The sequence below is a fragment of the Ipomoea nil genome, unplaced genomic scaffold (genome assembly GCF_001879475.1).
Source record: "Ipomoea nil cultivar Tokyo-kokei standard unplaced genomic scaffold, Asagao_1.1 scaffold2975, whole genome shotgun sequence".
NCBI classification, from domain to species: domain Eukaryota; kingdom Viridiplantae; phylum Streptophyta; class Magnoliopsida; order Solanales; family Convolvulaceae; genus Ipomoea; species Ipomoea nil.
The window spans coordinates 1,864,744-1,936,832 of NW_017619403.1; the positions used below are offsets into that span (position 1 = coordinate 1,864,744).

A 72,089-nucleotide genomic window follows, 5' to 3' on the forward strand; every position below is an offset into this window, starting at 1 on the left:
TATGTAGCCACCAAATGAGAAGATTAAATCGCAGACGTCATTTCGTTATTCCCTGTAATTAAAGCAGAAAGCGACCCCTCCAGATTCCAGCACGTGATGTTATCATCTCCACCATAGTTTACTACTTCTGTATATTTTGATTATTAATTTCAAAAATCAAATAGATCATAACTTTTTATTCAGTAATTCAACTCCCAAATGTTATTCCCGATATGTCATGTCTTGATTGCTTAATTTAGTAAGGGGTCAATCTATTTCTTTATTTTTTTTGGGAAAATAATATTTGTTCTCCTGAATTATATACTTATATCACTATTCACTCCTCCCCGAATTATTTAAGTGGTTGTTTTTCTCCTTGAAATGTTAAATGGTCATATTTACCCTTAACATAAATATTTAAAATTAAAATTTCATTTATTTTTCTTCTCCAACAAATTAGGACCATAATTTGGTTCAAACCAAACAGACATTATAGCAACCAACCCCAAATATTCCAATTACAATTTAGAATCGAAACCCGATATTTAGAGTTTATTAAAATCGCGAACCGAAACGGCCGGTTCATGTTCCGAACTTTGAAAAAAATAAAATAAATTTATTGTTGAATTTAGACTATTTTAAAATATAAAAAAAAATTAAAATAAAGACGGTTCAAAATCGCGCCGGATCCGAAACTGACGGTTCACGGTTCAGGATCTAGTTTTTTTGATTCATAATTTTAATAAACTGAAATCCAAATATTGCGTTCTTGATCTGAATCATAACCGAAAACTTTTAATTCGATTGATATAGTGTTCGATTCAGTTCGAACCAAACCGTGGTCATCCCGACGTATATGCAATAATTTGTTGGAGAAGAAAAATAAATAAAATGTTTAGTTTAAGGGTAGAAATGTCAATTTAATTTATCAGGGGGAAATCGCCTCTTTTAGAAAAATTTGAGGGGCCTAATGTGCTTACATGAATAATTCAGGGAGAAAAAGTGTTATATGTATATAACTCAGAGGAAAAAAATGTCATTTTCCCTTTTTTTTTTTTCTTCCAATCAAATTTGAACACAAGTTGAAGTAAAATTTGGAAGTAGGGAGTACATGAAGCATTTATTATTATTATTATTTTTTTCTCCCAAAAGGTTGAATTTCCAACACCAATGGCTCTCTACACTCCGATGCGAGGTTGCGACAGAGCATTTGAGATGATAGAAATCATGAGGGTCCAACAGAGCATTTGGAAGGATGTAAATCATGGTGTCTTAGCAAGGCGAGGCTTAGCAGACAGGACAATCCCCACACGGTCGCTACCGATGTTTGAACTTTGATCTCTTTTCTCAAATAAAGTCTACTAAACTAGTGAACTAAGTCCATACGTGCAACTTTTTATTATTTCTCAATTTATGCATCGAAACATTAATGAAAAATGTCAAAGTTGACAATATTGTTTCAAATCAGCGATAAAATAATAGAAAATGGAAAAAAGGGAAAATGGCACTTTTTCCCCCTATGTTATATACTTATAGCACTTTTTCCCCCTCAATTATTTAAGTGGCTCTTTTTCCCCCTGAAATGTTAAATGGACATATTTACCCTTAAAATAAATATTTCATTTATTTTTATTCTCCAATAAATTATTACTATAATTTGGTTCAAACCAGATACTATGGTAACCAAACCAAAATATTCCAATTACAATTTATAATCAAAACGCGATATTTAGAGTTTATTAAAATCGCGAACTGGAATGGCCGGTTCATGTTCCAAACTGAAAAAATAAAATACATTTATAGTTGAATTTAAACTATTTTAAAATAAAAAATAAAATTTTAAAATAAAGACGGTTCAAAATCGCGAACGGGATCCGGAACTGCCGGTTCATGATCCAGTTTTTTTTTTTATTCTTAAATTTAATAAATTTAAATCCAAATATTGGGTTCTAAATCTGAATCATAACTGAAAACTTTTAATTCGATTGCTATAGTGTCTGGTTCAGTTCGAACCGAACCGTGGTAATCGCTACATATACGCAATAATTTGTTGGAGAAGTAAAATAAATAAAATGTTTACTTTAAGGGTAGAAATGTCAATTTAATATATTAGGGGAGAAAACCACCACTTTTAAAATAATTGAGGAGGCTAATGTGCTTACATAAATAATTGAGGGAAAAAAAGTGCTATAAGTATATAACATAGGGAGAAAAAGTGTCATTTTCCCTGGAAAAAATGTTATGAATTGTTTGTATTAATTAGGAATTTAAGTCTACACTTCTTTTATATTTTCTAAATTTAGAATTTTATTCGTTGTATGCAAACTCCTCCGTAAGAGCAACCTCAATAATATAAAAATTTTGGTGACTTTTTAGTGCCATGTAAAAAAGAACGAGAAGAGAGAAGAGGAAAAATCCTGACAAGAAAAAAGTTAAAAAAAAAAAAAAAAAAAAAAAAAAAAAAGCCTACTGCACGCGCCATGCTAGGTGGGGCAATTCCACACACGCACAAGTTGCATGGCAGCTTTCTCCCAAATCCCCATTCAATGGGTCCCAAATTTTTTATTTTTATTTTTATTTTGCAAGAGAAAAAAAATTGTAAAAAAAAAAATCCCACCCCCATAAGTTAAAAACTCTACCCCAAATTTTTTGTTTTGAAAAATATTTCCTAAAAATTACTATTGGTGATGCTCTAAGTGTGAACTATACCACCCAGAAAACAAATCAATCGGATAGTATCAATCATAAAAGTATAATTAATTGAACAATCATTTAAATTTCGAATAGTTCGAATAGTTAAAGATTTGAGAAGTCAAGATGGCGGAGGGTAAGAAGCCGAAGAATTGAAAACTCGAAAGATACAAAGGCCGAATGGTCCAAAGACTACGTGAAGTAAGAAATCACATAAGGTAAATCAACTGAATAATTGATTCAAGCCGACTTTTAGTCAAGATACCCAATCAGCAAAGTTGTATGAAATGTTGATTATAGTCAAAGTTAGAAGACTCCACAACATTCAAATTCTCTCTAAAATTGTTAATTGTAGTCACTCCCCCCCCCCCCTCCCCCCCAATACTTGTTCACATACCCTCGGAACCACCAAACTATATTAAGGATTTACTTAGTATATGGTATATTAGTAATTTATTATTATTATTATTATTATTATTATTATTATTATTATTATTCGTAATCGCTTTAGTTTCATTATTTCATTTGCAAAACAAAAATAATTAACAACCTTATTCCAAAAGTTTTCCATTTTCAATTGCAATATAGCATCCATTTTTTCATTTACACAAACCTATTAAAATTAAGGTTTTTTGGGTATGAAATATCGATATTGATGAGGGTTATAATAATTTAAAAAACATATAAAATTTTGTAAAATATCCATATATGAGGTAAAAATTAATGAAGTTTAACAGTTATGTTACTTTAAGAAAAATAATATCGCAAAGAATCTTAAAATCCTCTATAAAATGGGCGTCAAGCCTTTTCTTTGAGAGCCATTTTACAACAACAACAACAACAACAACAACAACAACAACAACAACAACAACAACAATAATAATAATAATAATAATTAGTATTAGTATTATTATTATTATTATTATTATTATTATTATTATTATTATTATTATTATTATTATTATTATTTTGGTGTAAGGGCATTTTGGATAAAATAATTATTTTGTCTAAAATATCAATCTTAAACACATCTCTATGAAGTATTGAAAAAAAAAATAATAATTATAATGATTTGAAATAAGTAGTTAAATATGTGGAGTATGATTCTTGTGAGTTCCTCTTGTCACCTAAAAGTATGTACATTTTTTATTTACATTTTGACTATATCAAATTGCTTAAGTGGTCAATTGTTAAACATGTGGAGTATGAATGTATGATTCTTGTGAGTACGTTCTTCTTGTCACCTAAAAGAATATGTACATTTTGACCATTTCAAATTGCTTAAGTGGTCAATTATTGTTTATTACTTGTATTATTATTACTAGTATTTTTATGCGCGATGCGCAAAAAATAGGTGCCCAATATTAGTACTTTATATTAAAATTTAAAATTATTTAGATTTTAGATATTTAAATTATTGTAAATAATAATAATAATAATAATAATAATAATGTATTTTACATTATTATTATTATTATTATTATTATTATTATTATTATTGAAGAAGAAGAAGAAGAAGAAGAAGATAAGGAAATATATAGTGGATGTATGTGCATGGTAACAATAGTGGAAAAGATAACGGAAGTTATAACGGTAGGGGTATGTTTGTCCAAAATATTGTAAAGTACAACTTCTATAGCATAATGTATAAAAAAACTTAACGGAAAAAATGGACATAAATGAAGGGTATAAGTGTATAACCATCATCCACACTTATTATGTTTTTAGATTTTTGTCAAAACAACATTTAGAACACAAAAGTCTAATATATTACGGAGTATATATTATACTAATATAATATATTTAATTATGTATAGTCACAAGGCATTCCATGTTAACCAGTTATATTAATGTTATATATTTAGGTTAGATTTATCGGTAATTGAAATAAATAATAGAAATTGATAGAGTTGTTTATTTAAATTATTTGATGTGATAGAGTCAGTAACATTAAAAAAAAAAATATATTCGATGTGATACTTTTAAAATAAAATTAATTAATTTTAAAAATCATGAGTATTTCAAAAATTTATAGAGATTTTTTGAATGTTACTAGCTCTATTACATAAAGCCAATAACACCTCGACTGAGGCTCGAACTCACAATCTTCCAAATGGAAGTCCAACCCGATACCATTAGACCACATAGTCCTGGTCAAAAATTTATAGAAATAATTATATTGATGTTGCATGATTTCAAGATAAGTTTTATTTTTTTAAATGTAAATTAAAATTTTGGCTTCGGTTATATTAATTATGTCTATAATAGTGTTTATTATTCTAAAAGGCTGAACTTCAACTCTAAGGGTCTATTTGTTGTTGTTATTTTTATTGTTATTATCCACTAAAGGCGCCTTAGTTTACATTTTGTGTCATTTTCTGATGGAACAATTCAGACGTTTTCACATGCAATGCATGTGACAAAAATTTAAGTTTTTTTTTTTTTAAACATAAAAATTTGGGAGGGTGGGGAGTTTGATAGTGCTTTTTTTAAAAAAAAAAAAAATTAATTTAATTAGATGGAAGCTGTCACATGCGTAACTTGAAAAGGATTTAAAATGACATAAAATTTAGATTTAGATACCTAGCTTTTATTTAGTGGAAAAAATAAAAGAGAGAGAAAGAAAAAAAAAAAAAAAACTTGCTTTAAAATTAAATTTAATTAGATTGAGTCCTCTCATCCTCTGCCATGCTTTTTCCGCTTGAATACCGGGGTTAGATTCAATATATTATTCACTTACATTTGGTTTATTTCAATATTCTCAAAATCAACAAAAAACACCTGCCTGGTTTGGTAATTAACAGATCATGTTAACGATTTTGACTTGCGAATTATTTTAGCATTTTGTAGATATATGTTTGTTAAAATTAGTTATTTATGATGAGTAAACTAGCAATTTATGTCAAAAAGACATATAGACATGTATATATTTTATAAAAATAATTCATTAATAATAATAATAATTTGTAATTATAAACCCAACAGGGTAACTCAAGTGGCAAATGAGCTCTCTTTGTAGGGGAAAATTTTGGAATAATCCAGGTTCGATTCCCACAAGTGACAATTTCCTTTGGGCCAGTTTCTATGTGTCTCGGAGCGAATCGAGTGGACCTGGACCACAATGTAGTTTACAACAAATAAAAATTCTTAATTACTCCATATTAAATATATAATAATTTATTATTATTATTTATAACTTTATTCATATAATATAATTATAAAAAAAATTATATAATTATAATATGATCAAGATCAATCTTGCATTGTTACCTTGGTCTACAATAATAATCAGATTATGTACCTTTAGATAACTTATTATAGCCAAGCACCTTGTGCTCATATGACATGTAGTGACTTCTCTCATATGGGAGGTCATGATATCGAACCTCAGCGGAGGCGTTGTTGACTCAAAATTGAAAACGTATGTTTGAACAGATATTATATAACTGTAAATAAATGACGTAATGTATGTTAAGTGCAAGTAATTAGATACATAATATGTTAGTTGTAATGAATATATAATTTATTAACGAGATATACATAATATAATAAGTGAATCTTAGTCCTAGTCCTCCCATATATGGGAGTTCAAGCATCGGGATAATAATAGCATTTGTTTGAAGGTCAATTTGGGAATATGGTAGCATTTTATCCAAATGGTGAATGGAAATGCTGCAAATTATTTTTTTTTAAAATGGTCTCAATTTTCATATGTATACGGTGAAGAGATCAAAGGAGTCTATTTTGATTGCTCCATACATAACATACTAGTATTTGTCTACCAAGACTATGTGGTCTAATGGTATCCGGGTTGGACTTTCATTTGGAAGATTGTGAGTTTGAGCCTCAGTGGAGGCGTTATTGGTTCTTTGTGTTTCAGTAGGTTGAGAAAGTATATGAACATATACTACAATGTAATAGAGCCAATAATATTCAAAAAAATACTAGTATTTGTCCCGTGCGATGCACGAAAAATATGTTATAGAAATATACACTATATGAGGTTTATTCATATATAAAATTTTTGTTATTTAATAATTATTAGGTGTGAATTCCTATGATAAAATTATGAACATAAATATATTTACAATTAAAATAATATTTAAGGTGGGTGATTACTACAAATCTTAAACTATATTAAAAATTTAGTACATAGTATTTAATATTATAAATTTTTAAGAACTTAGTAAACTACAATAGTAATTGAATTACAATTTTAGAGTCACCACGGATCAAAATTTTTAGACCTTTGATATTTCTAACTCTAGATGTAGCAACATACAATTGACCTTTAAAGACCAAAATCACAATCTTAGTTAGAACATTGATTTTTTTCTTCCAAATACTATCGAATTAAGTGTGTAATCAATAAAAGATGAGAACTAATAATTCGAGAATATAATCTTAATGTTACTAAGTCTACTTCACGTCAATTAAGTTGGAGAGTGTTGTTGGATAGTATCCGATAAATCCATGAATAACGCATCTTTGTCTCCGTAGTCCTCAATATGCACATCAACAATCTTAAATATTAAGCCACATAACTATGCTATATATTAATTTCAAACTTATGGACTTTGGGGTTGCATGCATGCTTCTTAAAGCCATATGGCTTTAAGATATGAAAATTAAATGTTGCATTTAATTTTCACATCTTAAAGTAATTTTCACATCTTAAAGCCCATTTAATTTTCACAAGACTTTCACATCTTAAAGTCATATGGTTTTGTGAAAATTAAATGCAACATTCAATTTTCACAAGACCATATAACTTTATTATATATAGGATAGGATAAGATAGGATAAGAGGAGATCAAATGAGGATATGCACCCTCAATATTTTGTATTTTTTTTTTGGGAAAAAATTGTAGTAAATGATGATATGGATTCCATCATGGGAAAAGATACTTTGGTTTTGATTAATTGGCCACATGGTTGTAAAGTAATAAATTGTAAATGGATCTTTAAGAAAAAGATGAAGGTTAATGACTCTATTGATGACAAATTTAAAGCTAAATTTGTTGTTCAATATTGTAGACAAAAAGTAGAAATTAATTTTTGGTACATATTTTTTACGATCAGCTGTTTCTAATCAACCCTTGAGGCCTATGGGAATCGAAAAAAATGGAAGGGATTCAACTTTGGTATGGGGGGAGTGAGAAGGGATAAACCACAATAGTATAGTTTTTTGTGGGGTTTTAGGTGCAAAATAGGAGTGAGAAGGAGGAAAAAAAGGGAGAAAAAGAAACAAAGAAAGAAAAAAAAAAAAAAAGGAATCTAACACGGAATTTAAAAAAATAATAAAGTAAAGCAGGTTACGTGCCAGCAGGCGTGTGCAGTAGGCGCATGCGTCTCCATCACGCAAAGGTAGGCAAATAACTTTGTTTTCTTTTATCAAAATATGGACCTCATAAAAGTTTATCTCTTACAGGAGTAAAATTTCTCCAAAAACCCCATCACACATCAACAAAAAAAAACCTTACTTTTTTTTTTTTTTTTTTTTTAATGTTCCAAAACCCACCAAAATTTATTCGTGCGGTTATTCTAAAAATATTAATCCAAAATTAAAATCATATTACCACTTTTTTTTTTAGGAAATGTGTTTTTAATTGAAGAGGTAATCAAATCACATAATTATTTTTTAAAAAATAATCAACCAAACGCTAATTATAATTTTGATATTCTCATTGTTAATGTGTAAACCTATGAACCAAACACACCCTAAGTATATATTGAATATTTGAAATGCAGCTAAGAAAACAAAGAAGTATTTTTTTTTTTTTTCTCCAACGTAACACTTATACCAAATTAGTCTTTTAATTGCGTTAAGGGTGAGAATATGAGATCTCACACAAGACATGTGCTATATATATTTTGAGGGTAAAAATAACACATAACGTAATACTCCATATATTATAATTATTTGACTATTTAGTATTTAATCACAACACATTATGTGAAATAAAATTTGTACTATTAAAATATTTTATTATTTATCATCTCATTTTGTGATCATATTTTGAAGCAAAAGAACATATTATGGTGAATAACACAATTAAACAATTCTACTTAATACTTATGAATTAAGATCACCTAGAATTTAATTTAGATAATATTTATATTTTTTTGGAGATAATATTTAAAATATTGTTAGATACATTCATTTGAATTGCATGTATATAAATATATAATTTTTATTTTGAATTATAATATAGTAAAATGTGCAAAATTTCATTATTTAATATCCGAAGCAAACTTTATTACAATATAACATAACTAAAAATATATTAACCAACAATAATCAATTGAGTTCAATCAAAATATAAAACTTGGTATATAATTCAAATTTTAATTTTGATAATGTGAATAATGTCTAACTTTAAACATAAGCAAATAAGTCATATTTAAATAAGTAATGCTAGTAAAACTGATAAAAGAGGGTGATAAGTAAAAGAATATGACAATGAATGTAATCATACTAATGAATAACTATTTTCAAAAAAAATACTAATGAATAACTGTGTAAGTGGATAGTGGTGAGAATGTGGTTACAACAACATATAGGGGTATTTGATAAATGGTTGTTAGCTGATTAAGTTAGTAGATTTAACTAGTTGATAGCATTAGTTTACTGTAAAAAATTGTGTGGTAAATTATTTGTTAGTTAATTACATACAAAATGACTTCTCAAAAAGTTACTTTGAGTATTTTTTTTAATTTTCACATTTTGGAGCAATAAATAAATTATTACAAAAAGTTAATTAATCAAACATTCATATTGATTGTTTAATCAAGTCAAATAATTAATAATGATCAAATAAGTCAAATTTGGATGATAAGCTAATTATTTTACCAAACATGATTATAACTAAATAGATTATTCTGTTTTTCATTTAAAAAATATATTTTAATAGTTTTCTAATTTTCAAAAATTGTCCTTTTAAAAAAAAAATGAAAAACTCTTTATTAAACATGTTTTATTTTAAATTCTTCAATTCTCCCAGAAATTAGAAAAAATTGAACATCAATATTTTAAATTAGCGTGCTTAGTTGCTTACTGCTTACTACTTTATCTTTGATGAAAGCAGGGGCCTATTGGGAAAAGTAGCTTAAAAATTAAAAACATAGAAAACGTGCCCATTTTGTCGGTGGCATAGCGCATCACATGGACGAGGTCGAATCCAAAAGCGCCACCTGGCTAGATAGATTTGCTTAATTGCGAAGGCCTGTCAGAACTAATCAGTCACGCTAGCATTCCCCATGTGAATTCTCGCAAGAATGCTCACGTGTTGTGCTACGTGTCAGTATTGTACACAATTGTATGCTCACGTGTAAATCTACTTTCCAATCCCCTTTTTACATTCTACCCATCACGTTTCATTCAAAAATAAAAACTAGAGTTATTTACCAAAATAGTCCTTTGGCTATACCAAATTATCAATTTGGTCATTGACTATTTTTTTTTAACTAATTAAGTCCTTTAACTTCAAATTTTTTTAAACAATTTAGTTCTCCTTTGTTTGACCGTTAGTTAACCATTAACTTATGACCAAATTGATAATTTCGCTATAGTCAATAAACCATTTTGGTAATTATTTTTAGGGGTGGACAATTCGGTTTAGTTTTCTTGAATCGAACCATACCGAAATTGTTTGGTTCAATAATATACCGAGCAATCGAACGGTATTGAATTCTTGTATACCGAATAGTTCGATAAAAAATTGATCCGAATTTGTTCAGTAAAAAATTGAACTGAACCGAATACCGTTTGATTTTTTTTAAATATAATAATAATAAATAAATAAATAAATAAAAAGTAAATCCAAGTCACTTGCTGCTTGCTCTGCCGTTCAACTCATATTCTCACGGGTATCTCTTGTAAATGTTTTATTTGATTTTTTATGGTTTGTTATCAAAAGTTCTATATTATGTGTTATGGTGTTTACATAGTCCATATCTAAAGTCTAATATATAACAAAATAGCAATTCAAAGTTCAAACAGTATTGGGTTCGGTTCGGTTTTTACCGAACAATTCAGTCCGGTTCGAGTTTTTACCGAACCGTTCGGTATACAAGAACCTATTACTGTTCGGTTGTTCGGTATATTACCGAATCTAACTAGTTTGGTACGGTTCGGTTCGAGAAAACTTAACCGAATTGTCCACCCTTAAAGTTAATTACCAAAATGGTCCCTTGACTATAGCGAATTACCAATTTGGTCTGAAGTTAACGGTTGACTAACAGTCAAACAAACGGATAACCAAATTGGTTAAGATTTTTAAAGTTTAGGAACTTCTGGTAAAAAAAAAAAGTCAAGAACCAAATTGATAATTTTACTACAATCAAGGGACCATTTCGATTATTAACTCTTTAAATAATTTAGTTTGAGTTGCTGCTTCTTATGCCACAACTTGTAAAACATTATCTTATTCTTTTCATTTGATATTCTATTTAAAATGTAACAAGTTATCAATGTAGCTTCACTTGAAAGATCATCACTCAAACCTGAGTAAGAAAGCATACAATACAATTCACCATACATTTTCTTCCTAATATCCTCAATTTAGTCACGTGAGAGCCTCGTCATACTGGTTGTAACTTTATTTTGCTCCTTGTAAATTTCTCTAACAAAAATTACATTCTTAATATACTAAATGTACATTATTTTTGTACTGAATGTACATTATATAATATAATGTACGCTTAGAACAAAAATAATATACATCTCCTGAATACAATGTACATTATTTTTGTACGGAATGTACATTATTTTACAGTAGACAAAATATGATCCACACAATAATAATTGTACTTTGATGACTTGGGTTGAATTTTATGTAAACTGGGATTAAAACAAAATAAATAACTAATTAATAATACATGATTGATGAACCAAACGCCCCCTGAAAGTTATTAATTAAGTCCCTTGCCTAGCATAAAGTGATATGATGAGGGTTTTCGGTTGTTTGTACTTAACATATCTGATGATATTGATTACCAAATCCACACATGCAAGCCAAATAATTTGCACCGGAAACAACTAATTAATATAATACATGATTGATGAAAAATAAAATATATAATAACAAAATATAAAACATGGCATCCACTGATAAGGTCAAATGCTTGGTAGGATAATAATAATAATAATAATAATAATAAAATATAAAATATAAAATAAAATATACAACATGTTGTTAACCTGCTAAACATGCTAATTGTTTTTTGGTTTTTCCAGGTTTATGGATGAATTTGGAGCTTATTCGAATTCAGTGGCTTCATGAATGAATTTAGAGCTTATTTAAGTTTAGTGACTTAATTGCTATCTCCAAAATAGTTCAATGATATATTTGTATCTTTTTCTTTTTTTTTTTCTTTTTTTTTTTTAAAAAAAAAAATTTAATCTCTTTTACGCAAACTTTAATCAAGTTACGCCCATTGCACACCACAATTAGGGATGACAATTTCAATCCGCATCGCGGGTATCCACCCGAATCTACTCCCGCATGGATCGATTTTTTTTGGATGATGGTGGGTGGTGGGACGGGAGTGGATCTTTAAAAAGTAAATTCTCGGTGGGTCGGGTCGGTTCGATTTGGGTTCTATGTACAAAACCCGTCTAGAACCCCACCCGACCCACCATGTATGTGTGTGTATATATATAATAGTAAAGTAAGTACTAATATGTAGTTATTTATAAAAGTTTATATAACTTCGTGTATCTTTTTACTATTTTTATATCTAAACTACTAAATTTGTTTTTAAAAATTAACAATTTAGTTATTATATTTAATTATTTCTATTATTTTATGTTTTAGTATCACTAATGAATTTTATTATTGTATTATGTGTAAGTAATTTAAATATTATTTTTTTTAAAAAAAATAATAAGATGATAAGTGGTGGGTACCCGTAGTGGGCATCCGCACCCGGTGAAGGTAGGGGTGGATTTTGAAAAAATCCACACGATACGACTTGAGAACACGGGTGGATGAAAAAAATATAAAGTAGGTCGGGTGATGGATGTTGCTCTCCCCGACCCACCCCAACCTATTGTCATCCCTATCTACAATCCCCTTTGCATCGGTTACAACAAATATTTTAACAAAATTCATATTAATCTCACTTATGCCATTTTATATCATATAAATATAAATATTAACTAAATTTAAAAACATTATATATTATACAATAGATAAATATTTAAAAACAAGTTTGATTAAATTTGCGAGCTATTCAATCCAAGTATTAAGAAACTTAAATTCAACTAGATTTACCAAGTTGTGAATTGACCTATTGCGTACTCTCATCAATTTATGTACTATTTTGTAAGGAAATTTTTATATAAATTTTATTAACAAAATTTCAATCACGATATTTTATCAAAAAAAAAAAAAAAAGTGTGACACCCACATTTTTCTTAAAATTGTTTCACTTCCATAAAACAGGGTAAAAAAACTCACTCTAAACAATTATAGTTGATGCTTCAAAAGATTTGTCATGATTTAATTAGCAAGCTAATTAAAATCTAAAAGAATTTGGTAAAGTTTAGGGATAGGTGTTGGTTCAATTCAGACACAGTGATAAACAATGTATGAAATAGTAAAGAATTAATTTCACTTTTGGTCCCACGACTTTTGAATTCTTATCATTTTTGGTGCACAACTTTAAATTTTTTTAATTTTGGTGCCTAACTTTGTTATTTTTATCAGTTTTGGTCCTTCCAGCCAAATTGACGGTAAAATATTTCCAAATTTTATATTTTAGGGGCAAAATCGTCATCCCATGGAAAGATCTTCAATATTTAAACAAAAGAAAAATCATATTAAGATGAAAAAAAAGAGTTTGCCAATGGTTGAAACTATAAATCCCATAGATCTGTCTGATTTCTGCCCGTCTTTCCCATTACTCTCATCATCAAACACCTATAGATATAATTTTACAGTGATTTTGTTTAGATATTGAAGATGTTTCCTTGAGATGGCGATTTTACTCCTAACAATATAAAATACTGCAACATTTCGCTGTCAATTTGGGCGAAAGGACCAAAACTGATAAAAATAACAAAGTTAGGCACCAAAATTAAAAATTTTTAAAGTTGTGCACTAAAAGTGATAGAACATCAAAAGTCGTGGGACCAAAAGTGAAATTAATTCAAATAAACAATTAAAAACAGCAAGAACGGAAGAAAAACCCTAAACCACAATACCCCTAATGCTATCGCTAACATCTCCTACTTGTCTAAGTCCCGGCAAAAACTTGACCGGTTACAAGCTGTTGTGGACGACTCAAGATCCTGGAGAAGAAGCTTTGAAACTGTCTCTATTTGGAGCCTTGGAGGTATCAAATCTTTTACACATACCAAATTGTGTATATGTATACATTTTTTTTTTTTCCGTTTTCCTGTTCTGCAGAATTACCATAATTTTTTTTTTTTTTGGGGCTTTTCTCGATTGTTGGAGATGCTTTGGGGTGTTTCAGTTCATGGAATTGATTTCATGAAAATATGCATTGTTTGTTTTCCTGATGGATTTATAAATTTCCTGCATGTGTTCTGAGTTGAATCCTCATTGTTTAGGCGGAAATAAGTGACCATTGTATTCGATCTCTTCCCTAATAGACAATTTATTCTGCTATTTTACTTCATCACCTCTGAGTAATTGGCGTTGTTGAATATATAGACTAAAATTTGACTTTTGGTTAGTAAATAAAAGCTCAGCTCGATGAAATTTGGATAACTTCATGACTTAGTATTCAAATGGTACCTAATTTATCATTACCAAGGGTACTGCACTGACATTGTCCTTTCTTTAGTCTTGTTTATATACAGTTTTTGCTTTGTGTTTATGTGTTTTAATCAGTTGCCAATAAAAGAAATATTTTAGCAAGTTCAGCTGCCACTAATTAAAGACTCGAACTATTTCAATGACGAAACATGAAATCAATTCAATGGTGAAGTATTCCATGAACTTGCTTGAAGAGGTTAGAAATCTTAAGTTTGTATTGAGTAACTAAATATGCAGAGAAAATCATGGGGATTTTGAGTGTGTGGTTGTATGGCAAGTTTTTAAAGACCGGTTTGAAGCTTTGCTGCACGTACTTCAACCACCCAATCATCTCTGTTTGGAAATTGTAATCCATTCTTAGGATAACAAGCCTAAGCCCTCAATACTTGGTGAAATTGATTGCACTGTTGCTGCAAAAGGAATTGCTTTGCAACAAATAATTAGCTGGCTTAGCCTAATAGCTAACTAAATCAAACTCTGAATGATTCCTTATTTTCTTTCTTTTCATGCTAATGTTTTTGTGTTATGATTAATGGGAGAGTAGTGGGTTTGCTTAGAGAAATTAAAATGTAGTGATTTGTTATACTGGTAGGAATTGGGAATTGCTGGATTCTTTTAGAACTCTGCTTTTAGAATTTAAATAAATTTTCTGACTGTGGGTTGCATTATGGAAAAGAAGAAAACTGGTATTTGATGACATTTTATACTGTTGTTACTGTTTTGTTTCCCTGCTTTTCTTATGTTTTGGCTGCTAAAAATCGTACTTTTAAATTGTGTAGTAGTTTGTAATAATTAAATCATTTCTTTCTTTTATTTTGGTGAAATTATATTGTTGAATCTTAGGTTTACAGTGAGCAGGCTTTTCTTTGTAAAAGCATATGGTTTCTATAGGCCGGAGAGCTTTACTGTTGAGAAACAATAAAGCACATAATTTAACTGAGGAAGGTTTGACACCTCAGGACAACATTTCTTTTAATCAGTACAAAAAGAAGAGAAATATGGGTAGAAGGGATGGGAAGAAGCATTCTGGATTTCCTGCTGATAAGTCGGCTGAATATCTATCTGGTGGAAAAACTGCTGATGGCAATTTTAAAGCTCAAAAATCCTCAAAGTACCAGAAAGGCACTTCTTATACACCATTTGTCAGGTTGTGTCTTCATTTAATGGTTTTATTTTTGGTTTCAACTTCCGAAGATATAACTTCAATTGACTTGGCATTTTAGTACATTGACAACGTTAGCTCACTGTTGTACTGAAATCTTCCTTTAGGAATCAGATTGATCCAGAAACTGAAAAGTACTTTGCAGAGATTACAAATGTCATAGAAGGCAAGGAGATTGACTTAGAAGAGCGGTCGGTTATATGTGGCAATGCATTAGAAGAAACAAGAGGGAAAGAAGTAGAACTTGCAACTGATTATGTAATAAGCCATACACTGCAAATTCTTCTGGAGGGCTGTTCTCTAGATCACCTTTGTGGTTTTCTTCATAGCTGTGCAAAGAATTTCTCCCATATTGCAACAGACAGATCTGGGTCTCATGTTGCTGAAACAGCTTTGAAATCTTTGGCTGTGCACCTTCAGGATTGTGAGCAACTATCTCTTATCGAAGAGACTTTGAGGAAAATATGTGAGGTGTGAAATGGAGAACTTATGTTACAGTTTCTTTCTAGTTTCTAAAAGCTTTTCTCACTGTTCTGTATGAAAACATCTTTGTTGTGATTATTTACTGTGATTTAAGATTGGTCAACCATTCTGGGATAACAGAAAAAGCACCAATTTGTGCAAGAATACTTATTTTTTGCCACCTTTTTACATCAGGAAATTATTGTCAATCCTGTTGATATAATTTGCAATGCTTATGGATCACATGTGCTTCGGAGTCTTCTTTGTCTATTGAATGGGGTGCCCTTAGAACAATTCCATAGCACAAAGTCGGCAGTTGTACTAGCAGAACGGATGAATTTTAAGGCTCCTCGATCAGAAGGCAACAAGTTGTCATATTCTAACCAGAGTTTCCCAGATTTGCTCAAATACCTTGTGTCAGAGATGTTAAATACCACAAGAGAAGACATTTCTAATCTTTTGATGGATCAGTATTGCAGTTTGGTTCTGCAGGCATGTTTTAGATATACTATGAATTTTGGCTTGCTGTTTATTTGAGTCAAGATATTTTTAGCTTTAATTAATTAATTAATTCCTTGTGCTATTGACACTGATAATACCCATTGATGCATCCTACCTACTAAATGGCAGACAGCATTGAAATTATTGGTTGGAAATGAAGCAGAGCTGTTGCATATAATCCAAATTCTTCTTGGCTGCAACATGGAAATGGATGGGAACTTCATAGGAAGACCTAGATTACAAGAAATTCTAAAGTGGGTGGAAGAACCTGCATACAGTCATTTATTTGAGGTATAAATTTTAGGGTCGAACTCTTGTTAATTTGTTTGTATCTTATTATCTCTAGTTTTCCTATTGCTTTTCTCTTTTTTGGTCCAAGAGATCTTGAGAACAAATTTCTGTCATTATGATTGAGACTAAATGAAACTTCACAGGAATAAATCAACCACTAACTACCCAAAATGTTATCTAGACATCTACTTTGCTCCTCTATGTATTACATTATCATCCTACTCCTTTAACATGCTTAATACTACACCTGTACTTCCATAAGTTTATTAAGTTATAACACATTTGCAGAGGATAGCTATTAAAATTTTCCCTCCATTAGTTTCCACTAGAATGGTAATCTCTTTGAATTTAATTTGAGCTTATGCCCATTTTACAGGTTATCATCGAAGTTGCTCCTGAACCCATATACAAGGAGTTATTACAGAGAGTCTTTAAGAACTCATTGTTTCAGATGTCATCTCATCATTGTGGGAACTTTGTTGTGCAGGCTTTAGCTTCTCATGCTAAATGCTCAGAGCATGTAATTCCCATGGTTTATTGCTGTATTGAAAACATTAATGTCTTCTTCATTGAGATACATAGCAAAAAGAATGATAATTGCACACCACTCCCTCTCTTTCTGCATGTACACACTCATGTTTATATTTTGTTGCATAGACCTTCTGCAGGCATTACATTTAGGTTTCAGAAGCACAAAAGAATGTTTAATGATTTTAAAGATCTTTTTTTTTTTTTTTTTTTTTTTGCAATGAATTGCTCATACTTACTCTTGTAAATCTCCCTCCCCTTTGCTACTAGATTGACTTGATTTGGGCGGAGCTTGGAACTAAATTTAAGGACCTACTTGAAATGGGCCGCTCTGGAGTAGTTGCTTCTCTTGTTGCTGCAACTCAAAAGCTCCATCACTGTGAAGAAGAGGTTTGTAATTTGTGGTCAAACATGTTCCCTTTAAATTTTTCTCATTTTTCTTTAAAATTTTGTAGCTTATGGAATTTGGAGGGTGGAGATAATCAGCCCTAATAAAATTAAATAGTCTGACCAAATCTTTTTCTCTATTTTTGGTTAATGTTACAGTGTTGTCAGGCACTTGCTTCCGCTGTTTGTGTAGAAAATGAGCCTCTCATGTGCATTATTCCACGCATACTGTTTCTTGACAATTATTTTAGATCTGAAGACAAATCTAACTGGAGTTGGCCAAATGGCACCAGGATCCATGTTGTTGGCTCTTTGATCCTGCAGTCAATTTTTAGATTCCCCAGTGTATGTGTCTCGTTTTCTTTTCTTGGTTTTTATTTTCAATTTCAGTGTTTTTCTTGGTCCATCTAGGGGGAGGCAGGTTTTATTACATTAGTGCTACTCTTAAAAGATTCCTCCTATTGACCTCTCTATGAGATGACTCCATATTTGGGGAAAAAATACAGAGAGACAAAAAGAAATAAATGGTTCTGCCCTTGTTATAGTGTTCTATTTATTTCTAGGCTTCTAGGGGATCTAGCTTTTTAAAAACTTTGTTGCGTTTTACCATCATTTTTGGTGTCTTGGTTTTATCTTGCAACCAGATTGTGACGTTTCTGCTGGTTTACTCTTATCAACAAGTTCTGAAAGCAAATCCATTTCAGTTTTACTTGTGATTTGAAACTATTACTTTCCTTTATTTAAATAGTCGGTTTTGATTTACTTATGATTTGGAACCAGTGTTGCAAAAATCATGCCTAGGCACCGATTAGGCGCTAGGCGGTCGGCCACCTAGGCGCCCACCTAGGAGCTCTAGGTGCCGATTAATCGCTCTAGGCGCCCTAGGCGGTCCCCAGGCGCCTAGCGATTTTTTCAACCTTGTTTGGAACTATTACTACTCTTTGTTAAAATATTTTGTGTCCTATAGGAATTGATAAAGGCTTTCATTTCCGGTATCACATCTTTGGAAGAGCATCAACTTCTTGAAGCATCTAAAGATCCCAGTGGTTCACGTGTTATTGAAGCATTTCTAAACTCAAATGTTTCTGCAAAACATAAGAGGAAGCTATTGATCAAGTACATATTTAGATTTTAGATCTACCCTTGTTACTCTATTTGACTATTGGATTGTTGATTTCAGGCTTGAACTAATACTATATTCCCATGACTCCCATAACTTTTTAGGCTTCAAGGACATTTTGGTGAACTCTCAGTTCATCCATTGGGATCGTTTATGATTGAGAAATGCTTCAATGCAAGCAACTTGCCTCTAAGGGAGAAAATTATTTCAGAGATGTTACCATTGCAAGCTGAGTTGTCGAGAACAAAGCAGGGACCTTACCTACTTAGGAGATTTGACGTTGATGGGTAAGTCATCATTTTTCTCCCCAACTGATCATTTGCCATGTAATTTTTCTGGAACAGTTAATTTTAATGGCAGTTTCATAAATCAAACCCAAGATCATGGGCCCAATAAAGTAAAGCAAAATTATTATGAATTGGAATTTTTTTTTTGGCCAAAGCGTTCCAATCTCAAGCATGCACAGAATAAAGTTGATGAAATGATTTCTTCGAAACTTATTTAAGCATTAGATTTCACTTCCTCAGATTTTCTTCTTTTTACATTTCTTATATTTGTTTGTTATCATATCAGATATGCAAAACAACCGGATATATGGAAATCAAGACAAGCTTCGCAACAATCTGCCAGACAGGAATTTTATGCTGAATTTGGAGCTACTGGTACCAAATCAAGAAAAGATAGCTTTCTTGCAGATACACACAAATCACAGCCAGAAAAGTTGAAAGAAATGAGGAAAGAGATTGAGACCAGTTTTGCTTCTTCCCGAACTTCCAGTATCCCATTTTTGGCTTACCAGGGTTCAAAGGCTAAAACAAAGAAGTCGGCCAAGAAGCAACCATCTGAAAGTGGAGGATTTGCTAAGCATTCAGTGAATGATGATTTTTTGAAAGGGAAAAACAAAAAACGAAGAACTGAAAAGGGTAACGATGGGATTGATAGTACCTGTGCGGGAGGAAGTGAGTATGATGAACCCTCAAAATCTGGAGACAAAAATGAGAAGAAAAGACAAAGAAGAGAAGAAAAAGAAAAGAAAAGAAAAAGGAAAGATGAAAACTCAAAGTCATCTAAAAAGAAGAAAAATGTTAAAGGGTGAAAGTTGGACATTTCAAGGGTTCCCTACGGCCACCTCCTTCGCAATTCACTTGCTTGACTGACCAGCATTTTTGTTTTGTTTTCTTTGTAAACAGGGTTAGTATGCCCATTTTTCTGGGGTGCAGAATACTCAATGTCCTTAGCCTGTTCTTTATGAAATTATAATCTTTATTTAAGTTGAGGGCTGATAAAAAAGGGGGTTATACTAACTTCTCTGACTAGTTTTACATCTCAACAAAATTGGAGGCCTCTAACTGTAATATTGAATGCCAAGGAAAAGCCACGCTTCAAGGTTGAACTAATCAAGACTGAACTTGGTGCTTCTCCAAGCTCATTCTGTGGAGGCTACAAGAAAAGTTGTGAATTGGTAACCCTCAGCATTTGGATTCTTAGATTATACCTGATTGAATGCATCTTAGTAAAGTTGGAATCCACTTGAATGGTTCCTTCTCATACAACAGTGTCAGAGAAAACCTTTGCATTACTAAGAGAAAAATCTTTTTGTTTCTCGTCTTGGTGTGAAATATGTTTAAAATCTAAATTTCTTGGAACTTACATTCACAAAGCTAAAGAGGAAAGATTTGATTGAGATAGGCTTGGGAAATTGTATAAATTACAACAGCTAGCTGCCGGGTTAATATCTTGGCTACTGCCCACCACTCCTCTTAATTGAATTTGTTCCAAGCTAGCTTCTTATAAAAATCAAGAATAAATTAGAAGGGATATAATTATAGAGTCTTTTGCACGGAACATAACATCATGCAATGGGATAATTCTAAGGATTGTTTAAATAATTTGCTGGGAGAATTCTATAGATTTCTTTATCAAATTAGTATATTTCTATAGATCACTTTCACCATGATCCTAATAAATTGTGGATATTTGAAACTCCAGAGAAGCTTAAATAGTTTACTGGGAGAATTCTAAGAAGCTTAAATAATTTGCTGGGAGAATTCTATAGATTTCTTTATCAAATTAGTAGATTTGTATAGATCACTTCCTAGAAACAATTTTGTATCGGCTTTTTGAGAACCTTTAACTATAATTCTAATTCCACAATCAAAGCAATCACCCTTAAACTCAAGTGGTGGCCAATTTTTCATTCTCTAGAATCTTACTCCATTGACACTTTGGCGATTTGGCCTCTTTAGTTTCACTAAGTAATTATTTTATAGCTTTGCTTTTTTGAATTTTCTCCTTTTATCAAAATTGCATACACTTTCTGTGAAAATCAAAATTCTAAGGATATATGTCCATCCTCCCGGAGCTGCGGCACTGAAATCTTTAACCACCCCATCATGGTCAACCAGTATCTCTATATTTTAGTAAACAACTTATGCCTTGGAATTACTTGGTTCAACTTGTGGTTCTCCGTAGTCGGCATAGACCAATATGGCTTGTGCTTCTCCTTTCGGTAGTCGACAGGGACCAAATCGGCTTGTGCTTCTCCATTCGGTAATCGACAGAGACCAAATCCGCTTGTGCTTCTCCTTTCGAATTTCGCTTTTGCTGCCCTAATTTGTTTCAAGAAGACCAGCAGTTAATTGCCACCGAATTTCACTTAAACAACAAAATTGTCACCGCCACTTGAAGTTGATAGAATCTGTTTAATTTGACAGTTTTTTTTAAGGAATTTAATTTGACAGTTTTATTTTGGTAAAACTAAAAAGAATGAGGCTAGATTAGGATTTTAATTTGGCATTGTACAATTGGAAGAGCACAAAGTGCAAGCTTTTATAGCATATTGGTACACCAACATTTTTTTTTAGTTCCCGTTAGGGGCCTAACAATATTGACTCTTATTGAAGTTGTAGATATGGAATTACCTGGTTCAGCTTGTGGTTCTCCTTTCCGTAGTCGGCATAGACCAATTCGGCTTGTGCTTCTCCTTTCGGTAGTCGGCAGAGACCAAATCGACTTGTGCTTCTCCTTTCGGTAATCGGCGAAGACCAAATCCGCTTGTACTTCTCCTTTCGAATTTCGCTTTTGTTGCCCTAATTGTTTGAAGAAGACCAACAGTTAACTGCCATCCAATTTACTTAAACTACAAAATTACCACCGTCACTTGAAGTTGACATAATCTATTTAATTTGACAATTTTAGTTTGGTAAAACTAAAGAATGAGGCCAGATTAGGATTTTAATTTGGCATTGTACAATTGAAAGAACACAAAGTACAAGCTTTTATAGCATATTAGTAAACCAACATTTTTTTTAGTTCACGTTAGGGGCCTAACAAAGTAACAATATTAACTCTTATTGAAATTGTAGATGCATATATATATATATATATATATATACATGATATTTTCCCTATAATTTTATCTCAAATGTTTATAATTTTACATGATATTATTTATAAAATTTAAAAAATTATTGATTCATGTCATAGATTATCAAGCATAACTTGATATAATCAATTGAATTTCATTTGTTATTGGCAGTTGGGACAATATGAAGAGTAAAAACAATGTTTTATTTCCTTTATGGTTGAAAATTTAGATACAGACCTGACTAGAAAATGACTAGAGGAACCAAAAGTTTGTTGGATAGGTGAACACATTTCAGTGACTTTCCCATCATTACTAATTTAATAGTCAGAAGAAAAAAAAAGATTAAGTGAACTTATAAACAAAAAATGTAGTTGACAAAATTTTATATAACCAAAAGTGAAAAATATTTATTATAAAAAAATAATAACACGTTAAGAGATGAAATTTAGAAAGTAATTTTAAAAAGAAAAATTTAATCCCACTAGAAACTTGTGGATTATTGAGAGACATTAATCTTTAAAAAGATATGAACTACACACTCATAATGCACATAGTATACATGTAGGGTGGGAATAGTGGACTAATGAGTCGACTTGTGATTACCTTATCCAACCCCTATTGGATAGGACTCTACGGGCTTAATATTAATATATCAGGAAATCTAATGTATAAAAAAAGAATGAAACAAGGTTCAAATTAACCAATCGTTATGCTGTGCATCCATATGCACCATGCATGGTGCATACGGATGCCAAAACGACGTCGTTTTATTAAAAAACGCGCGTTTCCCCTTAAAAAAAAATTCAGGTTCGATTCCCAGCAACAACATTATATTGTTCATTCATTCTGGAATTTTAGTTCATAGATTATGAAATTATAGTTCATTGATTATGGAATTATAGTTCATCGATTATGGAATTGTAGTTCATCGATTCTGAAATTTTAGTTTATAGATTATGAAATTTTAGTTCATTCATTCTGGAATTTTTAGTTCATAGATTAGATTATGGAATTATAGTTCATCGATTATGGAATTATAGTTTATCGATTATGGAATTTTAGTTCATCTGTTGTTGCTGGGAATCGAACCTGATTTTTTTTTAAGGGGAGACGCGCGTTTTATTAAAACGACGTTGTTTTGGCATCCGTATGCACCATGCATGGTGCATTCGGATGCACAACATAATTTGCCCAAATTAACTACTGAATTACACGCAAAAGTGCAATTGGATCATCCAATTAAAAAATGCAATTAAATTTTTAAACTGTATAAAATCATGCAATTCAACCATCAACCAAATTTAACATGTTCCTCAGGTCATCGCTGATGTTAGTCTATTATATTAAAAGATTATCATTTTTTAAATTTATTTTTAATAATTTTAAATAAAATAAAATAAAATAGACAAAAAAAAAATGAAAAAGTAAAACCACACTCCCTTCCTATCTTCGCCTCTAGGTCGGAGAGTAAGATGAGGAGGGTGTGTGTGTGTGTGTGTGTTTTTTTTTTTTTTTTTTTTTTTTTTTTTTTTGTTTTTTTGTTTTTTTTTTGTTTTGTTTTGTTTTAAAATTTTATTTTATTTAAAATTAGTCTAATATACTAAAAACATTACTTTTTAATAAGATGACCGTGTTGAATTACATTATTTTGGATAATTTAAGAATTTAATTACACTTTTTTGAGCTGGATAACATAATTATACTTTTATATATAATTTGGACTTTGGTGGCTAATTTTAACTTTTGGAATAAGGGTCAAATAGGTCACTCAACTGTACACTAAAGTGTAATTAGACCATCGAACTAAAAAACAATGCAACTGGGTCATTGAACAACGCAAATCATGCAATTAGATTCAAAATGACTTGTTTACCCGGAAGAATGCTGACGTGAAGGTTATAGATTTTAAAGTAATTTCAAATAAAATAATTAATTAAAAAAACTAATACACTGTCGTCGTCATCATGGCCGGAGACGAAGCCATCGCCAGGGACCTTCGTCTCCTGGTCATGGAGATGAAGGTCTTCATCTTCAGCTCTATGGGTGGAGACGAAGGTCTTCGTTTCCGGCATGGAGACGAAGACGACAGATTGCATTTTTTTTAATTTTAATTAATTATTATATTTAAAATTATTTTAAAATCAGTAATCACAACGTTAGCCTTCTTTTAGGTAAAGAGATCATTTTGGATCTAATTACATTATTTTTGAGTTCGATGATCTAATTGCACTTTTGTGTGTAGTTGAGTGGTCTATTTTTTTTATTATTATTATTAAAAAAGAAGGAATATACTCACATATACAAGTAATACAACCGAGGCTTGAATCCTAGACTTTCCACATATGGGAGCAATCGGATACTAGTGGTCTATTTGACCCTTATTCCTTAACTTTTTTTTTTCAAAAATTAATAAGGAAAAGAAGATTGCACAACACTCCTCCTTATCCTTTCTTCTTCCTCTATGCCCCCTGTAGTTTAGCGTAATTGTTGAAAGCCCACAAAATTCCAAAAATTTACAGACATAAAGTAGCATTTTCACAACTGTCGCTCTTTTCCCGATCTCTGGGTTTCAGACCCACTTCTCCCTCTTTCTCTGCTTTCATCAACAGTCAACACGGAACAGTCTGCACTAGTCCACCATGCATAGAGCTTTGAAGAGGAATCCAAGACGCCATAGCAGCATAAAACCCTAGGGGAACAACGCATTAAACGGAAAATGGTGTTCAAAGGCCGATTCTTTTCTTCTAAGAAATCCGCCGATGTTTCCAGCCCAGATGGATCCTCTAATAGTCCGCGATCGATCGGGTCGAATTCCCCGATCCGATCTGATAAGAAAATGGGCAAGTCCAGTTCCAGTTCCAAGGACAATTCCTCCCCTGCAACTCCGACTTCAATTTCTAGTCTAGCTGCTAGCTTCAAGGATAAGAAGAAGGATAGTAAGGGGAAAGAGAGTATAGCTCACAGTTCCAATTCTCCCGGGAAGTCCGGATTGGGAGGCGGAGAAACTTTGGGGTCTTCTAAGCTGAGGAGCTTGGATGGTAAGGAAGCGGGGCCGCCGACTGCGGTGTCGGTGTCGCCGATTCTGGCATCGTCGTTAGGTTTGAACAAGATTAAGACGCGATCCGGGCCGTTGCCGCAGGAGAGCTTCTTCGGGTACGGGAGTAGAGATAAGGGAAGCTCTTTGGGTGCTAGTAACCTGTCTAAGCCGCACTCGAGTTCCGCAATAAAGAGTGCAGTGGGAAAGGAGGACAAAAGGGCAGTGGAAAGTTCTGGTTGGGTAGATAATGGGAGCAATTCAGATCATATGTCAATGGAGACTGCACGGTCCAGGAACCAAAGCCCTGGTGTCCCTTCTAGGCTGCAAAATGGTGAATCTTCTTCTGAAGCAGGTATTCTCTGATGTTGCCATTGGTAATAGTTACAATTTCTCAAGCAAATTGAATAATATGGTAATTGGTGCAATTAATTCTTTAAACTTACAACTGGTCCAATTGTGATATAACACACCGTGATTGCACTTATTTGCACATTATCACCTTAGCACCGAGGCTGTTTGATCCTTAACATTTGTTCCTGCAAGTATTTCAAATTTTTAGCATTTGTTCCCAAAAGTATTTAAAGTTTATTCCGATACACCATATGTATAGCTGGTTGAAATAATTTATCGATCCAAGTATATACACATCTGACTGAGATTCGCTTTTGGTCCTGCGGAAAGATAATATTTCATTAATGATCAAGATAGTACTTGAAGAGAAGAACTAGAAGTTATCTGTTACACCAAGAGAAAATTTCAGAGTGAAGTGCTAGTGACAAACTGCTCTTTGAATCAGTTTGGTGTAAGTAAACTAATGCATTGAAGACTTCCTTTAATCTGATACTGTATAATTGTGGGTATAGGTTCCAATTCTTGAGACATACAACAGGGATGCTTGCCACTAATATTACTAGATAGCCCTAGATCACAATCTGTATTAAAAGGCATAATTTTTGTCTTAAATAATTTTTTTGTGGCTTGAATGTAGGTACACCCTTGTAACTTCAATAAAAAAATTCTTAAAACCAATGAACTTTAAAATATTGGTTTTAAGTCCCTGAATTACAAACAATGGAGAAAAGTTATTCTGTTAATACTTAATATTAGGATTAACTTTATAACTCCTAACCCCCCTTCTAAAATTTTCCCATTAATAATAATAATAATAATAATAATAATAATAATAATAATAATAATAATAATAGCCTTTTCCTACCAAAAATATCCTTAAAAAATTATTTGATGAGAAAGATTTGTTAAGTCCCTTAAGCATTATAGTTGGAAAATGTTTTTTTTTTTGAAGGATTTTTTTATTTTTATTTTTATTTTTATAAATGTGGTCAAGAGTTACAAAGCTTAGGGACTAAGTTGACCTCATTACCTCAATATTAAAAGAACGTATTTTCTTTGTTATTTTGGGAAGTTAGGGACCTCCCCCCCCACCCCACAACCCCAACCCCAACACACACACACACACACACACACACATTTTTTTTTAAAAAAATATAGGGGTTTACCCTCTACCTGCCTTTAAGCTTACTTTTTCTGATAAGTTGTCTTATTTATAGTTATTATAATTTATAATTTATAAGTGGCATTTTAAACATGGGCTGGATGTTGAACTGGAGAGCTTAGTGGTTTCAGGTTCCAGTGGTCCAACTGGTTCAATTGCCAGGTCAATCGGTTATGGATTTATATTGTAAAATTTGATTTAAAACTTACTAAAATATATATTCCATACTTTGTATACCAAAGAACTCAACCCAACAAAACAGATGAATCAAGTCAATGTATTGTAATTTGTTTGACTTCAAAACAATGGACAAATGAGGATCCTCACACAAATTGTATGATAAAAATCTATACAAAATTATGTGAGTCTTCATTTGTACCTCACATGAAAAAGTATCCGAGAAGAACCCTAGTTCTAAAAAGCAACTTCCTTTCAAGCTATCAACTCATTATTGGGCATTCAAGAAAAGGGAAGGGTACTATGGCGTCGACCAATAGGATTAATCTTGTGAAACTGTTACTCTCCTAGCAATAGGAATTAGGAAGACGTGAAAAAGTGAGGGGAAGATGAATGAATATGAATTAGGGCTGTGGTGTTCCTTAACATAGAGCCACACAAGGAAAAAATTAAAAGAAAAAAAAAACAATAAAAGGAAAGCTGGAAACCACTGGCCATGGTTGTCAAGTTCTGTCTATTCTCCAGTGTTTGCCCAGTTTTGGCTCTGGTCTGTTCTGGGCTTAAAAATATAGATTGAAAGTGAAGAAAACAATGTTCCTACTTCCTTGTAAAACATTTGTTGATTAAGTGCCATTTTGATGACACGGTGGACAAGTTTTTATGGGACATGATTCCTTAAATTAGATTGTAGCATGATAGCTTTCTTTATCTGTTAGATTGTAACATGATTATTATCTGTTAAATATCAAATATAAACTTTACTAAAAATGTATTCTTTTCCTTGTGGATTTTAGCAAAGTTATTTTAGGCAAAAAATTACGGAGTAATAATATTTTACTATTAAAAACCTTCCCTTCATAGATTCTGCCAAAATGTGGAAAATCATGTTTGGGCAGTATGCCTAAAAAAACCACATTTAACCTCCAAATTTTATTTTGGAGCTCTCAAATGTCCGCCTAAGCAGACAAGTATTGAAATTGATGTAACATCCTTGTTCTTATTTGGGTCTGTCCCGGTAAGTAGTTGATACTCCGGTCCTGGAGACATTATATCATATTATATACTAATTTTACATGAAGTAGAATGCATTATCTAATACTTACATATGCCAATGTAGCGCTAGAGAGTAGAGACATTTTCCTGGGAATTGTAAGCTTTTATCTCCTAACTAGTAATATGTCTCTTTATGATACTAAGTCAGCGTGGTCTAGGTTTACAGAAACATCTCTTATTGAATAGCTCTTTGTTTTTTACTATTTAGTTTTAAGAACTACATACTTTTAATTTAAAAAAACTTTAAAAATAACAATGAAGGGCCAGTTGCCCTCCTGGCCATTGTGTTATGAGGTGCCTATATGGTATGTTCTTAATAGGAGCATATAAAACCTAGAACATTTTACTTGTCTGAAAGTTGTCAAAATTTCAAATTTGTCATATGTGCATGGCATACATTTGCTTCTTCTTAGGAAAAGAACAAAAGATAACTGAACATTCTCCACTTGGACAAAATAATGCAATAAGAGCTTGAACTACAGTTACTTCATTTCTATCTAGTTGGGTGGACTTGGGAGCAGATTTATTAAGGCCCTTTTGTTTTTACCTAATTGTGACTGTGTGCATATGGATTATCAATAATTTTGTTTTCTTTCATAGTTTCTCTTTTTAGGAGAGGCTCTTTGTAGATTGCTGCTAACTCTTCTTTGGTATTAAATGTTCACAAATATTTAACTTGGGTGATGGGCCTTTTTAGATTTCTCTCAAAGTCTAATTAACTATTATACCTATCGAGGATACAATGGGGTAGCATGTGTTTGCAATAAAGTGAAGTTTATTTTTGACATCTGAACTGCCACTTTCCAATTATATCTTTTGGGTGATTATACTGTTATAGTTATTGGTGAAATTATGCTGTTGTTTTGACAGTTTTTTTTTTTTTTTTTTTTTTTTTTTTTTTTTCCTTCTAAATTTTTTAGAGAATTGAATGATATATGTTGATACTTTTATTTGTTTTCAATGCTCTGACAGGTCGGTTCAATCCATCTCGCGGCCATTCAGGTGGTTTGAGGAGTATGGATGCTTATACTCCAGACTTGAAGGTAAAGGCATCCAATTCATAAAATACTAGATGCATTTTATTTTACTCTTGACATTTTGATAGTAACATTCATTCTCTTACTTTTGACCTTATAGACATCTTATGAATGTGATAACCCAAAGGAGTCTGAATCTCCACGCTTTCAAGCTATACTTCGTCTGACTAGTGCACCTAGGAAAAGGTTCCCTGCTGATATCAAAAGTTTTTCCCATGAATTAAATTCTAAAGGTGTACGGCCTTTCCCATTTTGGAAGCGTCGAGGTTTAAATAATTTGGAGGTAAGTATCTTCTTTTAAGATTATTAATATTGGAGGATGTTTAGCATCCTAGTTTCAATCATTCATCAACTTTTTGAATTTCAACAGGAGGTTATAACTATGATAAGGACGAAGTTTGCTAAAGCAAAGGAGGAAGTTGATTCTGATCTTCATATCTTTGCAGCAGATCTGGTTGGGGTTTTAGAAAAGAATGCAGAAACTCATCCTGAATGGCAGGAAACAATTGAGGACTTGCTGATTTTGGCCCGAAACTGTGCAATGACATCACCTGGGGAATTTTGGCTTCAGTGTGAAGGAATTGTTCAGGAGATAGATGATAGGCGTCAGGAGCTTCCCACGGGTATGTTGAAGAAGCTGCATACTCGAATGCTTTTTATACTCACAAGGTGTACTCGATTGCTTCAGTTCCACAAGGAAAGTTTTGCTGAGGATGAACCTATGTTGCAGCTTCGCCAGTCAGTTCAACCTGCTGATAAACACATTTCTGGAGGCATGGGGATGGATCAGACAATATCCAGTACTATGAAGGTTCCAAAGACACCTGCTACAAGAAAATCTTATAGTCAGGAGCAGCATGGTTTGGATTGGAAGAGAGACCAAGCAGTACAGCCAGAGGGTTTTCAGTCATTGCCAACTGAAACTGCCAAGAATCTGGATTCTCCTGGTGGTAGGGATCGGATAGCTTCTTGGAAGAAATTACCTTCTCCTGCTGGGAAAAGTCCAAAAGAAGTTACTCCCCTGAAGGAGCAAAATGATAATCTAGAGGCTTCGAAGTTGCCAATCAACAAGAGAGGAACTCCAGATTTAGATCTTGCCAATGCTAAGCATCAAGAACCCCCTTCTAGCAGAGATTCTCACGGACACTCTTCAGGATCTTCCAAGCACCAGCACAAAATTTCTTGGGGTTACTGGGGAGACCAACCGGGTCTTTCTGATGAGAGCTCAATAATTTGTCGCATTTGTGAGGAGGAGGTTCCCACTTTGCATGTGGAAGAGCACTCTAGAATTTGTACCATTGCTGATCGTTGTGATCAAAAGGGTCTCAGTGTCAATGAGCGTTTAATTAGGATTGCTGATACACTTGAGAAGCTAATGGAGTCATTTTCACAGAAGGATTTCCAACCCACTGCTGGAAGTCCAGATGTTGCAAAAGTGTCAAACTCTAGTATAACTGAAGAATCTGATCTTTTATCTCCAAAACTCAGTGATTGGTCTCGCAGAGGCTCAGAGGACATGCTTGACTGTTTTCCTGAAGCTGATAATTCTGCTTTTGTGGATGAGCTTAAGGCTTTACCTTCTATGTCATGCAAAACTCGTTTTGGCCCCAAGTCGGATCAAGGAATGACAACATCTTCTGCAGGTAGCATGACTCCTAGGTCCCCTTTGCTTACACCACGAACCAGTCCAATAGACTTATTATTACTGGGAAAAGGTGGTTACCTGGAACATGAAGATCTCCCTCAGGTAGGTGGGACACTAGTGCTTCTTTTTCTCCTTTTCTTATATTTTGATGTAGTAAAGAGCTTGTGTTTCCATTAGTGACACCAGAGGTGAAAGAAACTCCAAAATATTTTAATTCTTGATAGTTAATGGTGATATTATCCCCTTGTCTGTCCTTTTGTCTTAATCTCAGAGATGACTTGGTTTAAATTTCTAAAAACACAGTTTGTGCTCAGCTGCTTGTATATGTTCTGATTTTGTCACTTTGAATTCTAATAGTATTTGAATTGCTTGATGTTTTGTTTGAACTTCTTATTTATAAGTATGTGGAGTCACATAGGTATCTTGTTTCTAGTGGGTTGAGCAATATTTGATATCCTTGATGTGTTTCTCTGATCATTTCTTCTTTTTTCTTGGGTGGAAATTTTTTATGCATTTGTTTTATAGAAAATTTCATTGTACTAAAAATATTTTGTACATTGTAGATGAATGAACTTGTTGACATTGCTAGATGCGTAGCAAATACGCCTGTGGAAGATGATCGCTCAATGCCTTACTTAATCACTTGCCTTGAAGATTTGAAAGTTGTCATTGACCGGAGAAAGCTGTATGCACTTACAGTGGAGACATTTGGAACACGTATAGAAAAGTTGATTCGGTAAGTTAACTTTCATTCTTTTTTGCTATCAACCATCATGCCCTTTTTATGTGGTTTGAGCAACAGAATACCAAGATAATGAATAAGAAAGTATTTTTGAACTTCATTGTGTCATCCTGAGTTGTCCAGATATATCTTTTTTCAAGTTTGTTCTTTTTCTTATCTAGGGAAAAATATTTGCAACTATGTGAGCTAGTTGACGATGAGAAAGTTGATATAACAAGTACCGTCATTGATGAAGATGCTCCTTTTGAAGATGATGTTGTACGAAGCTTGAGAACCAGTCCTATTCATTCCAGCAGAGACCGTACGTCTATAGATGACTTTGAGATTATAAAGCCAATTAGTCGTGGGGCATTTGGCCGGGTTTTCTTGGCAAAAAAGAGAACCACTGGGGATCTGTTTGCTATTAAGGTACCTAAAAGAATGCATTGAAGTTGCTTATTCTGATGATCCTTTTTCCTGACAACATGCGTTTTTGGCTTTCCTTTGGCTATGAGTTGAGGCTACGATTTTGTTTGCCTTTACCTTTCAGCATGTTTGTATATTGATGTGTATATATGAATTTCCTTCTTGCCTTCCTTTCTCCTTGCCAATAACTAAGGCCTAATGGGGTCTTTCCATATTTTTGTTGTTTGTGCTTTAGTGGTATGTACTTTCTCGGTCTCATTTTACGTATCTGTTTGATTAATGAGTGTTAACTCAAGTTATTTACAATCCAATTTTTTTTGGTAATATTTAATTTAATATTATTATATAAAATTTATATATTTAGAAACTACATTAATAATATTATTAAACACAAAAGGACGAATTTAATAATTATAAGAAAATGTTTAAAAAAGAGTGAAGAAATAAGTGCTAGTTTGATCAATGAAATAAGTTCTGTATTGTTATTGGCTGTTGAGTTCTGTCTATCCGTCACTTCTATCCTTGATTTTTCATCTTGTATATCTGTCCATCCACCATTGTTTTGTAGTTATACTTACAAGATCATTGTATAGGTTCTTAAGAAGGCAGATATGATACGCAAGAATGCTGTTGAAAGTATTTTAGCAGAACGTGACATTTTAATATCAGTTCGCAATCCATTTGTGGTGAGTACATCAAGCTGCAGCATTTTACTTTGGTAAATTGTAATGATTATTGACTTCAGCCATATTTCTTGTGTTCTAGGTTCGCTTCTTCTATTCATTTACTTGCCGTGAAAATTTGTATCTTGTGATGGAGTACTTGAATGGTGGGGATCTGTATTCACTATTGAGAAACCTAGGATGCTTGGATGAAGATGTAGCTCGTGTTTATATAGCTGAAGTTGTAAGTAGAGTACCATAGTAGTGTATCTCTGTTTCATCCTCTCACAGGCAATCAAACTCAGTAACTCACACTACCTTTCATTTTAGCTACAGCATCTTTAACAATACAATGATCTAGAAATTGAGATTATGATGCTTCCAGGTACTTGCTCTGGAATATTTGCACTCTTTGCACATTGTTCATCGTGACTTGAAGCCCGATAATTTGTTGATTGCACATGATGGCCACATCAAGGTAGCATTTAAATCTTTAGTGCATGCATCTTGTAATAGCATATTTTTTCACAATTACAATTCAGGGTGTACTTTTTTATTATTCTTTTCATAGGATGGTCCTAAAAAATGTCTACATTTTCCTATTCTCCTTTGAACTAATTCCATTTTTAGAATGTCACCACATGGTGGTTTTTCACTCTTATTTCCAATTTGGACAAGATTAGTTTTCAAACTATTAAACATTAGACTAAAATGATGATCCATTAGGGTTCTGGTAACGGGAAGGATCACTTTTCGCTAATTTTCAATTGTTGGGAAACCAATTATACAGTTGTAGTCTCCCAACCACAGGAAATTGGACAACGTAGGAATAGAGGACTATTTCTTAATCTATTTTCCATAATTAAGGCCACACTGGTCCAATTAATGGTTGGGGACTGAATAGGAGTGTAATCAAGCCAAGCCGAGCCTAAATAGTCAAAGCTCAAAACTTTGCTTGATTCGAAAAGTTGAGGCTCGAGCTCGACTGAGTTCTAATTTTTTGAGCTCGAGCTCAAGCTAGACTCGAACATTTAATAAAGATTTCCATTCTTTATGCAAAAATTATAACAAGTATTTTATAACAATATCATAACAAACTCAATATTATATTTTGATTATAGCATTTTATAAGAGTTTTTTCCACTTTTGGTCCCACGACTATGGGACCATTTTCACATTTGGTTCTCGACTATTAATTTTTCCACATTTGGTCCTATGACTTTTAAATCCTTGCCAAATTTGGTCCATTGGACCTAATTTTCAGTCACTGGTGACCAAATTTCAGACAAGTGACTTATCTTAAAGGGTAAAATTGTCATTTTTGGTTTCCCTCCCAGAGAAGTTTAAGAAAAAAAGTAATGGAAAATGACAATTTTGTCCTTTAAGATAAGTCACTTACCTGAAATTTGATCACCTGTGACTAGAAATTTGATCGGAGGGACCAAATATGACAAAGATTTAAAAGTCGTGGGACCAAATGTGGAAAAATTAATATTTGGGGACCCAATGTGAAAATGGTTCTCCATAGTCATGGATAAATATATTAGTTAAATTTATTATGTTATATATATATATATATATATATATATATATATATATATATATATATATATATATATATATATATATAGAATTATGTTCAAATGCAGTTGGTGCGCCCAGGTGCGGTTAAATCTGAGTCATTGATCATATATATATAAAGCTTGATTAGGCTTGTGAGCTGCACGAGCCTTGTATTAAGAGGCTTGAATTTGGTTCAATTAATTACTTGAATTGCTCGAGCTTTGCTTGACAGTACCAAATTGAATTCGTACATTCATTGAATCGAGTCTAAATAGCTTCACTCATTTATGCCCAGGACTAGAAGTGTGATACAGCTGTACTTTGTGGATTAATAGTGGAATTATTTCTTTTATTTTCCCATCTAGTGTGTGCTGTATGACAGCTCTAAAGACTGAAATTTTGCATGCAAATGGGAATGTGCCTTTTCTCTCTTTACCGGATGAATTTAGGATTTAGTTTCTTCTTGTGACAAAATCCTTAAGATCTCTATTGTCCTATCCTATTTAATGTGTTAATGTATGAATTATGATGAAACTCACAAAACATGTTCAATTCTGTATGGAATTGCTATGTATAAACTTTTCATAATAATGATGTTTAGGTGTGTCTTTGATCAATTTTAACATTTCACTTGTTATCTCCATCATGCATTTCAATATTATCCATTGTATGTATTTATACTTGAACCAAATAAAAACACATTTCTTTTTGTTTTAAATCAGTGACAATTTTTTTTTTATTTAGTACTATTTATCCTTACTATTCTACTCTGCCTAATTAGCTTAACTGGTTTGAATATTCTACAGTTGACAGATTTCGGGCTTTCAAAAGTTGGTCTGATCAATAGTACTGATGATCTATCTGGTCCAGCAGTCAGTGGGACATCTATGATGGATGAAGATGAATCTCAGCTATCTGCATCCGAAGATCAGCAAGAAAGGCGTAACAACCGTTCTGCTGTAGGCACTCCAGACTATCTGGCCCCAGAGATCCTTCTAGGAACTGGACATGGTCTGTATTTCATTTTCTCCTTATCAGCTCCCCAGAAAGGAATTTGAATTTAACTATATTGTCTTATTGATTGTTGTCTTTTTGCTATCTATATAATCCATTGCTACTGTATATGGTGGTGGGTAAATGTGCAGTATTTCTTATGAGTTCAATGACCATTACAGTATTTCTGAATAAAATGTAAAAGTATGGTAGCTTGAGTAACAAGAACACTTCATTAAAGCATGAAATTTTTGTATTCCATCACCTGATTGTATTTCACCATCCCATACTACTATTTCAGGTTTCACGGCTGATTGGTGGTCTGTGGGTGTTATTCTTTTTGAGTTGATTGTGGGCATTCCACCTTTCAATGCAGAGCATCCTCAGGTAAAACGTTATTTGCTTATCTTCCTTGTATCACTGTCATGTGGAAAAGATGATATAGATCAGTTATTGGTTTTCCTAGTGCTGATTAGACAACTGCATGTATTTCTAAATATTTCTCTTTATTATACTAAGTTCCATTTTATGTGATTTCCTTTTGTGCTCCATTAAGCACTCTCTGAACATTGTGTGTCATTTTTTTTTATAGAAAATATTCGATAATATTCTCAATCGTATGATACCTTGGCCTCTGGTTGACGAAATGAGCCCTGAAGCACAGGACTTGATTGATCGGTAACAGCTTTGTTCTTTTTTATTTTCATCACATATATATCAGTATATGATTTATATATATTAACAAAAGAGTGGAAACATTTTTCCTAAATTTGCAAAAGGAAATACTTGCAGGGTATTAATTATGATTTCCTTTTTAGGTAAAAGGTATAGTGAAGCTAATTCCCTCATTTGAGATCTTCTATATACAAACAATATGCCATGTGAGCTTAGAAATGCTGTTAATTCAATCAAGTTTTTGGGAACTAAAAATGTAGGGTGATAATGTTTAGAAACAATTTATCTAGTAACTACATGATGTTAGATAGTTGCTTTTTAGTAGCTTTAGCTCTATTATTTGATCACAAGTGCTCTTGTTCTGCTGCTACCTTGTTTCAATATCTTCTTAATATGGATATAGGTGTACATTTTAGGAGTGTTTCTTCATTACTTTACTAGGGGAAAACTTCAAGTGTTTAGGCTCCAGATTGATGTTGTAGTTATGTTTCCCTTCTGCCATTATTTTCATGCAGCTTACTGAGAGAAGATCCTCATCAAAGGCTTGGAGCGAAAGGAGCAACTGAGGTGATAATTTCTTTATTCAATTGCATTGCTGTTGAGTTGTTAGTATTTTTCTTCTCTTCATACATTTTTCATGGGATTAAATTGGAGAATTAATCTTTTTTCCCCTGATGTAGGTGAAGCAACATCCTTTTTTCAGGAATATTAACTGGGACACACTGGCAAGACAGAAGGTATGACTTCCATTTGCTTTGAACTCTATGAGCAATTTCCCTTCATATGTGTTGAATCTATTCTTTTCTTTCTTTTTTGGTACCTTTTCCACAAATTCATGATCGTTAATAATTAACATTATTGTTATGTTTCTTTTTGCCAGGCTGCATTTGTGCCTACATCAGAGAGTGCCTTGGATACAAGTTACTTCACCAGTCGCTTCTCCTGGAATACTTCAGATGAACGTGTATTAGCAACCAGTGATTTTGAGTATTCAAGTGATAATGGTAGCATAAGTGGTAGCAGTAGTTGCCTAAGTCGTCATGATGAACTGGTAGGTTGGTCTTGTAATGTTGCTAAACTTTGGATCAGTTAAAAGCAGCCAGCTTGTTTGATCGTTTGTAAACAATGTGTTTCTTTTTGTCGGAATGACAAACAGGGTGATGAATGCGGGGGCCTTGCGGACTATGCAGAGTTTGAGTCAGGCTCTCCGATCAATTATTCTTTCAGCAATTTCTCATTCAAGGTAATAATTCATTCCTTGCTCAATGTAAAAATCGTCATAATCTGATTTTGGTACATCTACCTACTTGTGATTTAATTTTGGTATCACTTACTCTTGCATCTGCTTAAATAAATTGTGATATTATTGTGTTTGTCCCCACCAGAATCTCTCGCAGCTTGCATCAATCAATTACGATTTGCTTACTAAAGGGTTGAAGGAAGATCAGCCGACAAATCCTAATCCATGACTATGGAACCATCTTCCGATCAAGAATCTGAATTTTGAGTTTTGGGGCCAACAGCTTGAAGCAAGAAGGGGAACCAATCCCCTCCCTCTCTGTAAACCTTGTAAATGTACGAGTTTCGTTTACAGAATGATATGCATTTTTTTTTTTTTTGTAAATAAATACCTTTAAACGATTGAAATCATGTGTTTTGTGTTACCCTTGCAGATATAGTTCAGTGCGCAATACATACTGGGATGTGTTTTGTTGCAGAGTTGAGGTCCATGGTGTGAGGGTTGGGAACATTGTTGGTTGATGAGTTGTTTTGTTTGTGAGTTGAGTTGAGGTTTTGTGTAATTTTTATCTCATGGTATTGGTATGGTCCTTGAGGGAGGAGGATGAGGAGCAGGAGGAGGAGGGCATATTATTGTCTTTTTTCTCTTTGGCCTTTGATTTTCAATGCAATGTGAACACATCCCCTCTTGTCGTTAAGGAATTGGATGGATATTCTTCTTCTTTCTTGCAATCTTGCTTCACCCCATACCATTTCTCACCTCACCTCACCTCCCAAAAGTTATTTAAAATAAACAAATAAAAAGCAAGATTTTTTTAAAAAAAAAAAAAAAACAAAATTTATTATTTTTTTGAGGGTGTGTTGGAAACCAAGAAAATGATTTTTGAAAAATGAGCCATTTTTTTATAAAATGGTTTTATTTTTAATATTTGGTTGCATTCTAAAAAATATCTTGGTGTGTTTAGTTCATTTTTTTAAAAATAAATAGAATTGTATAATTAAACATTTTAATTTTTTTTTTAAACTGTGCATTTATTTCATCAGAAAAATCAAACGTCTACAAGTATACGCCATGACCCCGAAAGTGGGCTACGGCTCAAACAAGTCTAGGCCTTTTCGGCCAACTCAAAAAACATATATACAATGGGGTGGCCCGAAAGTGACCACCCCACATAAAGGAGAAGGAGCTCCCAGTTCATCAAACTAATGCAAATCAAAACTCAAAAGGTCCAAAGGCTAACTCATCAAAGGGATCACCGGGTAAAATCTAGCCTTAAATACTCCAAACCTCTCCAAACATTCCCTTTCTCAGTCTAAAATAGGCTCCCCGTCTCACACAAGTGATGGGAACGATGCCTAAGCTCTAGGATCCAAACTACAAAAACTCGCTATCCTTAAGTCAAAGACCCATTCCCACCGGCACGGCGTATCGTGTTTTAACCCGGGAGAACTTTGCAGGTCCCGGCTTAAGCGATAGCTCTCACCTCGTCCACCCTCATGCCCAAAACCAACCCCCCTCGGCATAGCGTACTATGTTTTGCCCGGGGGGGACTTTTGAGGTCCCGACATGAGCAATGGATCCCTCCCCACCACCCTTAGGCCCAAGGTTAACTCCCACGGCACGGCGTACCGTGTTTTAATCCGGGGAGTCTTTATGACCCCGACCTAAGCAATGGTTCCCCCAACTCTCCCCATTCCCTTTCTGTTCTTCTTTTTTCCAAGATAACCCCTTATCACTCCCTCATCCACCCTCTCATTTCCTTTTTTCATTTTTCATTCACTTCTTTTTTTCATTTCCAATTACCAAATCCTAAGGATCCACCAAGCTAAAGACACTCCCATCTCCAGGTGTGTGCTATACTTGGAGCCTACCAAGACTCCCCATTCCAAACACATTTCAGAATGAGCCCTTAAGGCATAGAGCCTACCCAAGAATCCCTTCTAGAGTGACTTTTTTGCCCATCAAGCTAAGCTAGATAGCAACTACACATCGAGCCGGGAGCTCTTTAAACTAGTGCAAAAAATCTTCATCTTCATATTTAGCTCTCCCCCTACCTGCAAAACCATATAAGTGGTTTCATCTCCACACAAGTGTAGATCCACCAAACAATATCTGCACAATATAAACTGCCAGTCCCCTCAACAAGCTAATGCCCTCAGAAACTGCCCAGCTAGCAGTCCATCATTGGGCCAAAGAGGGAATGAATCTCGGCTAGCTAGCTTCATAGATCCAATCCCCCATATGCACTTAAGACTAGCAGGGCCAATCTTAGCTATCAGCTTCATTGGTTGGCCCCCTAGGTCTGTATTCCCTCAAGACTGCCCAGACCACAGTCTATCATTGGGTAAAGGGTTAGATAGGCAGAAACTGCCTCAGCTACATATAACTTCACTGGCCAACTCCCCCATCTTATCTGCTTCTCCATACAGAGGATGTTCTCAGCCAATAGCTTCATTGACCACCTCCCAGCCTGCACATCCCTCTAGACTGCCTTAGGCTATTTAGAATATAAAAATATTCATAATAATATTAGAAATAATGTTATTATTTATTAAAAGTTAATGTTTTTTTTTTTAAAAAAAAAAAACTTTGGTTTATGCTGCGGAAACTAGACCTATGGTTTTCGCGAGAGACTAAGGTTGGAAATGATGTGGTCATTTTTTGTTTGTGAAAAATAACTTTTGCTAAATTTTAGTAGAAATTATTTTTCCTAAAATAGTCATACTATTTTCAAGACAACGTAAAATAATTTCTATTGACATAATTTTTCAAGTACATCTAAACACTAAAAACTTGAAAAGTGATTTTTTAGAAAATATTTTCAAATTTTCAAACATACCGGAATTATTTAGTAATTCCTAATGAAGATCATGGCCCACCATACACCTAAGGAGCAAAGGAATTATAGGTTTTTTCTGAAAAATTATAGGAAAGTACTTTAATTTTACAATTTTTCATTCTTTAATTTTTTATTGTTAAATTGAAAAAAAAATGTAGAAGTAAAATTATTTTTATTTTTCTTTCTAAAAAATGAAATTTTTCTCTAGTAAACACACCAAACTTTGGGTGTTTTTTTTTTTTTTTTTTTTTTTTTTTTTTTTTTTTTTTTTTTTGAATCAGAGTTGAGGGGGCCCAACCTGCCCTTGCCCCAGGGCCGGCCCTGCATCCAGCAATTCATATGATTTTTATTCTCGGTTTTTCAGATCGAAGCGTGGTCAATGTCTTGAGCTAAGTGATCAATGAAATGACTGCCATGTTTACAAATTATAACACGTCAACAACTAAACACTTCCACGTCAGCAAGTTATGACCTATTACTTGAAAGCAACCTATAAAAAAGTTTAGGCGAACAATTTTTTTTAGTTTGTGCATCGAATCAGCACTTATGAAAGATCATGGTGCGGCATGACATATCGCAATTGGTTTATGGTGCGATTTGACGCCTTTTTTAGATTGTTTGTGTGAAGTATTCAGTCTAAGGGTGTGTTTGGAAACTTGGAAAATGAGTTCTGGAAATCATTTTTCAAGTTTTCATTGTTTGGATGTGCCTGGAAAATTAAGTCAACGGAAATCATTTTCCGACTTTGGAAAATAGGCTTGTTTTGGAGGAAAATGACTTTCCCTTTTTTTAGGGGAAGTCATTTTCCAACTTTTACACCAACATCACACCACCACCAACATCATCAACACCATACCACCACCACCTCACTACCACCATCACCACCACTACTGCCGCCGCCACACCCACTATACCACCGCAACCACCGCCACCACACTACCACCAACACCATACCACTGCAACCACTACCACCACCAACACCATCAACACTATACCACCACCACCACCACCACCGCAGGCACCACTACCACCACCATACCACCGCAACCATCATCGCTGCCGCCACCACCACCATACCACCGCCACCACACCACCACCATCACTCCACCACCACTGCCGCCGCCACCACCACCATACCACCGCAACCACCGTCGTCGTCGCCACCACCACCATACCACCGTCATCGCCACCACCACCACCGCAACCACCGCCACCACCACGACCATACTACCACCGCCGCCACCACCACCATACCACCGCAACCACCGTCGCCGCCACAACCACTGCCACCACACCACCACCACCACTGCCACCACCGTCATACCACCACCACCACCATACCACCGCCACCACACCACTGCTACCACCGTCATACCACCACCAATTATTATTATTATTATTATTATTATTATTATTATTATTATTATTATTATTATTATATAACAAATAACACCACTACCACTACACCACCGCCACCACCATAATATTTTTGATATATTATTAGTTATTTTTTTATTATATTTAAAATTATTATTATATTATTATATTATTATATATTATTATACATGTTGTAATATTCTAAATAAAATAATTAAAATGTTTAATTATACAATTCTACTCATTTTTCAGAAAATGAACCAAACACACAAAAACAGTTTTCCAGAATGCAACCAGGAAAAGAAAATGTTTTCCGGAAAATGGCTCATTTTCCAGAAGTCATTTTCCTTCTTTCCAAACAGACCCTAAAGTGAGTTAGTGTAAAGTTAGTTAATGGTTGAGAAGATATATTCCAAAATCTTATTAGTTCGTGAGACATTTGTAGACTTTGAGATCTACCTATTGAGTCACCGTGATTCACATCCTCCCACATGCTCTGTCGGGTCGGAGTGTGGAAGGTCCTTAAGGTTGAGAATTCAGCCTTTTGAGATAAGACTTTGAGATCTCAAAATTAAAAAATCTGCAATATAAGATTTTTAATTCTTCATGCACTCATTTTGAAAAACAAATAGCGATTGCATCAATACAATAGTAATAATTAATTATTATAATCCTATAAAAAAACATATATAAATTCATAGTGAGAGAAGAAATAACTTTTTTCCCTATTCTTTGAAGTTTGAATGATATAACAACTTAAATGCAAAATGTACCATGTATCATGTATGTGCTTAGAAAAATCAAATCCAAATTGTGAAAGAATGGTCAATGGTTCATTGTAATGAATAAAAGAATAATCAAGTAACAAAAGTTTGTACAACTTCTCCCCCAACCCTAATTCTCTCTACACATACACATGAACTGCAATTCCTAAAGGCAGATATTTTTCTTCTCTTTCTACTCCATTATCTTCATCTTTTAACCATCCACACAAATTTTTTTTCGACTGATTCAAACCAAGAAAACCATTTTGGATAGTTGACTCACTATCCAAACCGATTTTCATCTTTAACTATCCAACAATTAGCTTCCTCTATAGTTTTTTTTAGTGCACCCAGGGTTTCAACCGTCAGACACAGACTATTCAGCTTCCTCTATAATTGTTTATGCTATAATAATCCCCATTCTTGGCTCCTCTTGAATAACCCCATCGACGAGAAGTGTCTCGCAGTTCTTCCTTTCTACAAACCCAATGGTGATTTCGATCATCAGTAAGGCATTCCATGGCCGCTCTTCTACCTTCTGTTCTTCGGTCGCCACCACTTCTATGCAGTAAACTGTCCCTAAAGATTTGTCTTCCTTGTTTTGCATACTCTGATGAGAAACAATATTGTCTATTCTAGGCTCCTCACTTGTTACCATTTCTTCTTCACTAGTCTGCACGCCCCGAGACAAGCTCTCGACTATTATTTGTTCCTCGATTGCCAATGTTTCCTCGGTTTCCATGGCGTTTCCCTGGTGTTTTTCACCTTCTTGTCGAAGGGTGAGCTGGGAAACGAAAACATCTAGAGCCTCCTTCATCCACGGATGAAAGCATCGTTCCATTGCTTCCTCATATGACACCTGCAATTTAGTTAACAACATCAGATCAGGAGCTGTTCTTGCACTGGATAAAATGATTTGCAATCGAAATAGGTATCCAGTAACCGAACATACCCATAATCGAAGGCGGACATCTCTCTCAGGCCAATCGTCGAGCTCCTCAGTGACAAACAATGGCAGCATGAACCCCTCATGAAATGCATCTATGCTTTTGCTCTTAAAGTACCATGTTCCTAAACAACTCTGCAACCAAAAACATAAACCCTAACATGAGACAACATTATATTGTACACATCCAACATAAATCTTACAAGGAAAACATCATAGCGGGGAATCCCAGCCAAGTTTGTCAGGCAGTTAACTTAGTAACTACAAAGTTACAATTTTGACTCTCAGCAGGAGCGGCCTATTGACCTTTTTGATTTAAGCTAGATAGTTATGGACAACCTAGGCTGGTTTATCGTTTACCCAGTGAACAACATCGGGTAGTGTCCAAAAAAAACATTGGAGAAAGCAAAATGGCACATGTTGTATGAAGACACTGACCTCTGCTTCTCCTAAAACCCCAGCTTCCTCAAATGTTTCACGAGAAGCTGCTTCTTCCAAGGACTCATCTTGCTCCCAACCACCCTGCATTCCATTCCAAAGTTGAATGAGCAAACCAGACCACTATTAATTATTCAAAAACTACATACTGTTATATAATTAACTGCCTTCATATATTTACCTTAGGGAACATCAACCTCGGACTTTTCTGTGAGCTAACCAAAAGAAACTCCAAATCATGAACTGAAGGTGAATGGTAATCTTTCTTGTATCTGTATGGTATGCATCTGCACCATATTCATAGAAAGAGACAAAAATCAGAAACTAATTTTATAAATTTCTCCCCAAATTTCAAACCCAAAATCAAGAATTGAACCCACAAAAGAAAAAAAAAAAAAGGGATTTAAGGGATTAAGGGAAGGGAAGAGGTGAACATACCCTACAACTTGGCGACAACCTTGAACATTATACCTCTGCAAGTCCCTCCCAGTCCTTGAAGACATAGAAACCATCCTCTCAATTTGCATAATTTCTCACAACAAACACAAGGAAAAAAAGATTAAATCCCAGAAATGATGTGCAAGGGTTCAAGCCTCTATGTCATGTACCGTATCTAAATCGTGTAAAAATTGAATCTTGAAGGCACAACAGATGTTTTTTTTTTTTTTTTTTTTTTGTTTTGTTTGGTTCTTGGGTAGATGATGATGGGAAAAGCTTGGAATGGCGACTCCTTAAATAGGCAAAGGATTCAGTGTTCTCTGGGAAAGCGCGTGGGGATATTGGAATTGGGAGATAATCTTCTATTCTAGAGGGTCTACATTGTACAAGGGGATTGGGATTAGTGATTAGACCACATACATTCTACATTATACATACCACGCGTTTATGGTGGTGTCCAGGGGATCAAAGTAGTAAGATTCATTTAATTTAGAAAGTTATTAGAGGTTAAACGAGTAACACAACTTCATTATGGGCTTCCATTAGTCTTCCCCCAAAATAAAATTGAATTTCCAACTCGCTATCGATCTCTCGCCCGTATTTAACTTTGGACGGAATTACCAAACTACAATTCGAACGGCGGGACAGTCCGATTTTAAGGCTGGGCTGTTCCCGGTGGGGGCTGACCGACCTCGCAAGAGGTATTGCTCGAGGGCTTTCAAGATGGTGAACTATGCCTGAGCGGGGCGAAGCCAGAGGAAACTCTGGTGGAGACCCGCAGCGATACAGAGCTCTTCAGACTAATGGCCAACAAAACATTTGAGATGATATAAATTGCAGTGACTCAATAACAGCGGTTTCAATAGTTAAGGATGAGAAATTTTCTTTGTATTCGAATTAGAGGAAAAGGGGATGAAAATAGTAAATGAACCTTTTTGCCCTTTAAATTAACAATATTTGGATGAATTTTGTAACAGATGACCAAATCAAATGCGATCTTACCCAGTAGTCAAGGGATCAAAATGGACATTCACGGCTCAAATCATCCACCTCCCACATAAAAGAGCAACCGGGTACTAGTGAACCACATGGTTCTTAATAAACTTAAAACTTTTAATACAACACTTTACAACCTTAACAACCACTTCACTACTAGAACTATAACAGCACGTTTGGTTCACGGAATGAATTTGGAGGGAATATGCATGCTATTTCACAAGGAATGGAATAGGTAAGGAATAGAATATGAATTGTATTTTGTTGTTTGGTTGGCTAAAGGAATAGACTTTAGTAATTGTATTTCAGTGTTTGGTTGGTTAAATGAATAGAAATGGAATAGGTTTTAAAGACATAAATACCCTTATACAAAATAATAATAATAATAATAATAACGAATATGATTATGATAAACTGAATATTATATATATATATATATATATATATATATATATATATATTTATTTATTTATTTATTTATTTATTTATTTATATATACGTATATGCATGTGTGTGTGAGAGAGAGAATAATAATAATAATAATAATAATAATAATAATATATTATTATTATTATTATTATTATTATTATTATTATTATTATTATAATACAAATACATATTTATTTTTCCACTTATCCCACATCGGTTGGAGAAGTAAGGAATGGAGCCTTGACACCATAATTTCAATTGCAATGCTCATCCGCTAGGCAAGCTTGCAAATTGCAATGCCCATCTGCTAGGCATGCAGATAGGCATGCTACTTAATTTAGGAGTCAAGGCTCCATAATTAAGGAGTCTTATACAATTAATTTTTTTTACATATATATATATAATTATTGATGGATAAAAATTATAATTAATTAAATATATACATATATATAATACATTATATTTATTAAATAAATACAAATATTATATAATGTATAAAGGATATTTTTGGTATTTGTGATATAAAAGCTATTCCCAAGGGCATGGGAATAGCTAATACCAAGGCCCCCCTTAGGAATGGCTATTCCCCTTGCGAAGGTAATAGCTCATTCCTAGGCATGTTATTCCCATGACAAAATGATCCAACCAAACGATAGAATAGGTCTATTCCAAGGAATGATATTCCATTCCTGACCTATTCCATGAACCAAACATGTCATAAGTGCAATGAACTCTAACAATAGAATGACACAGTAAAAAACATAGACTCAGACGCTTAAATGATCGTGATCGCTCAAATATGAGAATAAGATATAAAAATTTTAGTGATGACTCAGAAAAAGTATTAGTAAAAATGTAATTAACCCTATTAACCAGGTTACTTACTAGTTAAAATTGATAATTAATTATTTGGCATCTCACGTGGTATTAATCTGAGATGGTTTAAATTTGTAAAATAAATATTATATGAAAAATACTAAAAAATGGAGGTCCATCTAGATAATAGGTTTTCATCTTTAAAAAAAGACAAAGACCTTCATCCCTAATATAGAGGGGGAAAAAATGGAAGCAATCTAATTTTACCTTTAAAATAAAACTTCCTAGTTCCTTCCAACCTATGAGTTCATTTTTAATAGATATTTTCAATTAATGCAAAGTTAAAAATAATTGATATAAAATGATCTATCCAAACAAATTAAAAAAGAAATTATTATTTGCATTTTTATCAAAATGTTGATTAACTAGATCAATTTTAAGTTTAATGTTACAATAACTTAAGTACATTGATATGATATGATATGATATATATATATATATATATATATATATATATATATATATTAAAACTTAAGATAGTATAACTAAATAATTTGAAAATACGAATTGTGATCATGACCTACAACTCCACAGGTGTATTTGTAAACATGATTTCATATATGTTTAACGTAAAATCTAAGAAATCAAAATCAAAATTAATAAAAGATAAACATCAATAATATATTTATTTCAATACAATATTTTGTTTATTAGTAATTGCAGCCTGAGGCTATCCTCATCAGTGCAATTGTGCCTCTTCCAAGCTGATATGGTTTATTTATTAAAAATAGCAAGTCTGCAAAAGGTAGCCTTTTGTCCTTATTTATTTATTTTTGGATATTCTATTATTACTTTATTATTTTTATAATAAAATATGAAAGTGGAATCACTTTTAAAAGTGAAAGAGGGCAAATTATGTTGTGCATACGTGTGCACCATGCATGGTGCACACAGATGCAAAAATAGAGTCGTTTTACGTAAATACAAAAAAATCATTTTCGATTGCAGTTAATTACGTAAAGATATGTTCATAATTTTATAATTTCACATTCTGGTTTTATAGTTATGAAATTATGTGTAGTTATGCAATTCTGGATTTATAGTTATGAAGTTATGGATGTGTAATTATGCATGCAATTTTGAATGTATAGTTATGAAGTTATAATTTCACATTCTGAATGTATAGTTATGAAGTTATGGATGTGTAGTTATGCAATTCTGAATGTATAGTTATGAAGTTATGAATGTGTAGTTATGCAATTCTGAATGTATAGTTATGAAGTTATGGATGTGTAGTTATGCAATTCTGGATTTATAGTTATGAAGTTATGGATGTGTAGTTATGTAATTCTGAATGTATAGTTATGAAGTTATGGATGTGTAGTTATGCAATTATGAATTTATAGTTATGAAGTTATGGATGTGTAGTTATGCAATTCTGGATGTATAGTTATGAAGTTATGGATGTGTAGTTATGTAATTCTGGATTCATAGTTATAAAGTTATAGATGTGTAGTTATGCAATTATGGATGTATAGTTATGAAGTTCTGGATGTGTAGTTATGCAATTCTGATTTTTTTTTTTTTAAGTCGGACGTCAAAACGACAACGTTTTTGCAACCATGTGCACCATGCATGGTGCACACGGTTGCACAGCATAACGCTCCGTGAAAGAGTATTGCAGCTGATGGGATATGGACCTCAGTGGGCTGTAGGCCCAAAAGAGATCAGATACATGGGTTGGGCTTAAGGTTTGGGCTGATAATAAAGTTCGTTGAGTAAAGATAGGAGGCTCCTTTTTCACGAGCAGTGTTAGCCGAGTCAAGGACTCGGCTGAAGGGTGGTCGAGTCCAAGCAGTCGGCACCAATAGAAGTCGGGGTTACCCATGACCGTTGAGCCTTCAAAGCCTTCATTAATAATGAGTCAAGGCAACCGTCTGTTTACAAGCAAGGATAACGGAGAAAACAACGGCTATAAACAGTAACAAAGTATTCATTAACCTTAAATTGGATACTATAATTCCTTCTAGAGTTATGGCCTCTTGGACCTTATAAATTGGCCCTCAAGAAGCATTATAAGGGAATTCGAAGAAACTATACACAAAGAACTCACTCTCTCGATGTGCACTCTCTACATTTTTATACAAATTCTTCATTCTTTCTACTTTATTTTTCGGTGAATCCACTAATCTTCCGGTTGTGTTGGACCACCGTTGGCTTCCTAAAAGTTCTAAAACCAACCGCAGCAGCGATGTAGGAAAAATAGTAAAGAATTTATAAATTTGATAATGTGAAAGTGAGATCCACTTTTAAAAATAAGAGAATAAGAATAACTTAAGTATAATCACTCATAAGAGCGTAGAACCAGAACAAAGCACCGAGTCACGAATATGAAAAGGGTGAGTCGGAGTGGGTTAGACATACGTGTAGAGTCCGCAGAAACGGAGTGCACTCGGTTTAGGCAATTGGAGGTTCAAACTCGAATACGTACGAGTCACTGCCACTCACCCTTGACTCGTTCGTTCACTCGGTTCATCCAGTGATCCAGCCACCTTAAACGCGCTTTATTAATAATCCCACCACGATTTATTTGCCCAAATAGGCCATAGCTTAACCCGTCGTGGACCCCACTCTTTCCATGTTTTCTTCTGATGTCAATGTGCGTGCGTCCCTTTCACTTTCCTTGTCATTTCCCTAATACTCTCTTTTTTATTTTATTTATTTTTTGTGGAATTTTGGCAAGCAAGTTGAAACCTTTACGTACGATTTTAACATCACTTGGAAGTTGGAATTGCCATCTCATCTCTTATCAGGATCAAGTATAGTAATCTTGATGTCGGTATGAACTTAGCTCAATAGTTTAGTAGACAGTATTTAGGAGAAGAGATTAATGTTCGAATTTCGACAACGGCAGTGTGAGAATTATGTTCAAAGTGGACAGATTCCTTATGCGCCCCAACATTTGGTCTTGTCCGCTGAACCATTCAGTCACCGTAATTTACATCCTCCCAAATATTTTGTTGGGCCGGAATGTACGCGGCCCTTAGGGTTGGGGATTCTCCCTTTTCGAGGGAAGAAGTATAGTAATCTTGATTAAGAGTTTTTTCCACTTTTGGTCCCTTGACTTTACTTGTGCTGACAAATGTGATTCATGACTTTTATTTCAGACAAAATTAGTGCCCAACTTCAATTTCTTTTCCACATTTGGTCCCATCCGACCAAGAATCCGGCCAACCCACCGGAAATTTACACATCTCTTGTTTTTCTAAGGGTAAATTAGTCTTTTCTTGCCATGTAAAATAATAAAAACTAAGAGATATTTAATTGCTTCATTGTTGTCTTTGCTCGGCGGCGGCCTCTGAGCTTTGAACTTTTTGCAGAACGTCGTGTGGCTGTTCAGAGCCTCTTCACTGCCAATATGCCGCTCCGACCTCGCACACAACCCGCATATCCACCGCCCTTGGTTCCGCTCTCGGACAACATCACTTCTCTGTGTCACTTCGTTCATCTTCGCCGTCGTCGCTGTCGCCGCCGCTCCGTTTCCCTGCGTTGTCGCCTCCTTCCTCATCATCATCGTCTTCGCAACCATTCTCGGTGAATTCCAAATCCAAACCGCTCTTCTCAAATTTACGCACTGCATAACAGCACAAAGTATTCAAAAATCAAACACAAAATCAGAATCCTGTGATTCGTGGAATTCACCAAGAATGGCTGCGAAGACGATGATGATGAGGAAGGAGGCGGCAGCGCAGGGAAACGGAGCGGCGGCGACAGCGACGGCGGGGAATACTTGTAGTAATTACATTAAAAATAATTATTGTTACTGTAGTCTATTTATAGAAATGAAAATGTTTTATTTCATGGAGCAGTCAGAATTTTAAATCTAGAACGAGTTCATCTCAAGCATGTAACTCCTTTTCAACTTCACCAATTTGTTTGCATCTTCCGCAAATAGCCGCCTTGTTCCATCTACTTCTAGTTCTAGTAATTGTTCCGTCTTCCTCACCAGTTGAGTAACTTGGGCACTGTCCTCCTGCTCCGCTGGACGTATAATGGCTGCGAAGACGATGATGATGAGGAAGGAGGCGGCAGCGCAGGGAAACAGCGCGGCGGCGACAGCAACGGCGGCGAAGATGAACGAAGTGATGTTGTTCGCGAAATGCGAGTGCTGCGGACTGATGGAAGAGTGCACGGAGAAGTGATATTGTCCGAGAGCGAAACCAAGGGCGGTGGATATGCGGGTTGTGCGCGAGGTCGGAGCGGCATATTGGCACTGAAGAGGCTCTGAACAGCCACAGGATGTTCTGCAAAATGTTCAAAGCTCAGAGGCCGCTGCCGAGCAAAGACAACAATGAAGCAATTAAATATCTCTTAGTTTTTATTATTTTACATGGTAAGAAAAGACTAATTTACCCTTAGAAAAACAAGAGATGTGTAAATTTCCGGTGGGTTGGCCGGATTCTTGGTCGGATGGGACCAAATGTGGAAAAGAAATTGAAGTTGGGCACTAATTTTGTCTGAAATAAAAGTCATGAATCACATTTGTCAGCACAAGTAAAGTCAAGGGACCAAAAGTGGAAAAAACTCTCTTGATTAATGATTAATCCTGATTGTCTTATTATTAGAAATTTTTAATTTATTATGAATGAGTTCTAGATGTTCACGTAACTACTTCTACTTCTAACTTTTATTCTGGCTCACAATATTTTAATATTGACATTTAGATTTTGATGTCCTAACAATTTTCATATTAAAATAAATTAAATTTTCTTAATGTGATACTAATGACAATTGATGGGTTGGTAAAATTAATCTATGAATGGTTTATTCAATCTAGATTTGTATGAACTTTTAAAATCTTTTATAGAGTTTTTAAAAGTATATTGGTATTTAATTTAAATTTTTAGAAAGTATTTACAAGTCTATAGGTATTCAATATATTCCATATTTTTAGAAAGTTTTTAAAAGTATTGGTATTCAAAATAAAAATAAAAAATAAAAAATAAAAAACAAAAATTATTGACTTTTACATAATCTATGAAACTACGATTTTTGTAGATTTTTTCTTCTATAATATAAATAGTTGAAATAAATCCTTCAAACGCCAAACTTATAAACTTTTCGTACGAACTTTTTTTCCATAACTTTTAAACAGCCTTACATACTTTTTCTCCTTAAATACCTGGACAAAGAAAACTTTTCATCTATTTTTATCAAATTTTACTATATATTTCATAATATTTGTATAAATACTTGTATACTTTAATTTTTATTCTTTTTACGAACATTTTATACCAAACTTCTAAACTTTCTCTACAAATTTTTTTTCTAAATACCGTAAACTTTTTATCTATCACCATCAAATTTTACAACATATTTCATAGTATTCGTATAAATATTTGTATATTTTTATTCTTATTCTTTCTATGTTTATATTTGTAATAGAATTTAAAAAAAAAAAAAAATTAACAGGGGCTGTCACTAACAATAATTTGGTACTCACAACAACAATTCCTAAATTGCTATTGCAAATAATAGCTCTATTACTTAATACTAGAGCAGTATACTTGATATATATATATATATATATATATATATATATATATATATAACACAAAGAGAAAAAAAATGTCACTTATTTCACTAATAAATTTTTAATTTCAGTTAAGGACTAATCTACTATACTAATAAGAGCCCAAGAGAGTTAGGCCTATAATGGGTAGAAAAAATGGCGGTCAAAATTTTTAATCAAATGAATGACTCAGATTGATCAGATTTTAATTTTTCCTTGAGATTTCCTAATTTATCATTAATAAATATGATTATCCGTTAACTTTTCCGTTAAATATTATCTTTTCCGTTAATTTCTGTTAGTTCACCGTTAAATTTTAAATTAATAAAGCCAAATCATATTAACTACTTGAAGAATTTGTTGCCAAAGAGAGTAATCAAATCACACAACAAATTGAAGTGAGAAACTACCTCGCCATGTCCTTGTTTGACAATCCGCAATTAGCAGTTAGGGTTAGTGGATTTGACCAACGAATTATATCAATGGTTGGTAAAAAGATATTTGAAAATATTAGCTGTTTAAATTAACATTTAAAATGACCTAAGGGTATAGTAGTAGTAGTAATAATAATAATAATAATAATAATAATAATAATAATAATAATAATAATAATAATAATTATTATTATTATTATTATTATTATTATTATTATTATTATTTTAATAATTTTGTTTAACATATAGATGTGTTTTGGGGAAATCATTCTAAAAATGCTAAGTGAAAATATTGTAAATTGCAATGTTTGTATTTTCACTGGTTTGGAACAGATTGTTGCTTCAAACTGTTGAATAACCAAAACACTTTCTTTAGCATTTTGATCTTTGGGTTACATCATATTTACCAATCGTCTAATATCTTTGGGTTACATTATAATTAAAAAATTTAATTTTTTAATACATCTAAATTCCTTAAATTAGGAATTTCTTTATCCATAATAATTTATTCAACAATAATGGTTGAACTAAATGAACACGAAGTAAAACACCTAAAGAACTGGTATCGTTGATTCATTGATCTTGTATATATGTGCATTCAATAAATATATTAGAACTCTTTGCAACAAAAATACTTGGTTACTATTTAAAAAAAGTTTAGTAACAATTATAATGAATCTTCTATATTACATTGTATTCATATACTATAAATTACATATTTAAATAAACAAATTAGATATTAAATTACTTATGTTGAACTTCTCATATATAATCTTGCATTGATATACTTTCAAATATTTATTTAATTATAAACATTGGGTAGAAAAAATGATCGTCAAATTATTAAATCAAATGAATAGTTCAGATTTTAATTTTTCCTTGAGATTTCCTAATTTATCCTTAATTATATGATTATCCGATCCGTTAAATTTTCAAGTATCGTTAATTCACCGTTAGTCTAATTCTAATATTAAAGTCTAATATAGAATTATAACTACAACATTAATCTAATTCTAATATTAAAGTCTTAATAGAGCTCTAATCACAAATCCTATTGACGGAATCTCTTCAAACAATATTAGTATATATTTAATATTTTATACTTTAATTTTTATTTGCTCTCCCTTGTGTCTCGTATTTGGTTTCAACCATACCCATACAATTATAATCAATCTTGACTATCTTGTATTTGTAAACTTAGAATTATCAATTTAAATACGCAAATTCAACATTCAATTATCTATGCATGAACAATTCCAATATAACATTGCCTTGATATACTTTAAAATATTTATTTAAGAAAAATATTGGGCATTATCCCAATCGCGCAATGCGCGTAAAAAACTAGTGTTAAAATAAAGGCCAAAAGGAAAAAATGTGGAGAGTAAAATTGAAAAAAAAAATACTACAAAGGAATAATGTTCAAATTGGCCATTGAACGTAACCTGAAAATGTAATTATGTCACTGAACAAAAAAAAAATACAATTAGGTCACTGAACACTCCAAAAACGTGTAATTAGGCCACTGAACACTCCAAATGTATGCAATTTCACCGGATAATAGGTTACCATCAATTTTAACAGGTTACTTGCTTATATGGTAGCTGAGTTGGCATTTTTAATAATTTTTAATAAATTGAAAATAAATAAATAAATAAAACGACGGGGTGGCCGCCGTCATTTTTTTTTTAATTTAAAAATTTATTATTAAAATTTATCAGAAATTATTTAAAAACTATTAAAAATGTCAACTCAGCTGCCACGTAAGCAGGTAATCTGCTAAAATTGATGGTAACCTGCTATCAGGTGAAATTACATACATTTGGAGTGTCCAGTGGCCTAATTATATTTTTTTTTTTTCGTTCAGTGGCCTAATTACATTTTCAAGTTACCTTCAGTGACCAATTTGAACCTTATTCCTAATTCAAATAAAACAAAGAACAAATACTTGGACACAATTTCTACCACCAATACAATTTTTATTTAAGGACTAATATTATTGACTCTTATTAGATTTTATTAGATATAAATTTATTTTTTCATATATGTTTAATAGTTGTTATATTATGTTAATAGTGTGGCTGCTAACCATCTGCTGTTAATTAATTTGTAATGATATATAACACTGTTGTTACCTACAATGGCAAAGTTATATATCGTTACGACTTACTCACAAAAAGCGAAATCAATCACTCTAAAATCTTCACATTTTGATCTAACCCATGATTGTGGATGGGTAAATCATAATGATTCATTGTGTAATGATATATAATCAATTTACGGAGTATAAGTGTATTCTCTTTTGAGTAATTATTATAATTTTGTCTCAAAAATTATATCTCAAATAACATGATTTAATTATTTGATTGGACAAGAAAGGTGAGTGTGTTTTGACTAGTGTTGATGAACTCACACGAGTAGTAGATGATATATAAGATTTATGGTGAAGATTATTAATAATTTCATCACAAAATTATAGGATTTAAGATAAGGTCAGTAACTTATCAATGAAAGAGGGTTTAGTAACATAGAAGTAGAGATGAGTTCGGAGATTGTAGTTAAAGTTAAAGTTTAATTGCACTTATTATGTCAACGATAAAATATTTATTGTCAAATGATGCATCATATCGTGAGACTTTCTCATCATACTCCCTATAAAGGTAACAATTTACCAACCATTTAATCAATTTGGGATATTCTTACAAGTTAGATAGATCAGATCAAAGTTGTCTTGAACCATCCGTCATAGAGTATCAATGACCTATTGTTGTTGAACACCTCCAAGGCATAAATACCTAAAGAGTGATGAGATCATGAGAGGATATTTATATTTTGATAGTGTAGTTCTCATGTTGCTTTCATTTCTTTTGACAATTTTCACATAAAACAAAAAACTTTAAATAATATACGCAACTTATTATAATATCATTGTTGGCATTGTCACCGTCATCATCATTATCGTCATTATTATTAATTTATTATTATTATTATTATTATTATTATTATTATTATAAATAAAGACCATTCACATGACTATACCCAAATATTTATCAAGTAATTAAATATAAATATAGGTATACATTCATGCATTAACACCATATTTACTACTTAAAACTTAAAAGGGGACAATGGTGCATTAGTTGTGCATAGACATCCACTTGCACTGTGCATGCCAGTGTGAAGTGTGTCGCATCATCCACCAAGTTGGACAGAGGATATATATATATATATATATATATATATATATATATATATATATATATATATATATATATATATATATATATATATATATATATATATATATATAGTACTAAACGCACGAGTATAATGTATGTATGTATGTACGTGGTTGAATTGCCCACACTTTAAACAACTCCATTGTCAACATCAAATTATATTCAATCCTTACCATATAACAACAACTTGCATTGTCAAATGTCAATTAATCACTCGGTGATTTAAAAAAGAAATAAGAAAATACTAAAATTTGAGTTTTGTAAATAAAGTAGTAATATTGAGAGTGTGTGGATACAATTTTACATGACGGAGACTAATATATTCTCTTGAGCTCCTGTTGGACTCCATCCAGAAATATAGTTCTTTCAAATGCGTTGGTGTATACACATAAGTTAAAACTTATAATTTCATGATTAAATAATTCGACCTCTTCTCACTTAATCATCTTTTAGTGATTATTGTATATTTTAAAAATAAACTATTCATGAGAATTCAGAAATAACCTACTATACCATCCCCAGCGTTTGCAAGGGGAACAATTCGTTTTTGGGGATAGTGAATATTATTTTTGTGAAATGACTTATCAAATAACCAAATATGTTTCTTTCATGAAATGCTAATTTGTTTGACCTAATATATATATATATATATATATATATATATATATATATATATATATATATATATATATATATAGAGAGAGAGAGAGAGAGAGAGAGTTAATACCCAAAATCGTCCTCGACTATAGTGGTTTTTCTCAATTTCGTCCTAAACGACTTTGGTGACCTAATATCGTCCCAGACTTTTGTGTTTCGCTCAATTTCGTCCTCCATTTGTTATTCCGTCAAATTGGTGTTAAATAAAGGGACAATTCAGTAATGTCAATATTGATCTTTCTTTACTTTCAACTTGTGAAGTGCGAAATTGCTCTTTCTTGTACGAGTTACACCCAGAATTACTCCCGGACCTGCAAATCAAATTTTATATTCGCAGTTTTAGGAGTAATTCTGGGAGTAATTCGTTAAAAAAAGGGATTTCACAGTTCACATGTTTATGAGTAAAGAGATGCCAATATTAAAATTACTTAATTGTCTATTTATTTAACACCAAATGGACAGAATAACAAATGATGGACTAAATTGAGCAAAAGCACAAAAGTCTGGGACAAAATTGCGCAAAACACAAAAGTCTGGGACGATATTAGGTCACCAAAATCGTTTAGGACGAAATTGAGAAAAACCACTACAGTCGAGGACGATTTTGGGTATTAACTCTATATATATATATAAACCACACATCTTGTAAAAGAAAAATATAACAAATTGTCAAATAAGACAAATTATACAATGGACTAGGGTCAACTTTAATTACATTGTGAATCTTGATCTAAAATGACATTTATATTAATTACTAGTTTTTTACACGCATTGCGCGATTGGGATAATGCCCAATGTTTTTTTTTTTTTTTAAATAAGTACTTTAAAGTATATTAAGGCAAGATTATATTGAAATTGTTCATGCATAGATAATTGAAGGTTGAATTTGCGTATTTAAATAGGTAATTCTTCTCCCAAAGGTTGAGTCCCCAACCCCAAGGGCCCCCCCACACTCCGACCCGACAGAGCATTGTGAGAAGTTGTAAATCACGGTGACTCAATGGTTCAGCAGACAGGGCCAAATGCTGGTACGCACAAGGAATCTGCCCACTTTGGACATAATTCCCGCATTGCCGCCGCCGAGGTTCAAACCTTGGTCTCTTCTCCCAAATACTACCCACTAAACCATTGAGCTAAGCCCGTGCGGGTTAAATAGGTAATTCTAAGTTTACAAATGCAAGATAATATAGTCAATATTGATTATAATTGTCAATAAAATAATTGTATAGGTATGGTTGAAACCAAATACGGGACATAAGGGAGAACAAATAAAAATTAGGGCATAAAATATGAAATATATACTAATATTGTTTGAGGAGATTCCGACATTAGGATTTGTGGTTAAGTTCAATTAAGACTTTAATATTAGAATTAGATTAATGGTGTAGTTATAATTCTATATTAGACTTTAATATTAGAATTAGACTAACGGTGAATTAACGGAAAAGTTAAATGGATAATCATATAATTAAGGATAAATTAGAAAATCTTAAAAGAAAAAAATTAAAACCTGAACAATATGCACCATTCATTTGATTTAATAATTTGGCGGTCATTTTTTCTACCCAATGTTAATAATTAAATAAATTCGTTGGTCAAATCCGCTAACGTTAACCGCTAACTGCTGATTGTCAAACAAGGACATTGCGAGGTAGTTCTCACTTCAATTTGTTGTGTGATTTGAATACTCTCTTTGTCACAAAATCTCTCAAGTAGTTAATATGGTTGGCTTTATTAATTATATTTTTTTAATTTTTTCATGGTATTAATAAAATACTTGGTAAATAAATATATAGCATTATTTTATGTTATAGCTTTGATATTTAATTAGAAAAATAGTGCACAAAAAGATAATAGATAATGTAGTAAATATAATCAATTGATGAATTTGAATGTAAAAAATTTTTACATTTGAGAAAAATAAAGACAATATAACTAATAAAATATTTCTTTTAATTAATTTATTGATAATTAATAATTTGTTTTTCACTGAATAAAGACATTGTTTGGACTATGTAGCGAATATAATCAATTAATAAATTTGAATATAAAGAATTTTTATATTGAATAAAAATAAAGACAATATAACTAATAAAATTATTTATCTTATTTAATTTATTGATAATGAATATTTTTTTTTTTTGAATAAAGACATTGTGAACACATAATTCTAAATTAAAGAAATGCATATGTATTATTTTTTGTTGTAACTACTAAATTATTATTTATATAATAATTTAATAAGAGTAAAATAGAGTACTAATTATGCCAACTTTGATTGGGATGAGGTTCGAACCTAAGACTTTTTTTTTTATTGAAATCAATGAGTAAGTTAACGGTGAACTAACGACAATTCTTAAAATTTTAACGGAATTAGTAACGGCGTGTGGGTATTTTAGGAAATTTTAGTATAAAATTTAAATCTGATCAATCTTTTAATCAATCTGAGCCATTCATTTGATTAAAATCTGTGACCGCCATTTTTTCTACCCATTATAGGGCTAACTCTCTTGGGCTCTTATTAGTATAGTAGATTTTAGTATAAAATTTAAATCTGATCAATCTTTTAATCAATCTGAGCCATTCATTTGATTAAAATCTGTGACCGCCATTTTTTCTACACATTATAGGGCTAACTCTCTTGGGCTCTTATTAGTATAGTAGATGTGCATCCAATTAATAAGTTATGTGTAAGTAAAATAGATTAACTACAAACATATAATATGTTAACTGCAAATACATAATTATGTGCCTTTAATAATTTATTTATATGCACATAATTTGTTAACTTTAAGTAAATAATATATTAATTACATATACATAATTTTTAATTTACAATTTACAATGTAAAGTGAACTTAGTCCATGGTATAACAAGACAAAGTGACTATGAGTAGTGGACCGGGATATTTTAACTTCGTATGAATGAAAAGGTAATATTTATGGTATAAAATCATGTTATACAAAAGTAAATTACTTTTACAGCTAGCTATGGAGTGTCGCAACAAGGGCTGATATGATGCTTAATGTAATTTGTCCTTTTTAATTTATTTATTTCTCTCTGATGTAAAAGTTACCTTTTAATTATTCAACTTTATCCGAAATCTTATTACTTTGTTGTTTGAAACAAATAGCATTTAGTTTGGAGTTTAGACATAAAATTATAAAGAATTAATTTCAATTCACTTTTGTCATAGATTTATAACTTATAAGTGAGAGTTTATTTTTAATTATTTTTTATAAAAATAATTAGATTTGATTTTAGTATTAATGTGGCATATATATATTTTTTTGTCTCTGTTAACAAAATTATTGAAATGTTGTTAAATACAAAGATATTTATAGTATATTTATACAAAGTGAGTTGACCTTATTATATTTTTATGTTTATTTTTTGAAACAAATTCGTAATTTAAGATAGAAGTGACGTTGTATTTAACGACATCAAAACAATTTTGGAGATAGAGGACAAAAGTCATATCACAACAATACTAGAACAAAATAGGGATGTTCTAAATTTATAATTAAAAAAAAAAAGACTAAAAATAAACTGTCACCTATAAATGTAGAATCAAAAATAAAATTAACTCTATTATAAATCTTTTGATCATCACCCTCTACAATTTGATATAGATATCAACGCTCGCATGGGTAGCTCAACTGGTCATAGAGGTGAAACTTTGGAATAATGACCAGGGATCGAGTCTCACCAGCGGCAATGTGGGAGTAACCTCTCAAAGTGAGGGGGGCTCTTTGTGCACAGTGAGCACCGGTCTAGCCTCTGTGGTTCATGTTCAGTTGAGTCACCATGATTTACATCCTCCCAAATGCTCTGTCGGGCCGGAGTCCGGAGTGTGGGGGGCCCTTAGGGTTGGGGTTCAACCTTATTTGGAATAATGATATAGATATCAACGGCCATTTATAAATTATCTCCCTTTTTGGTTTATATATGTGGAAAATAGAGATTGATGTGTTTGGTTCTTGAGTATTAGGCCTCTCATATGCTTGTATTAATGTATATCTTTGTAAATCATCTGTTACGATCTTGTGTATTATATAACCGATTCTTGCCTTACTTAGAATAGTCTTAGACAGGTTTATATATTGTAATATTTCCTTTGAGATAATGATCAATCAACAGATATACACTTATATGGTATCAGATTGTTAGGCTTCTATTTTTCCTCCATCTCTTTCGATCCTTCTCCGATGGCTGCTAATTCGTCCGAACGAACAACGAGCGCTACTGCTGCTCCGTCGCCGTCCGTCACCGCCCCGAACCACCTCACCTCGGCTCACCATTTTGTGTCGATCAAGCTCACGACATGGAACTACCTCTTCTGGCGCACACAACTCATTCCATTCCTCCGGGGCCAGGGCCTTCTCGGCTTCGTTGACGGCACCACGCCGTGCCCATCACCGCTGGTTATCTCCGCTCCAGCCAACGGCGAGAACATCTCCGATGACGCCACCTCCACTGCTGTTAATCCGGCCTTCGCCATATGGGTCCAACAAGATCAATCAATCTTGTCGTTGTTGATCTCCTCCCTCTCCGAGGAGGTCATGTATCTTGCGGTAGGCCGCTCCACCGCACGAGAAGTATGGTGCTCCATCGAAACCGCCCTGGGCTCGTCGACGAGAATCCGGTGCCTCAACCTTCTTGGCCAGTTTCAGGCGCTTCGCCAAGGGGAGATGTCGACTGGCGAATACCTTAGTCGCGCTCAACTGCTCGTCGAAGACCTTGCCCAAGCCGGTCGGCCGATGCCCCTCGATGAGCAGAATCTGTATGTCTTCAGGGGACTCCGGCCAGAATTCCGGGCGATGGCCTCCAGCCTGGCGGTATCCGGCGCTCCGGTCACCCTCCCTCAATTATCGGACTATCTTCAAGCTCAAACATTCATCCATTCTGACGATTTCTTGACTGGTACGGGTCCTACTGCAATGGTTGCTACTCGGGGCAGGCAAAACGGAGGAGGCCGGCAGAACCGTGCTGGCGGTCGCACCACCCAGTGGCAGAATCGTGGTGGTAACCGTGGCGGACAAGGCCGTGGTCGTGGCGGATCTCCCCGATGTCAAATTTGCCGGTCGCACGGACACACGGCCATCTACTGTTTCCGGCGATACTCCGATCAGCCACCGTCCCCATAGGCGAATGTTGCAGTTCATTCTGACGGTGGTTCTCCGCCGGAGGTTGCGGCCTGGTATCCGGACACCGGCGCAACCTCCCACGCCACTCCCGATCCGACCGTCATGTCGCAGTCCGAGGGTTACACCGGCAACGACGTTCTCCGTGTTGGTAACGGTACAGGATTAAGTATTTCTAGTACTGGTTGTGCAACGATACCATCTGTGTCTAGAAACTTAAAATTGTCAAACATTTTACATGTTCCTGATCTTTCTGTTTCGTTATTATCTGTTCACCGGTTCACCACTGATAATAATGTATTTTTTGAATTTCATCCCGAATATTTTGTTGTGAAGGACCGCACAACCAAGGTGGTGCTGCTTAAAGGTCCCAGTTCGGGTGGTCTCTACTCCTTAACCATTCCGCGGTCTCACCTGGCTTTTCTATCGGCTCGGGCTTCCTCCGCAGTTTGGCATTGTCGATTAGGTCATCCGCATGCTCGTGTTTTACAACGTGCTCTTCGGTCCTGTCCCGTTACACCACAAAAATTGAGTTCTTTGAATCTTTGTTCGGCTTGTCAGTTAGGCAAGTCTAGTCGTTTTCCTTTAGACAAATTAACATACACTAGTAGTGCCGTTCTTGATCTAGTGTATTCAGATATTTGGGGCCCTGCACCTGTTGTTTCTGCAGATGGCTTTCGTTATTTTGTTTTATTCGTGGATGACCACAGTCGTTTTTGTTGGTATTATCCACTCCGTGTAAAAACTGATATATATAAGGTGTTTGATGTGTTTCGGGCCATGGTAGAACGTTTGTTTTCACGTTCTATCAAGGTCATCCAGTCTGACTTAGGGGGTGAGTATCGCCGTTTGCACAACCTATTCAACACTCTTGGGATTGTACACCGACAGTCCTGTGCATATACCCACGAGCAAAATGGCCGTGTTGAGCGCCGGCATCGACATATTGTTGAGACCGGTTTGGCTCTTCTGGCTCAGGGATCCGTTCCATTAAAATACTGGGACTCTGCTTTTGAATCTGCTACTTATCTCATAAATCGTCTCCCCTCGTCAGCCATCCAATTCGACTCCCCATATTTTCGGTTACACGGCAAACCCCCCGATTACATGTTTCTTCGGGTCTTTGGGTGCTTATGCTACCCTTACTTACGACCCTACAACCGTCATAAAATCGAGTATAGGTCTGTCAAATGTGTGTTTTTAGGCTATCCTACTTCCTTTAAAGGGTATCGTTGTTTAAACCTAGATACTGGAAAGACTTTTATCTGTCGTTATGTCCGGTTTGACGAAACTGTTTTTCCTTTTTCTACAGCTTTAAAAGAATAGGATACAGTACAGTCAATTGATCATAATGTGCCATGGGGTTCAGGCCCAATCATACCATCCGTTGAGGTCACATTAAACCCTCTAGTTCTCCCCGAGGCCGCACCACCAGCCGCTCGTAGCAACCGTCCTACTCGAAGACGTAGGGTCACTAACCCGCAACCACGGGCTCATGTAATGCGTCTCCGTCGTATGACACATGGCACTACTGAACCGTTTCATGCTCTTACGGTAACGAATGGTCCTACTGATCCGAGTTGCTACACCCAAGCTGTTGGTCATCCTCAATGGCGTGATGCCATGGACCAGGAATTTAATGCCTTGCTTAATAATCACACGTGGGATCTTATTCCTGTAACACCGGGCATGAATATCATTGGTTGTAAATGGGTTTATCGCACAAAACGCAAAGCAGATGGGTTTATTGAACGCTACAAAGCAAGACTTGTAGCCAAAGGGTTTAATCAGGTCGCGAGGGAAGACTTCTTTGATACTTTTAGTCCTGTGGTCAAACCCACGACTGTCCGGCTTTTGTTTTCTCTCGATGTCTCTCATAATTGGACCCTTCGTCAGCTTGATGTTCATAATGCCTTCTTGAATGGGCATCTCGCTGAAACTGTATACATGCGGCAACCGCCGGGGTATGAGGAACCTGGGCATCCTAATCATGTGTGTCATCTTCGGCGTTCTTTGTATGGGCTTAAACAGGCCCCGCGTGCATGGTTTAAACGCCTTCATGAGTTTTTGATTGCTACGGGTTTTTTGGCCTCCAAAACCGATGTACATCTCTTTCATTACTCTGCTGGGACCGCTCGTGTTTTTCTGCTCGTTTATGTGGACGACATTATCATGATGGGTAATGATTCACCTCTCATTAACACTCTTATCCAGCGTCTAGCCACAGCCTTTAAAATACGGGACCTTGGCCAACCATCCTTTTTCTTGGGTATTGAGACTCTATTCAGTGATGGGCTCTATTTACTCTCACAGCGACGATATATGGGTGATCTTTTAAACAGGGCTGGTATGACTGATTGCAAACCTCTCACAACCCCGGCCTCCATTACTAAAGTGGTCACTCCGTCTAATGAGATTTTTGATAATCCCACTCAGTATCGCCGCTTGGCAGGGGCTCTTCAGTACTTGACTATTACTCGTCCAGATCTCTCGTATGCAGTGAATCGTCTTTGTCAATTTATGCACGCCCCAACCGTTGATCATTGGGTCCTCCTCAAACGTGTATTGCGGTATATTAAGGGTACATTGGACTATGGTCTCCGTCTGTCTCTCTCACCATCTTCTGACATTCACGCTTACTCCGATTCCAACTGGGCTGGTTGTCCGATAGATCGCAAGTCCACTAGTGGGTATGCAGTTTTTCTTGGCACCAACTTAATATCCTGGGTTTCCCGTAAACAACGCACTGTTGCTCGCTCTTCAACTGAGGCCGAATACAAAGGGTTAGCAGACGTCGCAGCAGAGGTCACATGGGTTGTATCTCTTATTCGTGAACTTGGTCTTCATTCTGGTACTCCAGCAACCCTTTGGTGTGATAATCTTGGTGCCACCTACCTTTGCGCTAATCCTGTTTTTCATGCTCGGACGAAGCATGTTGAAATTGATTTTTACTTCGTTCGTGATAAAGTAGCATCCGGGGACTTTCTAGTCAATTTTGTATCCACCAAAGATCAACTGGCCGATATCTTTACAAAACCGCTTCCGGCTCTGCGTTTTGAGGCTCTACGTGGCAAGCTTAATGTTGTTTCTCTCCAACCATCAGCTTGAGGGGGTGCATTAATGTATATCTTTGTAAATCATCTGTTACGATCTTGTGTATTATATAACTGATTTTTGCCTTAGAATAGTCTTAGACAGGTTTATATATTGTAATATTTCCTTTGAGATAATGATCAATCAACAGATATACACTTATAGCTTGGACATGTATTTGTGTTAGATTCGTATATATATGTCATACTATAGTATCCTATTATAAAATTATAAAAAAAAAAAAAATGACTTACGTATCGTAATTTGTTGTTATTTTTAAAATTTTAATACTATTTCTTCTTTCTAAAAGGTTAAACTCCAACCTAAAAGGCCCCCACGCTCTGGCCCGATAAAGTATCTGGGAGAATGTAAATCATGATAACTCAACGGAACATGAACATAGAGGCTAGACTTTTGCTTAATACTATTTCTTATTCTAATTTATTACCAATTCATACAACAAAAATCTTTTAATTAATAATATAATTACTTAGTAATTAAATTTAATTATGATTTCCATATTTAAATCAAATGTTCTCATTAAAAAAATGTTTTAATTACTAAATATTTAATTTATTATAATTGTCATGATTGAATTAAACTCTCACTTTAGACATGTAAGTTTGTACTTAAAATTGCAAACTTATCCAATTATATTAACATTTTTGGAATTGTTGGGTTTATGATGATGACCCCTTTCAATAAAATGTTATCATTTTGTTGAATAGTCTACATTCCATGATTAATTAAAGTTATCATATATGATCTCATTTATCATCAATGTGTTTTTAAATTAAGGGGTCAGCATCAGATTCTTCCTTTTGTTTCTATCTTTTGTTGCCGTTCTCGTAAAATATTCTTTGGAATTTTATACTTGTTTGCGTTGACTTCATTTGGGACGGTTGATTCAATTGGAATCAACTCTTGTTGGGCTTGGGCCGTGTTATTGCGGGCTTTCTTATGTCGCCCATGCAATAGCATTTAATCCATTTTAGTTTTTTTTTTTTTGTTTTTTTTTTTGTTTTTTTTGTTTTGGGGCAAATTATGTCGTGAAACTGTGTCCACTTTGCACCTAAAACTGCTCATAATTATGAATATATAGTTCAAAAATTATGAACATATAATTCTATAATTATAAACATATAGTTCTATAATTATGAATATAAAGATTCAATAATTGTGAATATGAAGTTCAAAAATTATGAGTATATAACTTTTATAATTATGAACATATAGTTCTGTAATTGTGAATAGAGTTCAATAATTATGAATATGAAGTTCAAAGATTATGAATATATAGATTTATAATTATGAACATATAGTTCAGTAATTATGAACATAGAACCGTGTCCACCTAGTAAGGTGGACACAGTTCCACAACATAACAATTTTTATTTTTTTTAGTACTATCAACTCTATTACAATATACTTCCTCTATGAATTATAGCCCAAAGAGTTAATATCATACCATCGAGGTTCGGTCCTGTGACCTTCCCTCAAAGAGAGCCACATAGGTACCTATTGAGCACAAAGTGCTTGGCTAATCCATTATAGTTTATGTGGATGCAGATTTTGACAATGGTTATATTGGCAAATTATTATGTACAATTATAAATATATTAAAAGTACATTATTTGGGCCAAGACGGCCACTTCATCTTGATTTCCGATCGATTTCCCCGTGGTCTCGGCACTCCCTTCTAACAAGGATTTCGCCTCTCGCCTTTGTGCAGGCTCTCTTCTACGCTCACACATTTATAGGCTCATGAGCCGACACAACATCATCCTCAGCTCTCTACCCTTGCCGGTTAGGAGCTTGGTTAGCCCCTCTCTCGCCAAGCCTATCAAAGGCCGGACTATGAGAGGCCTCCGATCCCAACCTTGAATGTATGGGGTTCGGTCGTCGATTTACTCTCCTCTGGCGCTCTTGTTCAGAAGGCCTTGCACGCATAACCCTTCCGGAGACCGGCGTTGGAGGAGTTATTTGTCCCCGGGCATGAGCCTCAATTGCCTGGGCAATTACCTCCACCAAATTAGGTGGTGCGGGTTCTATTATGGGTGGTGGTACTGCCTGCGTTTCTACCGTCCGCTGACTCCGAGCAGGCACCTTGTGACAAGGCGGGCTACCCACAAGCTCCCGAGAGTTAGGGCGGGTCAACCGGTCGCGCAGGTCATGTTCATCGTTACGTGCGTGACTTCCTCCGATGGCACGGCTCTATGCTCTCCCCCCTGCCATTTCGTCGTATCTTTCCTCGCCAGAAACTTCCTTCTCTCCTTAAAATATTGCAAAAAGAGGACATGTGATTTCTGTCAGTTCCCCATAGACGGCGCCAGTGTTGGTTTGCTAACTTTTAGTGTAGTCTATCGGGGGTCCAACACAACCGGAAAAGATGGTAGACCGCCAGAAAATATGTAAAACACTCAAGATGTCCTCACATAATGCCCTCGTGTATATTGAAATTGCTTAACCCTTCTTACAGAGCCTTAGAAGGCCTTTTAAAGCGGCCCGAGTGACCGTTGGACTAAAATTCATCATAAATACATTTAATGAGTTAATAATGAGGAATCAATGCCCTAATTACTTCCTAATCATGGCCGGCCGCTGCCTTCCTCTACGACATGCCTCATAACGACCTTTACTTCCTCATTAATTAGGCGCTATAATTGGTCACAACGGGTTATTTAGACTCTTCACCTTCCAACTACTTTGTATCGACTCCTTTCGCCACCCGGCCTCAGTTCGCTTATCCACTCGGCACGCCCCAATTGGCTAATCCTCTCTCCTGGCTCCTCAAACCTCTCAGATGATCTTGTCCAACTCCTCCTCTTATTTTAGCTCCGGGACGCTTCTTTCACTTGGTCGTCTCTTCAAGCATTCTTCCGATAGAATGGCTCCTCGAAGTTGATGATTCTAGCAAGATCAGCTTTCACCATCTTTGGCCTTGGCAATACATATCCCTTATTCTTCTCGGTTACCCACCGTATCGCCCAATTGCCTCCGGATTCTACCACTTAATGACCCGCCCGAGTTGTTCATCTAGCTGGCCCTTGGGGTGCATATCCCATCAATAACCATGCTTGATATTTAATCCAGCCCATTATAATAATCTGGACTATAATGATATTAAAATATAGCCCAATACTTATTTGGGTCAAATATGATCCGGCCAATTAACCCAAATCCAACAACTCGTCCTATAAATGCTAATCCATCTGTGTGAAACCCTAAACAACCCTCTTATTCTTCTAAAGCATTCAGTTCTCCATCAACCCGCCTTCCGCTCTTCCTCATTCTATCCCTTCAATGGGTGAGCAAAATATTGATTGGTTAACTGACCGATAATTGAACCAACCGAAAAATTTGATTATCGGTCGATTTCGGTTACTAACATTTTAAAAAAAAAATCAATTTTCCAGTTTTTTGATTATTTCACGATTTTGGAGGTTCGGTTAACCGAAAACTAGTCAAGACCCAAATTTCTAAGCAATATCTAAGCCCAATATATATTCCAAATTCCCTAACCCTAACCTTAACAAAACAAGGTTAACTGACCGATAATTGAACTAACTTAAAAATTTGATTATCAGTCAATTCAATTTCGGTTATTCACATTTTTAAAAAAAATTCCAGTTTTTAGATTATTTCACGGTTTTGAAAGTTCGGTTAATCGATAACTGACAAATTATATCGTGCATTGCGGTCGAGCTTCTAAACGACGTCGTTTTTTTTAATGAAAAAACGGCACCCGTTTTGCGCCACTCCGCAAAAAGTAACTCTGTTATTCAGTTTCATTTTGTATACACTGCAGTTTCATTTCAACACAGCTACAGTTTGATTTCGAATGCCAAATATCTCTCCATGCACATAATTGCCTCACAAGGTCATGAAACTGAATGCCAAATAGAAAATAAAAAGGCAGCTATGATTCTCACACCATTTAATGAGGTCTCCTAAAGAAAAAGACCTTTTTCGTCAAAAGAGCTGGATGGATGGAAGGTTTCCTTGTTCATGCTGATATCGAGAAATTATTGATGAAGCAAAAGAGCAGAATCTCCGGGATAAGCTTCAAGCTCTTTTGAGAAAAGTTGCAAACAAGTTGTATTTGCATGGTGGGTAGCCTCAAGAACAAAAATGAACTTGTGATTGAGATGTGATGAATTTTGTGTGCATAAATATGTAAAACAATTTTGCTACTTTAAATAGTAGGACATGTGACTATGTGAGTAAAGAAGTGAGACCTCGAAAAATTAATGGTTGAAAAAAAAAGTTGAGAGTTTTGAATGAGGTATATAAACTTCCTTTGGTAAAATTTCATAGACCTCCAATTTGTTTTTAGTGTTGATATTGTGAAGTGTATTTAAATATTTTTAAACAATATTTTACAATGATATTTCCTGTGAATGCTAGTTCCCCATCATCCTTTGAACACGACTCATGCATACTGCCTAAGTTGGCAGTTTCTTCATTTGGACCATGAACTTCCACTCTAAACCTCTCCTCCTCATTTGTTAGGAATATTTGTAATATGGTTTTGATGAGCCAAAATGTATCTTAGTATTGAAAAATTAATGATCTCTAAAATTTCATTGTAAAAGTGTATTAAGAAATAGTCTGAGTGTCAAATCTTGAGATGAAGCAATAATTATTGGTTGAAGATGGAGTTACAAGCTAATTCTGAGAAGAATATTAATTGGAGAAGAAGTTATTTGAATAAATAAACAAAGCAGTGAAATTCTTCAAAAAGTATTAAGTTTTCTAAAGGAGTGAAGTTCAGAACTCAAGCTCTATATATTATGAAGATCCAATAAATCCATCAATAGGTTATATTGAACCATTGGGTGAAGTTAAGCATTATTACTTAGATCAGAGGTCAAAGCTTCAAATTTCACCCTTTACAACACTATAATATTTGCTTGTACATATACTGGTTAGATTTTAGGAGGTATAAACTCCATGCTTCATTATTATGTATACTTAACATGATGGCAATGAATTATTATAGAGGGAAAGTGGCACTTTCCCCCTGTGTTATATACTTATGTACTTTTTTTTCTTAAATTATTTAAGTGGCAATTTTTCCCCTGATATGTTAAATGGACATATTTACCCTTAAAATAAATATTTCATTTATTTTTCTTCTTCAACAAATTATAGCCCCGATTTGAAAAAATAAAATACATTAATTTTTGAATTTAGAATATTTTAAATATAAAAAAAAAATAAAATTTTAAAAGAAAGTTTGAACCAGCAGGTCAAATTGGATTCGAAACCGTGAACCTACAGTTCAAAATAAAAATTAAATTGCGGTTATATATACTTATATGTGAGAGTCAGTATAAATGCGAAAAAAAATACACTATTTGTAAATATTACTAATGCTAGTAGTTGTTCCGATTTGAACCTCCGGTTCACAGTTCAAGATCCATTTTTTCTAGTTCACGATTTTAAAATAAACGAAAACCCAAATATTGGGTTATGTTCTGAATCAAAATCAAAATTTTTTGATTTGATTGCTAATTTGCTATAGTGTTCGGATCAGTTTGAACCGAATCGTGGTCATCCCTACGTATAAGTAATAATTTGTTGAAGAAGAGAAATAAATAAAATATTTATTTTAAGGGTAGGAATATCCATTTAATATATCAGATAGGGAAAAACCCTCACTTTTATAATAATTAAGAAGACAAATGTGAATGCACGAATAACTCAAGGGAAAAAAGTGTTATAAGCATATAATTCAGAGTGTCATTTTCCCTATTATATTATAGATGCTGGGCATAGTTAACACTGGTCACAAACTGTTCTTATAAGTAGACAAGCAGAAATTCATAGAAGTTAGGGCCGCATAGTTACAAATGCAGATATGCCAATTACAAAGTCTTACAAAGTCCACACAATGACTTCCCCTCGTCCTAGATTGCAGTAACAAGCCTGCCCCAGTTCAGCCCATTAACCCTAAAAACCTTATACCCCATTCCCCCGTAGTTATGCTGTGGGCTCGTGCCCAACGTGCATCATGGGCACGGTAACGGTGGGCAAATTATATTATGCGTCGCGGTGCATAATCGATTATGCACCGCGCGTCTTTTTTTTAAATGAAAATTAACAGTGCTTATTTTCGTCGTTTCGCACCCTTTTGCAAAAATTAACTCTATTATTCAGTGTCATTTTGTATACACTGCAGTTTCAGTTGAACACAACTACAGTTTCAGTTCGATATAACTATAGTTTCATTCGATATTTATAGACTCAAATATGTGAAAATGTTATTTAATTTTATTTTATATACACTATAGTTTCATTAAAACACAACTACATGATTATTTTGATATAATTACAGCTTCATCGTACAATATACACTCAAATATGTGAAATGTTATTCAGTTTCAGTTTATATACACTGCAGTTTCATTTCACTATAACTATAGTATCATTTTGATATAACTGCAGTGTCGGTTTGGATATACTGTAGTGTCAGTTGATGTTTAATACACCAAACAAACGGACTCCGTTAACACTAACGGCGGGCCGTTTCTTTACTTAAAGAAACGGCGTCGTTTTTGACCGCGGTGCACATGCACCGCGGTCTATAATATAACGACTGTTAACGGTGCCGTCAGGCACCGTTATCTTCCCTCTTTTTTTTTTTTTTTAAAAAGAAAAAAAATTTAATTTCAGACCGCTTCGTTATAGGAGCATATATTCACAGCTTTGTGTTCATAATTTCATAACTGTATATTCATAATTCCATAACTGTACATTCATAATTCTATAACTGTACATTCATAATTCCGTAACTGTACATTCATAATTTAATAACTGTAAATTCATAATTTTCGAAGCTCTATGTTCATAATTGTAAGTTCATAATGTCAGAGTTCTATGTTCATAATTTCATAACTGTACATTCATAATTCCATAACTGTACATTCATAATTCCATACTGTATATTCATAATTCCATACCGAACATTCATAATTTTCGAAGCTCTATGTTCATAATTGTAAGTTCATAATTCCATAACTATACATTCATAATTCTATAACTGTACATTCATAATGTCATAACTGTATATCCATAATTTCATAACGAATATGCCGTTAACGGCGTTTCGAACAAATTTTTTTTTTATAGTTAAAACAGCGTCGTTTTCACGGAAAACGACGCCGTTTTAGCGCCGTGCGCATAGCATAATTTGCCCATTCCCCCCCTCCCCTCACCCCCCCCCCCCCCCAAATCTTGGACTCTAAATCCCATGTTCCCCTGGGATTTTAATTCCTGAGAAAAAAAAGTTAGTGGTGAGTCAAAATTATCCCTTCCTTTTTTTAACTTAAAATTAATGTCTAACAACAATAATGGACATTTTTTACTTTATATTACTTATTCCCTTTCAATTCCCATGTATACCAAACATTGTAATTGAAATTTCCAGTAATTCTATTCCTATTAACCAAACATTGGAATTTAAATTCTCATTTGGGAAAATGGCACTTTTTCCCCCTGAGTTATATACGTATAGCATTTTTTCCCCCTAAATTATTGAAGTGGCTGTTTTTCCCCCTGAAATGTTAAATGGACATATTTACCCTTAAACTAAATATTTAATTTATTTTTTTCTCCAACAAATTATGACCATAATTTGGTTCCAACTAAACAAACACTATAGCAACCAAATCGAAATATTCCAATTACAATTTAGAATCGAAATTCGATATTTAGAGTTTATTAAAATCGTGAACCGGAACGGACGGTTCATGTTCCGAACTGAAAAAATAAAATACATTTATTTTTGAATTTAGACTATTTTAAAATAAAAAATAAAATTTTAAAATAAAGACGGTTCAAAACCGCGAATCAGATCCGGAACCGCCGGTTCACGGTTCAAGATTCA

General features: G+C 33.8%; 4 protein-coding genes across 10 annotated transcripts in view; 2 read left to right on the top strand and 2 right to left on the bottom strand.

The window, feature by feature from the left end:
* The window catches only part of LOC109163172 (protein TIFY 6B), a 4,195-nt gene extending 4,179 nt beyond the window's left edge, over positions 1–16 (bottom strand). For 3 of the 7 annotated variants that reach the window (XM_019311928.1, XM_019311930.1, XM_019311927.1), the window contains exon 1: positions 1–16. This exon is cut by the window's left edge and continues 274 nt beyond it. The gene's annotated coding sequence lies outside the window, so the exon portion shown is untranslated. The other 4 variants (XM_019311931.1, XM_019311929.1, XM_019311925.1 and 1 more) reach the window with 2 other exon arrangements.
* A 13,869-nt stretch (positions 17–13,885) lies between these two features.
* LOC109163171 (pumilio homolog 23-like) lies at positions 13,886–20,197 on the top strand. The gene is made up of 11 exons (XM_019311924.1): positions 13,886–14,010; positions 15,300–15,603; positions 15,726–16,089; positions 16,276–16,572; positions 16,711–16,872; positions 17,249–17,392; positions 17,671–17,790; positions 17,947–18,132; positions 18,755–18,903; positions 19,012–19,194; positions 19,481–20,197. Exons 2-11 carry the CDS (start codon positions 15,335–15,337, stop codon positions 20,001–20,003), a joined length of 2,397 nt encoding a protein of 798 aa, XP_019167469.1. The 5' UTR covers positions 13,886–14,010; positions 15,300–15,334; the 3' UTR covers positions 20,004–20,197.
* Positions 20,198–24,714: 4,517 nt separating this feature from the next.
* LOC109163113 (probable serine/threonine protein kinase IREH1) lies at positions 24,715–37,743 on the top strand. The gene is made up of 18 exons (XM_019311839.1): positions 24,715–25,663; positions 29,027–29,097; positions 29,192–29,374; positions 29,462–30,838; positions 31,300–31,472; positions 31,640–31,886; positions 32,477–32,569; positions 32,649–32,789; positions 32,931–33,023; positions 34,915–35,119; positions 35,403–35,488; positions 35,694–35,779; positions 36,292–36,343; positions 36,457–36,513; positions 36,657–36,827; positions 36,933–37,019; positions 37,162–37,351; positions 37,450–37,743. Exons 1-17 carry the CDS (start codon positions 24,991–24,993, stop codon positions 37,243–37,245), a joined length of 3,879 nt encoding a protein of 1,292 aa, XP_019167384.1. The 5' UTR covers positions 24,715–24,990; the 3' UTR covers positions 37,246–37,351; positions 37,450–37,743.
* Positions 37,744–42,043: 4,300 nt separating this feature from the next.
* LOC109163115 (nudix hydrolase 17, mitochondrial-like) lies at positions 42,044–43,956 on the bottom strand. Its single transcript, XM_019311840.1, has 6 exons — positions 43,819–43,956; positions 43,562–43,667; positions 43,381–43,464; positions 42,949–43,077; positions 42,394–42,855; positions 42,044–42,332 (listed from the first exon to the last, which is right to left on the bottom strand). The coding sequence occupies exons 1-5, from the start codon at positions 43,905–43,907 to the stop codon at positions 42,397–42,399; spliced, it is 867 nt and encodes a 288-aa protein (XP_019167385.1). The 5' UTR covers positions 43,908–43,956; the 3' UTR covers positions 42,044–42,332; positions 42,394–42,396.
* Positions 43,957–72,089: the final 28,133 nt, after the last annotated feature.

Bases quoted from the DNA above. Each gene is read 5' to 3' on its own strand.
- LOC109163115 (XM_019311840.1), bottom strand. From the start codon at position 43,907: ATGCAAATTGAGAGGATGGTTTCTATGTCTTCAAGGACTGGGAGGGAC. The intron at 43,465-43,561 runs GTAAATATATGA...AATGGAATGCAG, and splicing joins CGAGGTTGATGTTCCCTAAG to GGTGGTTGGGAGCAAGATGA. The intron at 43,078-43,380 runs GTCAGTGTCTTC...TTTTGGTTGCAG, and splicing joins GGGTTTTAGGAGAAGCAGAG to AGTTGTTTAGGAACATGGTA.
- LOC109163171 (XM_019311924.1), top strand. From the start codon at position 15,335: ATGGTTTCTATAGGCCGGAGAGCTTTACTGTTGAGAAACAATAAAGCA. The intron at 15,604-15,725 runs GTTGTGTCTTCA...ATCTTCCTTTAG, and splicing joins TCTTATACACCATTTGTCAG to GAATCAGATTGATCCAGAAA. The intron at 16,090-16,275 runs GTGTGAAATGGA...TTTTTACATCAG, and splicing joins CTTTGAGGAAAATATGTGAG to GAAATTATTGTCAATCCTGT.
- LOC109163113 (XM_019311839.1), top strand. From the start codon at position 24,991: ATGGTGTTCAAAGGCCGATTCTTTTCTTCTAAGAAATCCGCCGATGTT. The intron at 29,375-29,461 runs GTAAGTATCTTC...GAATTTCAACAG, and splicing joins GAGGTTTAAATAATTTGGAG to GAGGTTATAACTATGATAAG. The intron at 35,780-36,291 runs GTAACAGCTTTG...ATTTTCATGCAG, and splicing joins GCACAGGACTTGATTGATCG to CTTACTGAGAGAAGATCCTC.